Below are 59701 nucleotides of genomic sequence, written 5' to 3' on the forward strand. Positions count from 1 at the left end.
CCTCCTCTTCCTCAGGGATCCTGTGAGTGGGGCTCCCGTGGGAGGCTGCGAAGGAACGTGCCTGGAAAGCGCAGACACTGTAGGAACATGCCGGAAGGGGAGGTCTGGCTGGTATCAACGGCAGAGCTGGTGGAGGAGCTCTCAGGGTGATGGGAGAGCCAGCCCTGGCCGTGCCCGGCTCCCAGCACTGGGGCAGTGCTCTGCCGTCCGCGCCCATCCACGTTCCTTGGAACTGAGAATCCACCATTGTCTACAGCATGTTTGGGCCGGTCAGCTTGCTTTCTCAGGACGGCTCTGGAGAGCCTGTCTTGTCTCCTGGCCCCACTGAAAACCTCTACAGGGTAGGTTTGTGTCCCCCTCTACGTCTGCCACAGGGCTGAGCACACAGGGACTTGATCAACCCCCTGCTGTCTGATGTGACCCAGCCACGCCCTATTTGGGGAGGGGCTGGCCTTTGCTTCAGGAACCCCCTGAAGCCCGCCCCTGGCAATTGGTACTCCTCCAGGGGCAGTAGGAGCAATCAAGGGTGGCCTGGAGGGGGTCCTCAGTGCCCTTCCTGGGCCTGCCACCCTCTGCTGCCACCTGTGTCCCCAGGCCAACGCTGCCCTCCCTTCCCTACCCACCCTGCACCGCAGGACCCTCCACGCTGGGTCCCGGCTGAGCAGAAGTGATGACTTCAACTCTTAGTGGCACAGGGCTGCAGGGGGCTGTGCAGGACCCCCTCCCTCAAAGGAGCCCACGAGCCAGAGTCCCCGGGGAGCAGGCAGGGGTGCGAGCCGGCCAGCTCCTGCCTCTTGCTCCTTCCCCAGTCTTTAATATTCATGAGCACTGCTGGCAGGGGAGCTAAAAATGTTCTGCTCCTAAATCTAACTGCTTTATGGAAGCCTAATTAAATTCTTGGGTGGAAGGGGAAAAAAAGTGACCTTCAAAACTGCCACAGCTCCTCAGAGTGGGCGTCCCAGAAACCTTTCCCCATCTCCCCTCCTGCTGCAGTGGCCTTTCCTCTGGGGATGAAATTCTCCACCTCCCTCTCAGGCTGAGGGTCCCCGGGATGTTCTGGGGGTGGGTGCACCTATGGCAAGACTGCCTCCAGTGGAAGAAACATAGACAGGCAGTGATGCAGGCTCTGCTAGTGACCAGATGACCTCAGCCCTTGCCAGAAGCTGCAATCTCAGCCAGCGGGTGGGGTCGAGGGAAGAGAAATGGCACGGGAGGGCTGGCCGTGGTGGAGGGAGAGCGGCAGAGCCCCTCCCGTCCTGGATCCGTGCTTCTGCAATGGGTTGCTCGGGGAATCTCAGGCTTCCTCTTCCCCTGGGCCACCTCGTCTGGGCATCCTGGCGAGGCCCCAAGGGAGAAGCCAGCCCTTTGCAAACCTGTGCTTGGGGGCTTGGGATTGGAGCGCACGTCCTGGTTGCTTCTCCTGTTTATCTAAGACCAGCAGTCACTTCCCCAGAGGCCAGTGGGGAAAGTTGCCCCATTTTCAGGGCCTCTGAATAGAGGGGGCAAAAGCATGTGAATCCCCCACTCTTCCCTGTGACCTGAGAAGAATTCCCTCCTCCTGAGAAGGTGGAAGAGATGTGAGTGAGACGGGATGAGGATTTGGACCCCTGAGCCCCTCACCTGTGCAGTGTCAGGATCCGCCCTTGACGGGGGCTTAGTCAGAGGTGAGTTCCAGCAGGACCCGCCCCCAGGAGAAGTAACAGCCCGGCCAGAACCCCGCAGGCAGGGAGCTGGAAGAGATCCGGGTCTACACAGCAGATCTGCAGCAGAGCCGGCTCTCACAGGCCCTCAGTTAATGTCCACTGAAGATCGTGAAGCATCGTGCATGCCCGATAGGCAAGGACAGAGGTGGAATCTGGGGGACCAGCTGGTCTCTTTTCCGCTTTGTGAGGAGGTGATTTCTAGCTGGTCCAAAGTTGCCTTCTGGTTGGTTGTCAGTAAGTCATTCTCAGACAGTGTCACGGCCCAAAGTGTGACAATTGGCTGCTGCTGAGCCTGGGTGACACCCTGGCTCACCATGTGCCTGCTCATTCCTGGGATGCATACCCTTCAAAATCAGTTTCTAGTCATTTTGAGGCCATCAGAATAGATCCTGCTTGGTGCGCACATTCTCAGCGGGTGACCACTCCTGAATCTACTCCATGCCCAAGTGGAGTCTAGAAAGCTGAGCTTCCAGGCAGCCGACAGTGGTCAAGGCTCTGCCATCGCTCCAGACGGCCAGAGAGGACAGCACATCCTTCCCGTGCAGCCTCCCCATCACCCCCCGGTGCTCCTCGCACCTCCGCCGTGGCCTCCTCTCTCCACTCATTGCTCACTCCCCTCTACTCCATCCCTCCTCCAGCCTGTGGGGCTCCGCTCCCCCGCCCCGCCCAAATCCTCACCACACAGGGTCCAGCTTCACGAGGCAGAATTTCCCAGGCTAGGCCAGCCCATGGTGATCTCTCCCTGCCCCGGCCCGTGGCCTGGCCAAACCACTCATTCAACTCTGAGCCCCCACAGCCTGGAGCCCATAAGAAACTTCCTCATGGGTGGGATTCTTAACTCCCCCACAAGACTTTGACCTGCAAGAAGCCAATATTCATGTTCTAAATGCCTTTGGAAGCTCTCTGTGTGCCCTTAGAAGAGTCCAGTGCTTTGTGGAGAGTGCATGAACATGTGGTTGAATGAATGACAGTGAATGAATAAATTAGGAAATGACTCATTCAACAAGCATTTAAGCACTGTGTGCCCGACACTGTGCCGGGTGCCAAGGAGACACAGTGCCTTGAACAGACAGACCCCAGCCTCAGGAACCCTTAGTCTAGAGAAACAAATGGGTGAGTAAATGGAGGGGAAGTGAGCAAATGAAGCTGAGGGAGTGTGCAGGTACCCATTCTCCTGGACGTGGGGGCTCCTCGCCCTTCTCAGCCCAGCTCTTCCTCTCCTGGCTCCCTCGGAGCTGGCTCTCCCCAAGGTGAGTGTGCAGACTCCCTCCTCCGCCCCTTCCTCCACCACCACGTCTATTTTGGTGTCTCTGCGCCACGTGGGCTGCTGCCTCCCTCTGCTCACAGCTGCTGCCTTTCCATTCTGCCTCCGAGGCCTTGAATCAGACGAGAAGGCACAGTGCCTCCTCCATCACCGCCATCTTGGGCTGAGACCCAACCAGTGCAGGCCCACTCTCAGGGAAGAACCAGGGTGCCAAGGGGCCCCCATCGATGGCCAAATAAAGGCACCTGAGCTAGATGCCAACACTGCTAGCGTGGCACAGCTGCCCCTCAGGCCAGGGCAAGGGCGGGGCCCCTGGAACAGAGGGAGGCAGGCCCTGTGCCCCCAGCCAGGTGGGGACAAAGAAACTGTCAGCCTCCAGCAGGGGCCTTAGAACACCCTGGGAGAGGACCTAACAATGTAAAAGCACGTTATTCTAAAGAAGAAGTATAAATACTTCCGATGTGTGAACTAAGGCAAAAATGGTAAATACTTTTTAATAAGGTACATTTACTGCTGGAAGAAAACTTTTGAGTTTCACAGACCTCGGCTTGCCCTAATATTGCTGCTGCAGCCTCATTTCATCTCTCTTGGGACTGTCCTCCCCGTTATTTCTTTAGGCTCAGTGCTCATGCCTTCCCTGTAACGTGCTGTGTGTGGGAGCGTGTGCATGTGTCTGCGTGTCTGTGTTGTCCATGTGTGGGTTTGGGGGGGACGGAGAGTATAGAGTTAGGGTTCCAAATTGTATGCAAATGTTTCAAATACAACTATATATCTTCGAGCCACGTGGACAGAGTTTTTGATTCGGGGTTGATCTGGGATGGCTTAAAGTCTCTCTGAGCCTCTGTTTCCAAAAATGAGTATCACAGAGTGGCAGATGCTGCGGTGGGAACCAGGCCTCCAGCCCTCCAGCTGCCTGGGCACGGCCTGCTGATGGCTCGCAGCTGAGCTCCCCCCCAGGAAAGCCCTCGGCAGAAGGAGCTGCCCTCCCCAGGGTTAGGCACCTTCCCCAGAGGCAGCCCGCAACCCAAGACTGGTCCCCATGGGGTTCAGAGGCTTGACCTCCTGACCTCACTCAAATACTCGGAAGGACCATCCCAGCCTCGGCCCTGGGCTTGGCTGAGGTCTTCCTGTAACCACGTCACAGTCACCTTCTCCCTCTGGCCCGTCCTGCTTCCCTCTCTCCCTTACGGGTGTCGTTCTCTGAGAGTGCTCCCGAAAAGCCACCTGGGCACAGATCCCTGTCTCGGAGTCTGTTTCCTAGGGAACCTGACCTAAGACAGCGGCCAAGTTGCAGTCAGTTAAACGTGACAAGAGCTTAGCACGGCGCCTGACCCCTGGCGAGGGCTCCGTCAATGAGGGCTGTTACGATTCTCCACGGAGGTCATGGTTCCCCAGCCCTGGGTGAACGTCAGTCAGCCACGAAGCTGAGGGGAAAAGGCCCAGGTGCCCAGGCCGCCTCTCCAGAGATTTTGGGTCAGTAGAGCTGCAGCCAGCCCCAGACGTCTGTCTTTTTGGAAGTTCCACAGGTGTTTCTGACGGACAGCCAGGGCTGAGAGCACCGACCAAGGTCACCTTTCTCCACCGCCACCTCCTTAATTTTCAGTCAAGAACCAGAGACCCGTGTGGGGCCAAGGGACCCATTCAAAAGCAAACAGGTGCTTAGCCAGCCAGATAGGGCTCCATCAATCCTAACTCACTTAGGTCAGTGCCTGGGAGCGCGGGGGCTGGAAAAGGCCCTTGGTTCCAGCTCTCTCCCATAGAATCACAAGGTTATCACGTTTATTAAGAAGATCCCAGAACATCTGGCGGGACAGGCAACACTAAGGCAGACTATGATCAAGCACCCTGAGCACCTGCAGGAGGGAGTCCTCACCGTGGTGTGGTTATCACGGAGGTCTTCAAGGAGGAAGTGGGTCCTGAACCAGGCTTTAGAGAAGGGTGAGGCTTTGCTTTGGAAGCAGGCAGGAAGGATGGCAGCTCCCGGAGCAGGCCATCTCCTTCTGAGGTCAGTCAGTTTCTAAGGAAACCAGCCCTGCTCTGTATTCTCATCATCCTTCTGGCAAGCCTGAGGGATCTCAGGGGCACTCAGTCTCATGGACCAGCGGGCGAGGATTGTCCAGTTTTTAGAAAAACACACTTTGTTCTAAAGATTAAAACTTAGGCAAGGGTTTGTTTAAAATCTGGCTGGTCCACACTTCAGTAGCTCCGCTTCTTTCTAAGTGCTCAAGTCCCACAAGCCATGAAGCTTTAGAGGCGGAGACTGGAGCCTGAGCTCCAACTTATAAGCTGTGCGACCTTGGCGAAGTTCCTTAACCTCTCTGAGCCCCTATTTGTTCAACTTTAAAAAACTTGCCTTCCTTCCTCTCTCTTGGTCATTAAAAGGATCAAATGGGATCTTGATTGAAGAACACTTCTGTACAGGGCAAAGCACACTGCAAGTGTGAGCTGCTACCATTTTCTCTTTAAATTTAGGACGCAGAAGCCCAGGGAGGTTCCTGCCATTGCCCAGCACCCTACAGTGAGCCAGATGGGGAGCAGAGGCAAGACCAAAGTCCCTCAAATCCGACCTGATGCTTTTTCCAATACAGCAGCATATGTCTTCCTCAAGTCTTTCTTCTCTCTCTAATTTCTCAGGCACTACAGGGAACTCTGCATTCTCACCTTGCCCTAAATTTATAGTCTTTGATGCCTCATAATCTTTTGATCCCCTCCGCAGCAGCCTGCCAGCCTGTGCCCTTCCTGCCTCCGTAGCCTCTCGAGGGTCCTTCTGTCTATACTCTCTACGCTGTGGACATCCTAAACTCAGCCTGGGATCAGCTCCCCGCTCCTGAGATGAACACAACGCCCTCACCCGTGGGATCTCCATCCTCCCATCTCTAACACTGGCGGAGGGTTACCTGCTGACTCATTCACGGCCTTGCACTTAGCCAGGCACTTGGGATACAGAGTCCAAAAGCCATCCACAAAAGAGCCTGTGAGGGCTCCTGATCCGTCATTGCCGGGCAGTATGCTGAAGCCACGATGGAGGGGGCATGAGCTGGAGGGCCGGACTCCAGATTCCCGACCTCTGCTGGTTCCTCTACCCCAATCTCTCTGCCCGATCAAATCAGTCAGCTGCTGCAGAAACCTCCTGCTGCTCGGCGCAGCCTCCGGGTCTCCAGCGCCAAGCCCTCGGCAGCCCCTCCACTCCCCGCCCCCATCCCATTCCTCCCCAGCCCTGCTCCCTTCTCCCCAGGGAGCCCCCTCCAAGTCCCACGGCCCAGCTCAGACTCTCCATTCTGGGAGACAGGTCACGTCCACCACCCGGGGTGCGGTGCGAGCCAAACTAATCAATGGCAGAGCTGTAGATTAAGGGGCCCGGCTCCAAGCCATCCATCACTGTCGTTTACACGGGCCTGTCAGCCTGCAAATGGAAAAGGAGATGATGTGAAACAACCCATCTGCAGGTTTTTAACGCTCTTTACAAATCGCTGTGGTGAATAACTTGTTGCCTGTATTTATCCCTTTTCAAATTGTCTCTTAGCTACAGTCATTCGTCTTCATTCTACACCCTGATGGCGCGTGCACCGCCAGTTGGGCAACCTCATTATTTCCCTGCTGCCTGGAAGAGGAAGGGGAAGAAGGAAGGGAGGGGAGAGAGGAAGAAGATGAGAGAGGTGGGGTGGCTGGGTTGCTGGTGGCGGAGGGACTCCCACCAGAGGAACCGGCCTGGGCAAGGACCTAGGCAACTAGGATCCTTTCCCCCAAAGGTCCCCACTGCCTGAGCTCCTGGCGGGAGAACCCGGCCCTCCTCCAGGGAGTTTGAGAGCAGGACTGCCCTCTGCAGAGGAGGCCCAGGACACCCTCAGGTTGCCAGACCAAGGTCAGAATTTATAATCCAAGGTCAGGGACTTTGGCCAATCATCATCCCCGCCCTCGGGGAGCGTCCATCTGCCAATCCAATTGTAAAATTTTATCACAGAAAGTTGTTTTAAGGTTCCTCCATCCTCACGCCACAAGACTCGCCACTTCCGGCTCCACTGAGCCCGCCCCTGTGTTTTGGTTACCACTGCCCCGAGTCCGGCTGGCATTCCTTCCTCCCCAGCTCAGAGACACAGCCTCCTAACTGGTCCGTCTCCCCTCCAGGCCACTCTCCTCATACTCAACAGAAAACTTAGACTTCTTTTAGAGTCCACGTTCATTCTTAACTTGGGCAGTATTTTTCCGTGATCCATGTGCCCCCTGCATTAGAACCACTGGCCACCCCGCCCCAGGACCACCGATGCAGTGGAGCAGAAGGCTGCGTTTCAAACAAGTTTCCCAGCTGGTCAGTGTGCCCTGCAAAGGTGGAGGACCACGGCCCTAGAAACTCTGCTTGACACCTGAGGCACAGAGAGATGCAACAATTTGCCCCAGGTCACACAGCTAGTTAGCAGCTGAACAGGAAGCAGCAATCCAGCGCCCTTCCTGCTATACTACAGGGAAATCGTTGTATGAACAATAATCGTTTGTGTGTCCATGTCCCCAACTCAAACATAAGTTCCTTGAGGGCAAGAACATGCCCTATGCAGCTCTGGATCCCTCCCTCCTCCTCCAGGCTGGCACAGGGCTTGCTGGATTTTGGGTAGCCAGAAAAGTGAAGAGCAGTGCACAGCAGGCCAGGCCCCACACTCAGGTCTTGCTCCAGGGAAAGAAGCCCAGGCAGGGGGCCGAGGGCAGAGAGCCCCCTGGCTCGGCTCAGAGCTCTGCCTTTCTTGTCGGCACGCTAAGGACCAGACCCAAATCCGCCTTGCTGCCACGTCTTGCATTTCTGATTGTGTGTCCAATATCTCCACTCTGTCTTCCACAGCAGACCTTTATATATTTGAAAACAGCCATCAGGAGCCACTTAGATGTTCTCTCTTCCAGGTTTAAGGTCCCCAGCTCCCTCACCCACTGCTCGCATGGCATGGTACATAGACCCTGGGGCATCCCACTGCCCCTCCTGCAAATGCCAGCCCATTTGTCAACGTTCTTGCTCAACTGTGGCTCCAAGAGTGAAAGGCAATGCTCCAGATGTGGTCTGGCCACTGCCAAGCACAGAGGGACGTGCCGTCATCGCCCCTCTTCTGGGCTCTGTGCTTCGATTAATATAGTCCAAGATTGCATTAGCTCTCCTGGCAGCTTCACCCCGCTGTTGGCTCACATGGCACTTTGTCTGCTAATCCATCTAACTCTATTACTGTCTCATCCACCATTCTCCATCTCGTCCCCAATGATTACATCAAAGTCCCTACAAAACGCCTTGCTCAAATCCAGATATGCGATGTCCAGAGCAAGCCACATGTCTGCTAGTCTAGAAAACTGATCAGCCAGAGAAAAGAGGTGGTTTTGGCTGGACTTGTGCTTGGTGAACCCAGCATGATTCCTGGTGATCTCTCCTTTTTTTTCCTATGGGCTGATAAACCATCCACTCAATAATCTTTGTTCGCTGCCCTCTACAGAGCTTTCCTCACCCAAGGCACTTGCTCAGTGTCTGGACTGAGCAACTGCAACAGGCTGCCTGATTGACTGTGCCTGTTGTGAGGTTGATGGCGGTGAGCAGGGGCTGCCTGGGGAGAAAGCAGAGAGGGGAGCAAGTCCAAATACCACAGACTCAGGAGTGCCCACGGAGGTTGAAGATAGCTTGGTAGAGGGATTTTCAGTCTCTGGGTTGGAAAATTTATTAACAATGCCTAATGTATTTCACTCTCCCTGCACGATGTTTGATTCAAAGAAAATATGAAAACATCACTGGAATCCCAATTCTGCCAAACCATTTCCTTTCTCCTATAATTAGGTACTCTGGATTTTTAGTATGATTTTTTGTGTGTGTTTGTTTCTTCTGATTTCCACAGGCTATTTTTAGAAAAATCATGACTCACATTTTGAAAGGCGGAAGAAAAAAAGTCTTTTTCCCCAGCAATCAAATGTTCCCGTCCTCTGGGTGACACACATTTAGGTAAGTCATAGCTGGGTGACAGACGAGGGGGCCTGGGGAGCACATGGGAGGAAGGCCCCTGCTGTAGGGGAGAGGACACATCACACACAGTGACCTTCAGCCCCCGGCCAGCCTCGCTGATTAAACCCCTCTTTCCTCCAAGAGGGAGATGCATGCAGGTTCTCAGAGAGGCCATGCTGGTGGCGAGGGGCCACAGCTGGCTCCAGAAAGGAAGGAAAAGACCATGAGCTGTCAGCAGTGGGAGGGGATGCCCGGCAAAGTAGTGAGCTTTCTGTCTCTGGAAGGGTTCAAACCAAGCCGGATAACAACCTCAGTTTTCAAGGCCTTCTGTGAAATCTGCCAGGGAGGCTGCTGGAAGAATCCCACCTCCGAAAGGGAAACCAAGCCACAACGTCCAAGGGCTGGTCCAACACCAGGACTCCAGGAAGGAGAAGACACCTGCAACCATGTCTGAACTTGTCCCCCAGGCAGAGTCGATGAAGGGGGCCGGGGGGTCCACCTCTTCCATTTGGCCTTCCTAGAACAGTCCATCTGGAGAGGGAAGTCCTTGTACGCTTCCCCCAGTCGCTACCTAAGTAACATCCACACTCTCTCCACCTTCCACGTGCAGAGGGCTTTAAATGCAATTGACAAGCTAGTCATGGATTCATTTTCTGCTTCCTTTAAGTACTCAGACCCTTTATAGAGACTCTTACAGGCCCAGTTCCTTCTCTCCAGGAGTTTGCCATCTAAGATCGACCAGCTGAAACTAACACACATGTATAGAACGCACTGCCACACAATAGTAATGCAAACCTGGAGCAGTTTAATGGCCCAGGGTGTGACAGAGGGAGAGAGCATGCGTGTGCATGTGTGTGCATGCACACGTGTGTATGCGTGTGTAGGGAACGGGAAGGTATCTGACTTACTTTGGGTCATCTCTCAACTACATACATTCTTTCGTTTCCCCCCAAGAGTCTGTCATATTCCCCCCACCCCCGTGACATTTAAGAATCAACCCCCATGGAGGGCCAACATCACAGATGAGAGGGGCCTGAGAAAGGTCAGGAACCACTGGTAGAATGCTATAGTTTGCAAATCCCTTCCTTATCCCTTATTCTTGATTGTCCATTCACTCACCAAATATTTATTTGGCACCTACCATGCTCCAGGCGCTGTGCCAGGCACTGAGAGGACAGGAGGGACCCAAACAGACACAGAGCCTAGAGTCACAGGAAGCCCACAGCCTAGTGGAGGAGGCAGACATTAGCAAACAACCAGGAAAGCGTGTACTTATGGTCCACCCTGGTAAATGTGAGAATGGAAAATTACGCAGTGCTGAGGAACATACAACCCAGAGCCGGCCCAATCCGGGACTCAAGGAGGACAGCCCAGTGGAGGGGACATTTGGGCTGGGAGCTGAAGAAGGAGGAACATGTGCCAGGTGAGGGGTGGGGCGGTGGGGAGGATGAGGGGAGCCTGGAGCTTTGGAGGGCTGAAAGATAAAACAACCCTGCTAAGGGCACGCGTGCTCCAGGAAACAGGGAATGCCTGCACACGCGTTAGGAGTCTCTGGGTGCTGGAGACCCACCGAGTCCTGGGAAGACACAGCCCTGCTCTCTGATCCTTCCATCTAAAAAGGGAGGCAGACGTCTCTGAACTTCACGAATAATTACTTCACAACCATCGGTAAAGGCCTCCCAAGGAAAATTTCAGTGTGAGGGGCAACTGAAATTCTGTCTCCTTACCTGCAAAATTGGAATAGGTTCTGCCCCGTCAGAATTAATTGGACTTGATGGCTGGTTGAATGGTGGAGAGACTGGGGAGGCTAAAAGAGAAATAGGGGATTTCTGCCTTGCACACCTGGTGACGATGACACCATGAACAGAGAGAGGGAATGTGAAGCCAGAGTGCTTTCGAGCATGTTCCATGAGTATGATTTGGGATGTGTTCAGCTTATCCTAGGTCTGGGTTCTCTCTAGGACAGAATGAAAAGGACTTTAGGGACGGCTTCTAAGAAGCGGTCCTAATTAAGCTTGTTCTTGAAAGGCAGATAGGATGGGAAGGTGGGGGAGGCGTAGAATAGAGAAGAATCCAGAAAAGGGCCACAGCCTGGGCAAAGGCCTGGAGGCACGAAGGAGCCCGGCTTGTCTAGGGACTGCGTGGCTGGAGTGGGAGGGTCCACAAATGTGGTGGGAGATGAGGATGGAGAGCCAGGCACGAGGCGGGAAAGCTGAGGAGTTGGAACTTTGTCCCAAAGGTAAAGAGGAGTCATCGATGAGTTTTGAGAAAGAGAATGACATGGTCAGATATGTGCTCTGAAAAGAAGAAATCCCTTAATCTGTGGAGTGGAAGGGGAGTTGTGAGCATGGGTGGGGAAGCTGGGGGATGGGCTGAAAGCCCAGGAGGATTTAGGAAATGACAGGACGAGAGGACTCCGTGCTTGTGGAAAGGTGGGCCAGGGAGGGAGGAAGTGAAGGCGAACCCCACATGGACTTTCTGCTCAGCCAGTTGCATGTGGAACTTGAGGGTCTTGTGGAACAGACGCTTAAAGATGTCCAGAGGGGCTTGGGTAAACGAATCTGGAACTCAGGAGCATGGCGGGGACAAACACAGAGGGTCGAGGTGCATCCAGTTTTCAGGGTGAAGATAAAGACTGAGAGTCCTCATGTCCCCCCGCCAGAAATGCCTGCTTCCCCTTCTGTCCTCTCGGCTCTTCTGTGCGTGGCCTAGCCATTTGTGCTGTTGCTTAAGGCATTCTGGAATCTTCCTTCTCCTTCACCACCTCCCCCCACATCCAAGCCATTGGTCCGATCTGCGGACCCTCTCTCCATGCAGGTGGGCCTAAGTGTCCTCCTCTCTCCACCTGCTCAGGCTGCTTTGGTCCCCCCTGGAGAAACAGGACAGCCCCTAACTGCCTCCTTCCCACTCTCGCCTGCTCCCTGCCTCCCCCAACCCGGTTCTCTCCCAGCAGAGACCAGATCCTGTCTCTACGGATCATAAAACCCTCCAGCACTTCCTCCTCACCTCCAGAATCAAATGCTACCTCCATGCCCCCATCCGGCCTCCCCTCGCCTCCCTCCCTCTGCTCCTCTGCGGCCTCCCTGGCTCCCTGCTTAGAGCCTTGGGGTGTGCTGTTCTGCGGTCTCAGGATCTACTGCCTCCTGACCATCCGAGGCTCACCCTCCTGTCATGTGGGTCTCTGCAACAGTGCCACTAGGTGGGGAGGCCCTGAGCACCCAGGGAGCAGCCCCTCGGCACTCGACCGCATCACCGCATTATAATGCAGCTCACTGCCGGTGTTTCTCTTGTGTATCAACTGGCTTACTGCACACCTCCCACACCTCTCCACGTACACACACACACACACACACGTGCTGGATGTAAACTCCATGAGAGTCGGGGTCTGTCACCATCACACCCCAGGCCTAGAAGACTTCCTGCCGAGAGCCCGTGACCCACAGATACCTGCTGAATGCACGAATAAACGAGTGAGCAAACTGGCAGAAAGATGGTGTCCGATGCTAGGAGGGGATGAACCCCCTAGAGAGAGACAGGACAGTCAAGAGGAGAGAGTCTAGCTGGAGAAGAAGGAAGAGACTCAAGTGACCCCTTTATTGAACATGTCAATGGAAAAGGAAGTTTTTAAATGGGGGGAACTGGTCGCAGCATCAAATGTTACCAGAGAGACCTTATAAAGGCCCAAAGGTCTCATTGGCTTTAATGAGATAAGGTTACTAGGACCTCCAGGGAGCAGCGGACAGACGGGTGGCAGGCCGCAGCTGGGGGCTGGTGCAGTAGGCCAGAAGGGAGGGGTGGGGCGGGGCATATCTGGGGACAGCGTCCAGGCAAAGCAGATTTTCTCTTGAAGGCTGGCTCCTGGGCTGAGCAGAGAGAACAGAGGAGAAGTGCCTAAGTTACACAGCAAAGAGCTGGACCTGGAATCCTCAGAGATTTACAGAAATATACCGCCGCCCCAGACAGGGTCAAATTGATACCTGTTCCACATGCACTTCAAGGCGAGGTCAAGGGCTGCACCGGGGAAGAGCAGCGAGGGGTCTTTGGGTGGCTTGGCCTGGCGTCTCCTCTAGGTCCTAAGCAGTTTAGTTCTGGCCCCAAACGTGCCCTCCACACCCACGCAGCGAAACCAGAGGCCAGCAGCTAATTGGGCATCCACCCCCAATGGTGATCGAAGGATTGATCAGCTGTTGCTCTTTGCACATGCCATTTTGAGGTCCCATCCCAGACCCCAAGTAGATTATCAGCGTATTCCTCCCAGCCACGCACGTCCACTCCCTAAGCGGAGCACAGGTCCATACAGCAATCTCTAGCTGACTGCATTTCCAGTGATATTTCAGCACCCAAATTAGACCGACACCCCAGGCAGTTGCCCAGTCTTGATTCAGGTGCAAACCAGGGCCTAGCTGTCCGCCAGCTTCTCTACTGTGCCCTCAGTGTCTAGAGGACAGAAAGGGGCTGGCATCCTGCTGGGGATGCTGTGAAGCTGGGGTGGGGAGTGAAGACAGGAGGTGTGGGTTTCCCACATCTGGAGCGGTAGTCAATGGTCAGCCTTGTGCCCAGTCCCACCCCTCACACTTTCTCCCCTGAAATTTTAAATGATGGGATTTGATGGATTAAGACTCAAAGGATGCAGGTCTCCGTCTTGGTTCTGCCTCCAACTATCTCTGTGATTTTAGGTGGTCACTTACTCCCTCTGGATCAATAAAACAAAAGGCAGTGGTGTGGGGCTTGGAATTTGACCTCTCAGTCCCCTTCAGTCCTACTTTCATGGAGACACCCTGATTACCTGAGTCTGGTAAATCTTTGTATCCCCCAACTTCAACAGTCAACGCTCAAAGAATGTGTGATCAATGGGTGAACGAATGATGCTCCCTTGGGGATGCCTGGAGCCACTGGGTCATTTGAGTCAGGATATGGAAATGGACTGAAAGAGGGTCTAAGGACATCCACTCGTGCAAGATTCTCATGTCAAAAGACAAGAAGAAGTTACATAGGAGCATCAAACACCCTTTGAGGAAGGAATCTTGTTTTGAGCACAAGAGGAAAGGGAAGAAAGCAGCTGGTCTGTTCCGGGGAGAATTTGTCACCCAAGGGAAGAGAGAGACACCTCCAGGAAACCCGAAACACAAACAAGGAAACCCACCAACCACGGGGTTGAAGGGCTGGGGGAGGTGGTGTGGAAGGTGCAGGCGGCCTCAGAGCCAAGCGCAGCTAATTCCAAACACTTCCAACAAGACATCCATTTTTAGCAATTTTGAGGAAATTGAGGATTATGAATTGGCCCAGAGGCAGCGGAGGCTTATCCAGCCTGGGGACAGAGAAAGATATGAAGTAGCCAAAAAAAATCACCAAGAGTAGATGCTGGTGGTCAGGAGCAAACCTGTCCCACTGAGGGCTATTGCCTCCGGAATCTTCTCTTAAGAAGACGCTGCAGTCCTGTCGTCTTGTTCATTTAAAGCCAGATGGGCCAGGGCCCCTGGCATGGACCAGGGGGAGGAGCAGTGGGGAGAGAAATGTGTTTAAGTGTGTCCAGGCGGACCCGACGGGACGTGTAATGAACTCCTCAGGTTTGTGACTTCCCGGCACGGTCAGCCCTCCTCCAGCGGCCTGATGAGGAGTTGCCCCCTACAAACGCTGTCTCCCAGCTCCATGGCCTATTTTCATGCATTTCACCCCTTGACCGACTCACCCTCGGCCCCAGCGTGGTGGGAGGCTGAGGAGAGCTCAATGCTTCAAAAGAAAAAATGAAAATAAATAGGGCTCCCCAGCCAGGGTACTCGGAAACACTCAGCTCCCCAGTTTAAATGTTCTGGCGCTGAGCGCTGGAATATTGATGCTTCCTTTTATCCTGTCTCATTCGCACTCCACAGGGCTCCCTGGCCTCCAGGAAGGAAGATTTAGAGGCTGGAGGGCAGCGGCCCCTGCACCAGGAAGCTGAGCCCATGATAGATGCCAGGCTCCTCTCATCAGGAAGGGCGTGTGATGAGGAATAGTACCTGCCATCTCGCAGGCTGAGGGAGACCAGACTGGCTGATGGAGGGAGAGTCACCAGCAAGGAGCACAGGAGCCATGAAGGGGCATTCCCCATGGGCCTGGGCCTCTCCCCTCTCCGCCTGCAGCTTCTCCTCCATCCTAACCTCTCTGCCAGCCTGAGCTCAGAACGGGCAGCTTGTGCAGCCATTTCTCCCCACTGCCCACAGCCAGGGTCCTAGGTGACTTCCCACAGTGGGCCACACACCCCCAGGATGGGCCCAGGAGCTGGGGCGAATTGGCTAGGGCAGCTCACCCTGGGGGACTCTGGAGGAGTCATCACATGGGGCGAAGAAGTAAGTATCACCCACTCCTTGGACCGCTGCCCTCCCTTTGCACCCCACTAACTCCTACACATCTTCCAGAATTCCGCTTAAACATCACCTTCTCAGGGCAGCCCTCCCTGATGTCCCAAACTAGGTCAGATCTCCAATAGACTTCTGCATAGGCCTTTCATATCACTCATCGAAATAATTACGGCAGTAAGGGGTAGAATTCACACACCACAACCCAATAGGTAAGACAAAGCAACTGTCTTCCACCCCTGGCTGCTTCTCACTCCAGGTTCTCCCTTCTTGCTGCTAGCTGGTGGCGGGTACTGATAGTGGCAGGAGACCAACTTACCAGGAAATAATACTCAATTTAAAACATTCTCTCTTAGTCAGTCAAGGAACAGAGTCCCTTCTGGTGCCGTTTCTTTTGCCTCAAGGACCCTCCCCACTCCATCCTCCTTCCTTGGGTGGCCTTTGGAGGAGGGTTCTCTAGCCCACGTGCTGCCCCCTGGCTTATTGTCGGCCTCGTGTGATATTCCCCAGGCCACCTGTCCCTGGTTCCTGCCTGCCGTCCTCTGCCCCCCATCTTTCCTGGCCTCCCAGTAGCACCCCCAGATGACGTGTGGCCGCCTCATCCTCTTCCATCCCACAGTTCTTCCAGCGTTTCTGCAGCCTCTGCTCTGGGACACACAGGACCCTCCCTGACCTCTATGTGTGGGATCTGGGCATTAGCACCCAGGAACACTGACTCAGGTTGGCCCTGGCTGCCCAGCCCAGACCTCTGGGAGGCTCATCGTCTCCTCAGGCCACATTCAGAAAGCAGGGCACGAGCCCAGTGTTCTCCGGTCCCCACACCCACCTGGGGACATCTCTCTCTCACCTGCCCTGCACTGAATGTGACTCCAGGGAGGGTGACACGGAGAAACAAGGATGCTCAGAGCTCCTCCACTCCTACAGCTTTCCTCCCCTTCCTCCTTCTTGGGGAGCAGACAGGTCCCTCATCCTGTATCTCTTCACCACACCCTGTGTTAAAATCTATGCTCAGCCCTCCAAACTTTGCTCTTATGCTGGAAAGAGGTGCTTTGCAAATGCAGAAAAGCATTTTATCTCTACAAATGAGGCTGTCAAGACCACAGTTTCACTAAGGTCTTTAAAAAGCCAAGCAATGACCTCTTTGTTCTGGAGTTCTTCACTTTCGTCTACGCTTTCTTGAGTATAAAAGAAAGGTGAGGGGTGACAGCTTTCACACCCAGATTTGTCTGATAACCTTGGGAGCACAATGCGGAGGGGAGCATCATCACTTGCATGCATCCCGCTGGAGAGCAGGTGCTGAATCTCTGCAGCCGACTGTCCCCCAGCTCTGGCTTCAACAGGAGGGAGCGAGATCAACGCACAAATAACTCCAGCCTGAGACAGGACCCAGAAAGTGTCCCCAGAAAGGTGCAAGGGCCCCTGGAAGGTCAACCAAGGAAGAGCACTCCTCAATTAGAGTGCTAGTGCTCAACTTTTTTTCTAACCCCTGAGTCCAGTAATGCTTTCTCTCGCTCCCTGCTATATAATTCCACCAGTCAAGAGCAGCGTGTTAACTTTACTCTTGGCAGCTTTATGTACAAAAACAATAGACATGTTGATTCTGACTTTTCAAATGACATATTCTCTGTTGCCGCCCCTCACCCCTACTTCCTAGAGATTCTGATGAAGCCCCAGAGCAGGAAAAAGAGGGTGTTTGATGGCTTATTAAAGTAGGAGGAGGCTTGACGATGGGTGGCATTGAAACAGGGCTTGAAAGATGCATGAGATCCAAGCAGATAAAAGTGAGAGAGAGTGTTCTCAGCAGTGGGAACCCTAAAGCAGGTGTGCAGGCAAGGAGAGGTGGAGGTGTGCTCCGAGACGCGCGAGGGGCTGAGTCCGGCAGGCAGCGGGGTACACAGAGGGGAGCAGTGGGATGTGAGTCTGGGCTGCCAGGCTGGGAATTTGTACTTGGACCTAAAAGCTGCTCTGAAGGCTGGCTTGGGGCTGATCAGGGAGAGGGTGTGTTTGCCCAGCTGAGTAGGAAGGGCTTGACCATCCAGGATGTGGATTCTTCAGTCTTTTACTCTTCTCTCCTTCCCTTACCCAACCAGCCACAACCCTGCCCCCAAGACTGAGCTAAGATTCTAGGAGGAGAGTCTGTCGGGAGCCCTGCCCAGCCTCGGACTTTGGGCACACTCTGCCAGAGCTTTTATGAGGCCTGTAGTTGGAAGAACAGAAGGGGTCAAATTCAAAGATATTATATTAATTAGTATACTTTCAACTATATGCAACAGCAAATGCAACTCAAAATCACTTAAACAATAAGGAATCTCCTGGCTTGTGTAATTGGAATGTCTGGAGGAAATGTCAGCTTCAGGATGAGTTTGATCCAGAGCTTTGTGATGTCCTGTAGGACTCAGCTCCATTTCTTTGTGATTTTCTTCACTCTGCCCTCCTAATACAGCAGCTTCATTCCCAGACTGAAATCCCTCATGGTAGTGAAATGGTTGCTGGCAGCTCTGGGGCCCCATGCTTCCTTTTTCATAACCAGGGGGAGATAAAAGGCTTTTTTTACCCCACCTTTTACCAAAAATCTCAACTTTCTCTCTGTTTGGACCAACTTTGGTGACAGGGTAGCTTTTGAGCCTATCACTGGGGCCAGGAAAATGCTATGCCTTGATTGGCTTGATCCTGGGTTGTCTGCCTGTTTCTCAACCAATCGCTGGGACCTGGGGGCTAGGAATACTGTGACTGGCTCAGGCCAGTTTGGGGCCAACCCAGGAGTTTTCTCCTACTCAAATAACGGGCTGCTACACAGTGAGAGAGGGGTGAATGGACTCCGGGGGAACAGATGGTGCTGCCCAACACACATAGCAATTTTGCTTTTTCCATGAAAAGTTGGGTGAGAGCAAGAAGAGATTAGAACTGGAACCTCCAAAGTAATTTGAGAGTCATCCACAGACTTAACTCGCCAGTATCCCCAAGGGCACATGAAATCACCACCTGACTGTAACGTATTCTTCCAGCTTTCTTTCCTTTTCCCTTTTCTCTCCCTTTCCCTTCCTGTTGCCTTATCTGCTCCTTTGTCTAATTTCCTTTCTCTTTCCCATCTCTGTAGCCACGGTGTCTTGTCAGTCCTGTCTCTCCCCACCTCCTGGCTCTTCCCTCTCGAGCCCACGCCTCCCTCCCTGCCCGCACCCACAGCCACCCTCTCCCGAAGACTCCGAGTTCCATTTCATCTCATCCAAATTGCTTTACTGGTTCCGCAGACAAACAAGGCTAGCTAGAGCCATTATGGGTGTGCATGGTGTGCATTAGACTCAAAAAATATTTAAGGAAAATACTCTGGCAAATGGAATCAATAAACTCCAAATCAAACCTTCGCCCGCAAGAGGAAGGAGTCTACCTTCAGCCAAGAGCGCGGGGAAACCGCTCACCATTCGGAAGCAAGAGCCGGAAGCCCGTTCACTGCCCTCCACGCAGCACCCAGCGCTCGGTGACGCCACGTGCCCGGCCTCGCACTCCTGCAGCTGAGCCAGCTCTGCCGCCCCCAGCGCCCCCAGGCCCCCGCTGCTCCTCTCAGCTGCAGAAGATGCAGCGCCTTCCACACCTGCCCCCAGCGCAGTTCTCAGTGGTGCTAAGAGAGGGAGCCGTGGTGGGGAGAAAGGGACGAGGATTGGGGGAACAGAGGCATTTACGTTGTGGTATTTTTAGACTTGGAGATTAAATCTTTAAGAATCATAATTTTTTTCTTGAAAGAAAATGTGAGTTTGGTGTGTGGCACTTGTCCCCTCCCTCCCCTTTGTCCCTGCAGCAGATGGGGAAGAAGGCAAGAGGAAAGGAAACAGGAAGGGAGGAGAGAAAATCCAGAGGGGAATTAGTCCCATGGGGCTGGAGTCAGGCTCAACCTGCCCCTCAAAGACTTGTCCTGGTGGGTTCCAGGAGGGAACAGCCCAAGCTAAGGTCACCCGGGGACTGTGGGGCTGCCTCCCAAGCCCCAGGTCACTCTGGGGACTGCTTGACACAAGAGGAGAGAGCACACAACCGCAGGCACCAGCTTCCTCCAATGACACTTTCATCACCACCCAATTTACTCAGGAGCTTCCACATGCTCCCCAGGGCCTTTTGGGTTAAAAATCAGTTAGGAATGATCTCCTAGGCCCCTCAGGAGAAGGACCCCTTCTTCTAGGGGTCCTTTCCCCTCACAGGCCCTCCACCCCAAACAGTCTCATGAACCAGAGTTAGCCCTAAGCAACCGGACCAGCTTACCATCCCCCACCCCAAGCCCAGGGAGAGGGCAGCCCCTCGCACACAGACAGTACCAGCACCCCACCCTAGCTCCCAAGGGAGGCCGGAGGAGAGAGCTAGGATGAGCCAGAGAACAAAGGTCAAGGCATCTGGAACAGAATCCTGGCTCTCCCACTATCTGTGTGAATTTGGACAAACCACGTGTCCAATGTAGGCCTCAGTTTCCCCAAGTTACAGTGAAGGGGTGGATAGAGCAAAAGGTTTTAGACTAGGATCTAGGAAGCCCCTGAATTTGCACAGGAAATGTTGTTTGTTTGCACACTTTCCAGGTAACGGGCTTCATCACCTTCTCAAAGTGGTCTGTGACCCCCAAAAAGTTGAGAGCCATGAGGGAGCCAATGCCTAAGTTTGCATGCGGCTCCAGCGTTCTCAGCCTCCCCAAAGCTCCAGGTGGGGTAGCTGTTCAAAGAGTTTAGGGGGCTTTGCCCCCTAAAGAGGCACCTTGGTGTGGCCTCCTTCATGCCCACTGCCACTGCCACATCTGGCCTTCAGAGGGCTGCTGTGCCCCTTTCTCTGCAGCCCACACCAGCACACAAACCCCCGTTTCTTCCTCTTAGCAGAGTTCAGGCAGGCGCCTTTTATTACAACAAATTCCACTGAGAAACAAAGAAAAGTGAATAAAATACAAATAACATTAAGTTGGTAAGATTCTCAAAAATCCTACAAATTCTGCTCAGAGCACCAAAGAGCTTATTTGGAGCCCAAATTACCTCTTCCTGAGATTACTGCTATCTTCATAGATGGGCCAAAAACTTCATAGGCACTAGTTTGAGTTGTTCCCCATCAAACTGCCGTCTCCCCAAACCAGCCTCTGATCTCCATCACCAGAGACCTCCAGGTACCAACTGGCTTCTGAGCACTCAGACACTAAACTCCCTAAATTTAGTGTCTCTCAGTGCTAAACTCTAAATAGTTTCTTCTAACTTAAATTCCAATTCAGTAATTTTCTCTTTCATTGTATCTAATCTGTTACTAAACCCATCTATCAAGTTCTTAATTTCAGCTATTGCATTTTTAGTTCTAGAATTCCTTTTTTCTTAAATGCTATGTACGTGCTGATGTGTGCTGGGGTGAGGGAGGGTGGGGAAGTTGTGAGGGAGGAAACTCCTCTGGGAGACTTCTATCCTGCTCATCACAAACTCACCAAGCCATGATCCCCCCTAAGGGCAGCAGCCCATTTCCTGAGCAGCCATAGCAGGAGGAGCTTTCCACTGAGCTTACTGGAGCCAGGCAGGGATGAGGCCAACTTCAGAGGCGGCAAACCTGCCCCCTGACAGAGCTGCATTCAGTCTGTAAATGTATTTTGTTTGTTTATTCGCTTATTGTTTTAAAATATTGCTCAGAACAGATTTGGGCCAACTTTTAAAAATCAAGAGATTTTAGCTTCTCTTGAAGGATCGGGGTTCTGATGGCACTGCACCCCAATACCAGGGGGTAACAGTGGCTGGAGCTGAGAAGCAGCTGCCCCTAAGAAGAAAGTGCTCTTCAGGAGCTGCAGGCACCACCACTCAGGCGACGACCATTTGCACCATTCTGGCCATGCCCCCCTTCCCTTAGTTACTGCCTGGCCCTGCAGGAAATTAATTTTTCAGTCCTTGACCTAGAGAAAAGATGGTGTATAATTCTGACCCCTGGGAGTTTCCAAGACTAAGAGAGATAGAAATCACAGAGGTGCAAAACAAGAGGTCAGCAAGGCAAGGGGACCTCTCAGAGGGCCTGCTAACGTGGGGAGAATGGCCCCAGTCCACTCTGCCTCTCCTCAGATTCCTGGCCAGGCCTCCCTGCCGAGGCCAAGTCGCTGTGTCAAATACAGCTCAGCCATTTCCTGCCAGACCAACCTTGGGCAACTCATTTAACATCTCTAAGCCTCTATTTCCTCATCTGTAAAATAGGAATGGTAATAGTTCCTGACTCATAGGGTCATTGTGAAGTTAAATGAGGCCGTGCATGAAAAGGGCCTACCATAACATCCTGTGGATTACAAACGTTCAACGTATACTGGGGTGTCTGCTGCTTTTGCCCTGCCCGGCCCACTCTCATGCTCCCTGGACCCTTAGGACCAGAGACTCTGAGAGCCAGAGTTGCCCTCATCCTCTCTGATGTACCAACGATGAAACTCAGGCTCAGAGAGGTGAGGTTCCTCTAGATGAGGGAGTGTGAGCACCACCCTTGGTCCAATGACACAAATGTGCCCAAGCCAACTCAGGCTCAAAGAAGGGACTGGTGACACGAGGAGTGGGGTGGGAGCGGAGGCTTCCTGGAGGCAGTGGGCTCTAAGCAGCATTTGGAAGGACAAGTGGAACATGGATTGGCAGAAAGAGGGGTTTTCTTATATCTTGTTCCCCACATACCCAGACTTTGAAACACCAAAACTGAAAGTATCTTTACTGTCTTTGAGCCCCAAACAACAGTCCCAACCCTCTCCTCACTCAACTACCCCATTCAACAAATAGGTTTAAAAACAAGGGCCCTGGGCTCCCCTTTCTGCCTTCCCAACTGGAATGGGCAAAGCACAGACAGATACACACACACACACACACACACAGGTGTTTATTTGTCTTCTCCATTGTGGGCCTTGTATCAGCAGCTCATTCTTCCTGTGGAGAATCCCCAGTACATAATCAGACATCCCTTATCAGAAGCATGTTTTCTCTAAGGCAGTGATCAAAGCGAGCCGACTTACCAAGGAAATTAAGAAGGCTCCAGCAGGAATTGCCGTTTAGAACCAAACTCATCAAACTCAGGCTCTTTCCTTTGTTTTTTCTAATGAGTTTTAAGCTGGGCCCCATCCTCCTTTGGACATTTAGCAAATATCACATCTTCCTGAAGTTTCTTCTCTCCCCACTTCCTACCGCCTACTGGCTCCTCAGTTGGGCTTTCAGGACCCTCCCTGTGAGCCAGCCCCCTCCTCTCCCACCCCAGAGAGCTCTCCTTGAATTCCAGAGTTCTCCTTAGGCTGGTCTTTCCACACAATCTCCACCACCACACACAGATACACACACACTCCTGGGGTTCTCCCTCCTCTGCCTTTTTTTTGCAACATGGGTGCCCTCCCCACCGCTCCACTGGAACCAGTCTGGCCAAAGCCATGGTCAGGGCTCTGTACTCATGTTAATTGACCTCTCAATAGCTTTTGACCCAAGAGACCACCTTCCTTCTTGAAACACTCCCCTCTCTGGCCCTCCCTCACCCACAGTGACCTTGTCACCTCCTCTTCAAGGACTCCTCCGTCTCCTTGTCGACTTCCCTCCCTGACCTCGAAATGCTGGGACCACAGGAGATTCCCAGGCTAAGACTGCAGTTCACTTCATCCTCACCCACTGGATATTATTTTTGTTTTTAAAATATTTGCTAATCTAATGGCTAAAGTAACATTTCCTTATTTAAATTTCTCTTTCTTTTCTATTGGATAATTCTACAGGGACTTGTAAGCCATGGTAAAGAGTTAGATCTTATTCTAAACTCCAGCAGAGGAGTCCCAGAATCAGATCCTTAGTTGAAGAAGTCCCTCCAGCTGGTGTGAGGACCCTGGACTGGAGGGAGACAGAATGAGAGCAGGCAGACCACATAGAGGCTATTGCAGTTGTCCCAGTGGGACGGGATGGACACTTGGGCTGGGGCAGCAGTGCAGGGGGTGAGAAACAGACAGATTCTGCATCTGTTGATGGCTTACACACTGGAAGGAGAAGTAGGAATCCAGGATGACTTGGGTTTTCGGCCTGAGTTACTGGAAGAAAGAGACGAGCTACCATTGTATAGTACCAACTGTGTGACAGGTGCTGTTCTGAAGGTGGTACCTTGTTTCACTCCTTCCATCCCCTCCACTCGGTGAAGCAGGTGCTGTGATAATCCCCATCTGAGACCAGGCAGGAAGTGCTGGGGCCAGGCTTCCCACCTAGGCAGGCTGGCTGCAGAGTCCACACTACTGACAGCCACACTCACGGAATCTGTTGGGGAAGGCTGAGCCATTTAGGGAAGTAGAGAAGGCTGGGGGCAGCGGGGAGGTCCCGGGATGGGAAGATGCAGGGCTGGAGCCCAGGCAGCTGCATTCTTCAGCCCCCAGAAAACCTGATCACAGCCAGACTGTGCATGTTGGCCGTCCCATTGAGGCCTTCGAGAAACCTACAAAGAGGTGGATGACAGGAGGAGAAGGAGCTGAGCAGGTTTTAGGAAGCATCTTCGGGGATGGGGGTGTGGTCTCAGGCTGAGGGGAGGCAGCTCACCACTGCCTTCGCGGGGCACGTGGGTTTACGCTTCCCTTCACTGAAGGCGCCACTTACCCCCCCCCACACACACACACACGCCTCTCTTTCATACTCACACACCTGCCCCTGGCCTCTTTCAGGGAGATTTAGCTTATTATTTCAAAATAATTTTTGTATTTTTTTAATTATAAAAGTATATGCTTATTGCAAGACATTTAGGAAACACTGAAATGTAGAGAAATATTAACTCACCCATAGGTCACCCAGAGAGTTACCGTTAACCTTTTAGTTTATTTTAGATACAAAGACAGAGAGACACTACTTTTTCTAAAACCAGCATTCTAATATACATTCAGTTTTGTATCCTGATTTTTTCACTTACGCTACAATGTAAGCATTTGCCCGTGTGGTTAAATATTCTCCTAAAACAATCATTTTCATAACTAGATGGCAGCTCTGTCTAGATGTCCCGCCATTTAACCAGCCCTTCATAGTGAACATCTATACGTTGTTTCCAGTTTTTTGTCTTTATGACTAAAACCGTAATGAATATATCTGTATGTAAATCTCTGTGTGCATCTGATTATCTCCTTGGGATAAGCTGCTATAATGGCATCGCTGGTCCAAGGGGTTTAAACGTTTGCAAGGTTGTGATACACGTCCCCTGCCAAGGCCCTCATCCCGGCACCGTCATCTTCCACCTGCACTGCTTCCATAGGCTCCTAACTGCCCTTTCTGCTTCCTGTTACCCGCCCCAAATCCATTGTGACAGCAGCCAGAGCCTCTTCATAAAACAGTAACAGCAGGTAGTGTCACCCCTGCTGAAAGCCCAGCAGGGCTCCCCGAGAACTGGGCACAGCCCCTCTCACACAGCATGTCTCACCCACCCCCTGCTCTACTGCACACCCTCTCTTGCTCCCCTCACCCACGATGTCCTCCCTGGCCTCTTCACAGTTTATCACTTCTCTCCCACCACAGGGCCTTTACACGTGCTGGTCCCTCTACCAGGACCATTTTCTCCTCTTCCTGTGGCTTGCTCCTTCTTATCACTCGTGACTCAGCTCACAGATACTTCCTTGGAAAGGCCTTCACTGACCTCCCTTGTCCCCTCCCCAGCTCTCTTTTTGTTTCCTTTAAGATCCTTCACATTTTGTAAATATTTAATTGTACTTTCACTTGTTAATTTTCAGTCTCCTCCAGTAAGTGGTATGCTCTGTGAGGACAAGGACTTAAATTCACTCAATACTATACACCCAGTTCCTAACCCAGTGCTTCACAGAAAGTAGGTCCCCATAAATATCATCAAATTGACTTCCAGAAAGCTTGTCCTCACCCACACTTCCACCAGGAAGGCAGGAAAGAGCGCCTTCCCCACATCCTCACCAGCACTGGATATTGTACTTTTCTAAAGAATTTTTTGCTAATCTGATGGCAAAAGTAATATTTCATTGTTTAAATTTGCATTATTTTGATTACTAGTGAGGTGGAACATTTTTTCATGTTTATCAGTCTTTTGTGATCAATAATAGAAAGGCCCCTTCGGAACCTTTGATTATTTTTCTCATTCTTAATGCTATTCCAGAAAAGCAGGTGTTCTGGCCTCCGCTTCTGAACTCTTCGAGAAGTGAGCGGGTATGCCTGCAGCCTGACCTCCCTCCTTCCTGCTGCTGCCAGCTTCTTGTGTCTTCCTCTCCCTGGGCCTCGGTGGGATCAGCAAGAAAGCAAGTAAACGCCCTCGTGGTGCTCCGCCATCCCGCTCAGCGTCCTCAGCCCCGCCTGCGCGCACCTCCGTCCCCACCCCCAGCCCGAGCCGCAGATTAAAGGATGGGGTTCAAGCAGGAAGGCCGCGCTGGTGCAATCATCTCTGACTAAAATCTCTTTCTCAGATATATAATGGTCTAATCAATATTAATAGAGAGGCTTATCTGTTTTCCTCATCGCCCGTGTCCTTAAGAGTAGATAAAATGCTTGTAAAATAGGATCCTATTCAGCATTTCCTGATTGCTTCCAAACGCATTTTTCTCGAGATCTGTCACCAAGTGCGAGTCATTATGGAGCAGCTAGGCCCAGTGCCGCCGTTGACAAATTTTGGGAGGATTCTTTGATTATTTTGCCCAACATGTGATTTAAGAGCTGCAGCTTCTCTCGCTTCAAAATGCGTTCTTGGCTGTCCCTCAGGGAGCTCTTGGAAGGTGGAAGAGTCTGAAATAAACGGAGGTTGAGACGAGGGGAGGTCCTAGAACGCTAGATGGAGGTCTGGCTCCTCCAGGGGAGACCACAGGGCGTGGCAGTGGGGGCAGGTGCCCTCTCCTCTCCCGGCGGGGAGGGAGGAGGCAGGGAGCAGACCCCACCCATATCCCGTGAACCCCTTCGGAGTCCAGCTCTGGAGGGAGGTGGAGCCGGAAGAGCAGAGGGCGGCTCGGAAGCTCGGGCAGCCTGGAGGTCCGCCGTGGCCTGGGCTCAGCCGCTTCGCCATCGCCAGCTCTGTGAGCCGGAGCACGTCTCTCAGACTCGGAGCAATTCTGCTTGTCCTGGATCCAGGAACAGCCCAGGGCCTTCCAGCCTCAAAGTCTCACCCTCGTCTACTTCTCAGGGTTTCTGGACAGCAGCTCCCTTTGCCTCGACTTTCATAACGGTGCTACGCAGTGAGTGGTCCATACGGTGTGCATAAAAACCATCGGGGAAGCAAACCAAAAAATTAGAACCAGCTTAAAAATCCAGGAATGACGAAACAAGCTGTACCTTGACAGTGAATGACATAGGACGTATAGAATGTGTAATCCAGTGCAGCAGTTTAGAAGAACCATGGAGATCTATGTGCACCGACAGAGAAGACTTCCAAAACATGTTGCAGAGTGAAAAAAGCAAGCTGCAGAATAACTCACACAAGTTGACGCTATGGGAGGAAAAAGAAAACAGAAAATGGTACGTGCATTTGCTTAGTAAATGAAAGTCCAGAAGGATGTAATAGACTGATAAGAATGGTTATTCCAGGATCCTCTCTTGGGGGAGGGGAATGATTATGATGGGAGGGAGGGTCAAAGGGGACTTCAGCATTATCTGCAATGTCTTGGCATTTTTCCAGGGGGGAAAGTCTTCATACCTTTCTTGTGTAAATAAAGATTATTAATAAAATCATCTGAGTCAATTGGGTTTCCATATGGAAAAAAGTTCATCTTGACTCAGCTCACATCAGACACAAAAAGCCCAACTGTGGGTGGATCACAGATCTAAATGTCAAAGGTCTCATAATAAAGCTTTTAGAAGACAACGTAGGAGACTATCTTCAAGAGATGGGGGTAGGCAAAATTTTTTTTAAACTGGACACAAAAGGTATTCACTGTAAAGGAAAAAGCCAATAAGTTAGACCACATTAAATGAAGACATCTTCAAAGGGAGGGTTCGTGCCCACAGTATGATACCGACAGCTGTCTGGCAAAGGTGGAAGGAGGCCAGTGGTGGAAAAGCAGCCTTTTGTAACCACTATAGTAAGGATCGGTTCAGGCAAGAGTCATCAGTGAATGCCAAATCTAGGGGAAATTTTGATGAGAAGCAGAATATTTGCATGGTCTTAAAGTATATCCCCACAGGTAGGTTATTAGCTTCAAAGAAAGCTACCACAACTATACAGTGGAGAAACCAGACACCACCCTGACCAGGTGATCAAAATTAACGTCATTAATGAGGAGCAGAGGGAAATTGTGTGGCTCCAGATGTGAGATCAGAGAAGGACACAACGTCGTTCGTATACCATTCCAGCCGGCAACGCAATATTTCCTCTAATCATAAGAAAATATCAGACAAACAAAGTGAGGGAGGTTCTATTTAAAAGGGAAGCGGGGGAGGGAACGTATTCTTCAAAATGTCAATGTCATAAAAGACAAAGAAAGGCTATGAAAATGTTCCTGATTAAAGGAGACGGAAGAGAATGACAACTAAGAACAATGCCTCATCCTAGACGGGATTCTGTCTCAGAAGGGGGAAGATGCTATAAAGGGCATTATTAGATCAACTGAAAAAATTGGAATACAGATAGCAGAGTGGATAGCAGTATTGTGTCAATGTTAAATTGAGTGAAGCTGATGAGTGTAGTGTGGTCATGTAAGGAAAATTCCTAAGAAACATAGACTTACACACTGAACTACTGGGGAGTGAAGGGTCATCGTGTATGCAGCTTACTCTCAAATGGTTCAGAAAAGCATTGTGTGTGTGTGTGTGTGTGTGTGTCTAGACAGAGGGGAGTGTAGAAGGAGAACACAATTGATAAAGAAATGAGGTAAAGTGCTACCAAAAGCTGAATCTGGGTAAGGGACATAATGGAACACTTTGTACTATTTTTATTCTTGTAACTTTTTGTAAATTTTAAAATATTTTCTAAAAACTTTAAAAATAGAGAGTGAAACAGCAAGCCACAAAATGGAAGAAGGTATTTACAGTATAGATGGCCAAGAAAGATAGATAGATAGATAGATAGATAGATAGATAATAGATAATTGATAGATGATAGAATAGATAGATGATAGATAATAATGATGATGGATAGATGGTAGGTAGGTAGATAGATAGATGAGATGATAGACAGATGACTCTCAGGCTGTGGCTCCCTCTGAGCCCCTTTCTGTTCTGACATTCGGACAGGCGCAGGACTCACAAGGGAGTCTCTGCAGAGCCTCCGGGCCATGGCTGCTCATCCCTGGCTGTGCCGCCGCTCTTCTGTGAGTTCTCTACCGCAACAACTACAGCATTTATTGACAGCATCTATGTAGGTATTGTCTCCTATATGAGACCATATTTCCCAGTGCTTAGCACAGTGCCTGGCACACACTCAGTGCTTAATCAGTGGTTTCTGAAGGGACTGAATAGAAGGAACCAAAGCTGAGGCCCTGAGCCCTTGCCAGAAGACTCTCCTTCCTGTCTGCCGGGGCCTGCCCTTGCCTCCATCCCACTCTGTTACCACCTCTCTCCTGGGTATACCCTTCCTCCCCTTCTCAAATCCCTCTTGCATGTTTCTGCTGAGGCTCAGCCCGTCTCCCTTCTTTTTCCTTCCATTCTTTTTTCTCCAGCTCTGTGCACCTGGGTGAAGGGGAGAGGGGTCTTGCTTATGCACAACGTAATTTTAACCGTCATTAGCACCCATAACATTATCGCCCCATCAAACTCCCAGCTTTGTCAATTAAGTGTCTTCTCCAGTCCTCTTTCCCCAACCCCCCCACCACCACCCCCGAGGAGATGCTACCTAGCTGTGCACACCTCCTCGCCAAGTGTGAGGAGGGAACCTCTCAGTTTGTAAACCCTCGTTCTTGCCATGAGAAAAAAAGCCATCAACTCACTTTAGAACCACGGGCAGTTAAAACCTTCGGAGAGGGGAGGAGCAGGCAGGAGGCATTCCCAAGGGGTATGAGGAAACTGTGGGGAGTGATGGAGATGTGGAGGAGGGAAAAGTTCCTGCTACCCGCCTAGCTTCTGTGGCTGGGCCCACGAATTAGACTGACATAAGATAGATCAACAGGAGAAAAGCATACACATTTAGTTCAATATTTTTACTTGTTCACGGGAGCCTTCAAAAGGAAAATGAAGACGCAAAGAAGCCAATAGGTCCCAAAGCTTATATACTTTCTTAAACAAGGAATGAGGCATTGTAGGGATTGTAGGCATTGTAGGGACAAGACAAAGGGGCTTAGGCTCGGGGCAGTAAATTGTGGGACGGTGACTAGGAAATAGACGGGAAAACTGGTGGAAGAGCAGGGTGATTTTAGTAACGTCATACAGATCCATTTTGGCTTCGCCTCCCGGTCTCCCGTGATAAGTGTGTTCTTCTCCTCCTGGTACGTGGAGGGCACCTTCCTCATGGGAAATGTTGTGACCTGCTGTCAGGAAGAAAAGGAAGGTCAGAGAGCCCTTCTTAAATGCCTTCAGCTCAAAATAATCAATGTGCCAAAGCAGCATATTTAAGGGATGCGTGTTCCAGACCCCTTCAATGTTTAGTATCTCAATTGTGGCGATGGTTCACAATTGGACACATATCTCAAAATTTACCCAACTGAACTTATTAAATATGTACAGCTTACTGTATGTCAATTATACCTCAATAAAACTATAGGAGAACAAGAGGGCCAGCCCCAGTGGCCTAGTGGTTAAGTTTGGCACACTCCACTTTGGCGGCCTGGGTTCAGTTCCCGGGCGTGGACCTACGCCACTCATCAGTGACCATGCTGTGGTGGTGGCCCATATACAAAAAATAGAGAAAGATTGGCAACAGACATTAGCTCAGAGTGAATCTTCCTCAGCTGAAAAAAAAAAAACCAAAAAGCTATAGGAGAAGAAGGAGGAGGAGGGGAAGGAAGTGGAGAAGAAAGAGAAGAAATAAAGGATTTCAGTAAATTCGCAGGATATAAAATCAATATACAATCTCTTCAATAAATGGCATTGGGAAAACTTTCACAAATGAGACAGACATTTGCGAAAGAACGAAACTGGAGCACTGTCTTACTCCATACACAAAAGTCAACTCAAAATGGATTAAAGACTTAAATTTAAGACCAGAACCATAAAACTCCTGGAAGAAAACATAGAGGGTAAGCTCCTTGACATCTGGGTAATGATTTTTTTTGATTTGACGCCAAAAGCAAAGGCAACAAAAGCAAAAATCAACAAGTGGACTACATGAAACTGAAAAGCTTCTGCAGAGCAAAGCAAACCAGCAATAAATGAAAAGGTAGCCTATGGAATGGCAGAAAATATTTGCAAACCATATACCTGATAAGGGTTAATATCTAAAATATAGAAAGAACTCATACAACTCAATAGCAAAAAATCCACAAACAATTCAATTAAAAAATGGACAGAAGGGGGCCAGCCCCGTGGTGCAGTGGTTAAGTTCGAACATTCTTCTTCGACAGCCCAGGGTTCCCCAGTTTGGATCCTGGGCACAGACCTGCTGTGGCAGGCGTCCCGCATATAAAACAGAGGAAGATGGGCAGAGATGTTAGCTCAGGGCTAATCTTCCTGAAAAAAATAAGTAAAATACATAAATAAATAAATAAAAAGTGGACAGAGGATCTGTGTAGACAGTTTTCCCAATGAAGACACACAGATGGCCAACAGGTACATGATAAGGATCTCAGCATCACTTATCATCAAGGAAATGCAAATCAAAACTACAACGAGATATCACCTCACACCTGTTAAAAGTGGCTATTACCAAAAAGACAAGAGATGTATTGTCGAGGATGTGGAGAAAAGGGAACCCTTTTGCACTATTGGTGGGAATGTAAGTTGATGCAGCTACTAAGGAAAACAGTACGGTGGTTCCTCAAAAGATTGAAAAGAGAGCTACCATAGGATCCAGCAATCCCACTTCTGGGTATATAGACAGAAAAAATGAAAACAGAATATCGACGAGATATATACACTCCCACATTCATTGCAGCCTTGTTCACAATAGCCAAGATATGAGTACAACCTAAGTAGCTGTCATCAGACAACTGGATAAAGAAGATGTGATATATACATCCAATGGAATATCATTCAGCCATGAGGAGGAAGGAAATCCTGCCATTACAACAACATGCATGGACCTTGAGGGCGTTATGCTGAGTGAAATAAGCCAGACAGAGAAAGACAAATACGGCATGATATCATTTACATGTGGGATCTAAAAAGAAAAAAACATCAAACTCATAGAAACAGTGAGTAGAAAAGTAGTTGCCGGGGGCTGGGCAGGGGCGGGGTTGGGGTTGGGATAGGGAGGGGCTGGTAAAAGGGCACAAGCTTTCAGCTGTAAGATGAGTAAGGTCTGAGGATCTAACGTAAAACATGGTGACTATAGTCCATAACACTGTGTAGTATAATCGAAATTTGCTGAAAGATTAGAACTCAAAAGTTTTGACACACAGAAAAGAAGATAAACACGTGAGGTGATGGATATGATAATTAACTAGACGGGGGAGTCCTTTCACAAGGTATATGTGTATCATTCACCACAACGCACACTTCAAATATCTTACAATTTTGTCAACTATACCTCAATAAAGGTGAAAAAAAAAGGAAAGAAAGGAAAGTCCAGAAAGGGAGGTGACGTGTTGGAGGTCCGTTGGAGAGTGCTGACAGAGCAGAGTCTGGATCTCAAATCTCCTGTCTGCCTGGCCAGGGACAGGAACTCACACCATGGTTTTCAAGCCAGGTGGAAAGTTTCAAGAGGCTTTCATTTTTAGCATATAACCGGCGGTGGAGAAGGCTGGGCTCTGTCCCCAGGCTGTTACTGAGACCTGGCGCTACTCTTGACGCAGCTTATTCACCACGACAGACTCACCAATGGGCAGGTATGACCGGGCACGGGCAGTCACTGGCTCCTTTGCTCCATGGTGGTGACAGAGCACCTGTGTGCTAGGCACCGTGCTGGACGCTGAGACACAGGAAGAACAGGACGGCGCCCCAACCTCCAGGAGCTCTCAGGCCACTGGGGTGTAGGGACCCCTAACCGGATCATTGAGATGGAGGGATGAGACACATAGGGGATGCTCAACCCACGCTGGGCACGACTTCTGGGATACGGTGGTCCCCCACCTGGTCCTGGCTCCCCTTTCAGGCCAGCACTTTCATTTCAGCTGTCGCACTCCCCTCACCCCTTCCCTTGCCATCCCTCTTCCTGGCCCAAGTGTTCCAAACCCAAACCCCTTTCCTTTCTTTTCTTCAGCACAACTGGCACAGGCTGCCTCTTCCAACTCTGCTGAACTTAAGGGTAACAAGCCAAGAAAACACCAGAAGCCTGGCTGCCACAGGCCAAATTTCTGGTCCTACAACTCCATCCCAAGTGCCTCGTCGTCCCACAGAACCTGACTACTGTGCAGCCATTCCTCCCTCTCCACCTTGATGCCCATCCTTCCTGAAGATTCGCACCAGGCAGACACGCTCTGGGCAAAGGTGGGTACGAAGTGGGCTTGGCCCCTCAGCCCTGTCCAGGACAGCCTCAGAAGCTCTCATCTCTTTGGCCCGTCTCCAAGGGCAGGTCAAGGTTCATCTCCTGCTGGGGCATTTCCAGAAAACTCTGCACACAGGAGGGAGAGGAGAGGAGCTCAGGGCTGGGTGCAGAGTTGGGGAGAGGGCACCATGTGGAGAGATCAGAAGCCTGCAAATCTAGCTGCTCCTTCCACACACCTCGTTTGCAATCCCCTCACACCCATTATACCCTTTAATCCTCACAAGGATCTTTCCATTAAGGAGGTAGGAACAGTCTCAAAGGGGTGAGACAACATGTCCAAGCAGAGGAAGTAAATATATATTAAGCTAGGTCCACTGGGGCCTGCCGTAGACAGAATAATGCCCCCCAGGTGTCCACGTCCTAATCCGCAGAACCCATGAATATGCTCCCTTACCTGGCCAAAGGGACTTTTCAGACGTGATTAAGTTAAGGATCTTGAGATGGGAGATTATCCTGGATTATCCCTGTGGACCCAATCTAATCGCAAGGGTTCTTGTAAGTAAAGGAGGGAGGCCGGAGAGTCAGAATCAGAGGGAGGCAGTGTGAGAAAGACTTCACTGGCCACTGCTGGCTGGAAGATGGAGAGAACGGGCCGCAGAGCCACCGAGGAAGGCAGTGGCCTGCAGAAGCTGGGAAAGGCAAGAAACAGATGCCCTCCTGGAGCCTCCACTAAGGAAGGCCGCCCGGCCGACACCGCGATGTTAGCCCGTGAGACCCGTGTGGGCCTTCCGACCTCCAGAGCTGCAAGATAACAAATGTGTGTTGTTTTAAGTCACTAAATTTATGGCAGTTTGTGACAGCCCCAAGAGGACACTAATCCAAGTAGCTAACAGAGGACAAGGAGTCCACCACCTTCAAACTGCCTTCGGTTGTCTGAGCAATCCCGTGGACAGATGTTAGTCCCCATTTCATGGATGAGGGCGCTGAGGCTCAGAGAGTTATATGACTGGCCAGCCCACCCAGTTGGTCTTGGGTCTGGGTTCCTTAGAAGCAGAGCCTGAGGCAGAGATTCAGCGCTCATGACTTCTTGAGTGAGCACTCTTCAGGCAAAACCCATAAAGGAGTGAGGGAAGCAGTGGAGGGAAGGGCATGAGGAAAGGTGGGGTCTGGGGCAAGTCCACCCTTGGCCTGATGCACAGATCACTCTGGAGCCTAAATCAGACAAGAAAGTTACCCCCCACTCCTGGCAAGGGGCTCAGCCCTCTGTACCTTGTGCAGGCCTATCGAGGGTTGGCTGCCCTGAGGCATGGCTGGAGGTGATCTCCTGGGCAGAGGGCGGTTCCCTGCAGAAGGGACAGCTGTGGGCAGTCAGCAGCCCACACTCATGTAGCTGGGGATGGGCAAGTCACAACAGCATCCGCACAAGTGTGGCCGTGGCCTCCTCTCCCACCGGAGGATGAGAGAGACCACAGCCAGGAGTATTTCTGGGCTGGCCCGAGAGCAAGGCGCACAACTGCACAGAGAAGGGGCAGCATTGGCTTAAGCTGGAGACATGCATGCAGGCCCGGGGAGGTGCCAGGCCAGAGGTTGGGTGACCCCATGGGGCCCAGGCCTTCCCATTGGGAGCAGCGGAGCATCTGGGCCCCACTGGTCGGAGCTGCTTCCTGGGAAGCTGCAGCATCAGCATCTCACAGCAGCTCCTCATCCCCCTCCATCTTCCCCCGCCAGGTCCCCAGACCACAGCCTCAAAACTTCCCGATTCTCTGAGGAAATTGGATGCTAATGGTGTTCACAGTTCCCTCTTTTCCTTCTCCTTCACCTCCCCTCTTTCTTTCTGGGCCTGTCCCTGAAGCTATTACTATCCAGCTTGAACTAAACAGCAACTGTATTTCAACTTCCCTGTTTTATTTGCCACAAGCCGGGTTGTGTCTCCACGGGTGGTGATGGGAACCAGGATCTTGCTCCATTCCAGCCCTGTGCTCTGATGGCTGGTAATTCGGAACATAACGGCCATTACCAGGTCTGGGAGGAAACTGGGTATTTCATTTTCTGCATGTTTTATGTGGCGGCGGCTTCAACTCCCATCAGGAAGCTTCGCACACATTTCCCGGGCCGGCCTAATGGAACAGAAATGTGCTCACCAGTGAGGCCGGTGCAGGGCCGCAGGGAGCGCTGCAGGGGTCTCAGCACTCGGCCACTTGCCGCAGTCCGGTGGCCTGGGACGGCCCGGTCCTCTTGCTCTTTCCCCTTGTTGGGACAGGGTGAAGGAGGGTGAGAGGGTGTCAGGGCAAGAGATGGGAAGACAGCCCAGAGGACAAGCAGGAGAGGAATCTGCTGTCTCTGATGTCTTATCAGCCGTTCAAGGATGCTGGGAGGAGTGCTGGGGGTCGCGCCAGTTCACCAGGGGGCAAATCCATGCTGGGCCTGACCTCGTGCCTTGCCCGTGGACACCTGTGTGGGTCAGTGACGGAGCTAGGGTCTCCTGACTCACAAGCCCCACCCCACCCTGGGCTCCAGCCCCTGACTCCAAGCCAAGCTGCTGCTCCCTGAGTGTCCTTTCCCTTCCAGACCAGCAGCCAGTGGGGGTCTGTGCTTCCCAACAGGCCTCCTGGCCCCAGAACCCTGTCCCCTCATCCCCACAGCAGAGGGCAGGTGGAGACCAGGTATGTCTTTAAACCCTCCAGAGTCAAATGTCACACGGTCCCTCTCCCAGCCCAGGTACACAGTCCCACCAGGACCCCCAGACATAGTCCTGGGGACACTCTGTCCTGGAGACAGGCTGACATCACTCCTGAGGGAAGTTCTTCCATGGCTGATTTGCCTGGGACCGAGGGACCCTGGAAGATGAAGCACCCAGAGAGCTCCTGGGCTGGGCCAGTGGGCTGCAGAGCAGTCAGCCACGTGAAGCAGCACCGCGGGCAGGCAGCCCACCTGGGACAAGAGCTGGCTGTTGAATTCCTAGAAGTAGCTGCTTTGTGGAGCTCCTACCGTGTGCCGTGCAAGGAGCCTTACATGAGCCGTTATGTGGAATCGGCACATCGGCCCTACGACGTAGAGGCAAATAGCCCAATTTTTCAGATGAGAGAGCAGTCCCCACGTGTGAAGGCCCAGAGAGTCTCATGGCATCCTCCTTGCTCTGAGAGCCCTTCATGGCAGAGACGATGAGCCTCCTTCCCGAAGGAGGACAGTGAGGCTCAGAGAGGTTAGGCAACTCACCCCAGATCCCCCAGCACTGACGAGTGCAGGTCAGTGCAGGACCCCAGGCCCGTATGAGCCCAAGGCCTGAGTTGTATCCACTATGGCTCCCATAGCGAGTGGTGGGGACAGCAAGATGGGCCTTCTATGTCCAGGATGGGGTCTACAACTAGCCATTGGCCAGGGGCTTGAAGTCCCTCCCCAGATATGCAGTCCACAGACAGCAGCTCTTGCCAGAGAGCAGGCCAACAAGGACACCTTGCCCTGGGAGGAGAGGAGCCCCACCCTGGCCTGCTCTCCGGCTCTCCGGAGTCTGCCCTGGGTCACTCACACCCCTTCAGTGGGCATTTATTGAGCCACTATTCCTGCCAGATACTGGGCTAGTTTGAGAAGACACAGCTGATAATCTGCAGAGCCCCTGGAAGTCCCCCAGCTCCGCCCCCCAGGCTGGTACCCCACGACAGGCTCCCCTTTGTTTCACACCCTCAGAAATGCACACATGTGCATATGTGTGCACACACACATGCACGCACACGCTCACAGCCTTCCCTAACCAGCCACCCCTAAACTAGGTCAGGCCCTCAGGCCAAAGTGAGGATGAACAGAACAGATGGAGGGGTGCAGTGACTCAGCAGACCAAGGCCTGGGAGGAGAGGACATAGAGGAGAGATGGAGAGGGCACAGGGAGGGTGCCAGCTGCCTGGGAAGAGGGGGCAGGCTCGGAGGCAGCAGGTGCTCCCTGCAGGGAGGCGGGTGTGAATCCGACGTTGGAACAGGCCAGACTCAGGCAGCCCTGCAGCAGCTTAGGTGTGGCTCGGGGAGGCGGGTGGGGTTGAGAGTCAGCCCCTTAACAACTCAGGGCCCTGAGGAAGGTTTACAGACCTGCTCTGAGTCTCTGTGTCTCCATCTGTAAAACCGGGATGCTGAAAGTCCATACCTCGCAGGAGGATTGGGGAAATTACACAGGATGGCTTGTGGGGTGTTGGAGGACTCCGGAGGTGTGAATCATCTGTGGGGTCGTCCTGTCTGCCTCTGCTCCCCCCTACCCATAACAGCGAGTACAAGCTGAGCGTGTGCCCTGTGCCGGGCGCTGGTCTAGGGCGCTCCTCCAGTTATCTCACAGCATCCTCAGGCCCACCCTCGGAGCTGGTGCTCTGATCGCCAGCCCCGTCTCTGAGCAGGGAACTGAGGCACAGCGCTTGCCCCAGGTCAGGGCAGAGCCAGGTTTAGAAGGCTCCAGAGCCTGTGCCCACCTCCCCCATCCTCTGCGACCCTACCCACCGCCTCGGCCCTCCCTCTTGCTGTCCCTGCTCACAGCACCAAGACTCCGATCCACTCCAGGGGAGGGCGCTGCACTCTGGCCGCTGCAGGCAGCAGGGCAGGTATCTGGGTTCCCAGTGTGAGGGCAAGAAGCCCCGAAGGGCCTCCTTCTCCAGAAGCATCTCCCCAGCTGGCTTCCCCCAAGAACTTTAAAGCAGATTAAGGTGCCATCTCCAGAAGGTTCCTGTTGAAATACACGTTGATTCCTGGGCAAGCACTCCCATTATCTCTTTAGCGGAGATCAGTCGTTAGAGCTGGGGAGTTAGAGGGCTGGCTGATTTCAAGAGAGGAATGTGGACCGGAAGAAGAGCTCAGAACCAGGGATGGATGATGACCTTCCCGGGGAGGGGCCGAGGGGCTCGTGGTCACTGCTCAGGAGACAGCGCCGGGTGACAGTGGGATGCAGTGGAGCACAGGGCAGCAATTCTCACACTGTTTTTTGCAACAGGACTTGTTTTTCATGCATTGAAATACAGATCAAAGAGGAGGGAGTGGCTCTAACTAAAACAGAGATGGGGAGAAGGGGAAAGCCCTGACCACTCAACCCTCCATCACCCTCGATGAGGGCATCTCGGGACCTCCAGGGGCATTTCCGTGGGCCTTGGCACCCAGTTTGTAAGCTGCTGGTCCTCATGTAAAGAGCAGGGGCCTTAGAGTCGGTTCAGGTGATCTTGCCTGTAAGGTCTCTCCTCGCTGTGACGTTCTAGGTGGTTTGGGGAGAGAAATGAAGGGAGATGGCCAGGGACAGGGCTACTGCTGAGTGAGGAGTCAGGTTGGAGCCGTGTGGCCAGGGAGGCCACAGTCAGGCTTTGTGGTCACACTTCCCTCTCCCCAAGCCCAGACCTCCATGGACACCTGGGATTGGTGCCCCAAAACTGGTGAAAGACCACAAAAGATGTCCAGTCCCAAGGGTACCCCTGATTCCCAGACTTCTCACGGTCTCCCCACAGGCATCCCATCCTGTCATTCGCATGTCATTTCCTCGCCGAGAGACCGCGGGGTTTGGTGGGTTGACACAGGAGGTCCGCGTTCAGCAGCCAGGGCTTGAGCCCAGTTCCGCCACCTCCTGGCTGAGGCTTCCGGGCCTTGAGGAAGCCTCATCGCATCTTCTCCCCTCAGAAACCCTGCGGGGCCAGGAGGGCAGAGATGACTGTCCCCGTGTAAAGCCGAGGGAAGTAGGGCTCTCTGAGGTGAAATGACTCACCAAGGTCACACAGTGAAACCCTGGCAGAGCCATAGCCAGGACCAGGTCTCTTCCTGGTGTGACTCCCGTGGGGCTCAGGTCCTGGGCCTGCAAGGCTCTCAGCCCTGGGGGGCAGAGGGGAGATGCCCAGACTTCCTTTCTGGAGAGCGGTGGGGTGCACAGGCCCCAGGTGGCAATAGCGGCTGGATCCAAAGAGGCAGTGGAGCAGGGAACCAGGGGCTCAAGGGGCTGCAAAGGCCTTGACCCATCTTCAGGCGCTCAGCACTGCACTGGCCACATGGGCCAGCAGGCCAGCAGGTGGACAAAAGCCACTGCTGCAGGTGAGCCAGCAGGATGCAGACGCCTCACTGAGGGCAAGGTCTGGAACAGAGTGCTGGGCTCCCAGACAAAGGGCTCCTGTCCTTGGAGTGGAGGAAGAACTGGGGTCCCACCCAGAAGGGAACTCAGACAGACCTCCCCGTGCCGTGGCCTGAGCCGTGTCCGCCTAACCTGGAACTCCAGGGCTGTGTGGAAGCAAAGGTGGTTTGGGAGTCTGTCTGGGGGGGGTCCCAGATCCAGGGTCTGGGGCGGGACTTGGAAGGAGGAGGGGACAGGATGACAAGCTGTCATATCAAAGGGATGGGGCACACAGCAGAGATTCAGTGTTGGCAGGACTACAAAGCAGAGATAACAATGTCACCCCCCACACCTGAGCCTGCACCCTTGTTCCAAATCCCTTCCTCTTCCAGGGCAGCCCCAGAGGCCCTGCCTGCAGGCCCCCACCTGCAGCAGGAGAGGCTCCTCCTCGTCCCTGGCTGTGTTGTCTCCCTGCCCATTTCTCCTCCTCTCCCACTGATTCAATTATTCATCGAGTGGAGTTCTCAGCGTTGGAGTTAATCTCTCTCTCCCCTCGGCAACTCCCCAGCCCCTCCACCCCAGTTTGAGGTGGGGAAAAAAACGACGCCGGGTTCCATGTGGTGTTGATTAGAGTATTGATCCTGGCTGCAGCCCTCACAGTCACCGCCTGAGCATCCATCAATGCCAGGTGGGGCAGGCCGGAGGCTGGCTCGGAGCTGGGTCCAGAGCAGAGCTGCCCAGAGCTGCCCAGAGCTGCTCTCCCTGGGGCCAGCGGGGTTGGGGGAAGGGGCAGCCCCTAGAGGTCAAGAATGTGGTGTGATTGGGACCAGGGTTGTTGCTCCTTCCAATCCTGAGTGCCCCGCTCCTCTCTTGTCTCCTCTTCCTCAGAACGCTCTCCTCTTGGCTGGAGAGACTCATGGCGGCCTTTATTTGACCATTCTGGCTGGGAGCAGTCCTTCTCAGTCATTGAACGCCTCCAATAAGCTAGTCCTCTGCTCAGAGTTTTTCATTCTCAAGGCAATTCAAGGAGGTTCGCATTAGCATTCTGCTTTCCTGCATGCGGAAACTGAGGCTCAGAGAGGTCAAGCAAGGTCAGGCTGCTGAGCAGAGAGGCCAGATCTGAATGTCACTTTTCCACCGGCCACCCTGCTCCCCCAGCGAAGGAATAGTGACATTAATTGATCCACTATGTGCCAGGGACACATTCTCTCCCTGACAACACGTGTTTATCTTGTGATGAAGAGGTTCATTATCCTCATTTTACAGATGACGACACTTAAGTAACTTGTCTCCGGGTTGCACAGCTAGAAGGCAGCCGAGCGGGGATTCAAACTCTTGTCTGTGAAACTCCGGAGCCGGGCTCCTTGTGTCTGCCCGGCAGTTCCCAGTTTAAAGGCAGTTTTGCTGACATTTTCTCTTCACACTCACCTGAAAGAGAACTGGTATTATTATCCCCATTTTACAAATGGGGAAACTGAGGCATGATGTGGGTAAGTGGCTGCAGATGGCAGGACTGGGACTGCAGCCTAGGTCTGCTGATGACTCCTGATGCTCTTCTGTCAGGTCCACCCCCACATGACCTCTCCCTGCGCTGGACTGCCCCCTCCCCTCTGCCTGCTGCTCCGCGTCTTGTCTTCCATCCTGCGAGTCCCATAAACCCATCTTCGTCCTCTTCCAGGAAGTCTTCTTGGACTCACCATAGGGTGGCAGCTTCCTTCAGCCTCTCTGCTCCTCTCTAGGCCACAAACCAAGGGTGGTGTTGGGGCATCTCTCTCTCTACCAGGTAGTTCCTCCCCAGAAAAGAATGGAATGTGCCAGTTCCACTTTGAGCCTTCTCTCAGGCCCTTTCTCCTGCTCGGAACTCCCCACCCTTTCCTTCCGCCAGGCGTCCCCCATCCCTGCCCGACATCCGTGCTCCAGCGCACTTCCTCCAGGCTCCCTGACCCCGGCAGCCACCCAGCACTGGCATCAGGAAGCCAAGGTCCAGTCCCACCACTCAGTTCCTGGCCTTGGGGAGTCACTTTTGCTCTCCCTTTCCTTGCCTGTGCACCTCATCAGAACCACCCAGAAGCTTTGTAAACAATTCAGATGCCCAACCCCCACTCGGGAGATTCTTCTCCAGTCGATCTGTCATGGGACCCAGGCATCTGTATTTTAAAAGCACCCAGTTTTTCATTCAACAGATGTTTACTAGATGTCTGTCATTGGTAGTCCATTGTGGACGCTGGAGCCAGACTGCCTGGTTCAGACCCAGCTCCACCGCCCTCTGGGTGACCTGGGAGGTTGCTGCAGTTTTCTGTACCTACATCACATCGCTCTCACTTGTCGTACAACGTGCTCTCTGGGGTTGGAGAGAGGAGTGAGAGTGACGTGGAAGGAGCTGGGTGTGTAAAGAGCATCTGTGTGCTGTAGAGATCTGCCAGGCCCAGTGGCCTCTGGGGTCCCTGCCACACAGGGACCCTGGTCTTCAACCATACCTCTCAGGTGCTCTTCATCAGAGCCTTTTGTCTGTGTCCTGGTATCCCCCACCCTCGAGCTCCTATAGGACAGATCCAAGGTTTCCTCCACCCCTGGAGCACTCTAGCCCTTGGGCGGGTCCCTGCACAGGGAGTGTGGCCCAAAAGGCCTTAGGTTGTTTGACCAGCATGTCCCAGGCACCCCAACTGCTCCCACCTCTGCCTCCTTCCACTTTCAACTCTGATCATCACGGAAGGCAGGCAGGAAAGTGGGTGGCAGCCAGCCCGACACCAGCCCCTGAGTTAGCACTGATGGTGGGGCTAGGACTGGAAAGCAGCTATGATTGCAAATTGATCTGTTGTGCACCGAGCTGGTTACCGAGAAGGGAGAGAGCAAGTCGTCAATACTGCATTACCCGGTGGGAGCCAGAGCCTCTCCCTTGGGAGAGAGAGAAAGAGCTGCTCCTGTGTTACCAGGGGTCTTTGCAGGGCCCTGGGGAGGGTGGTGGAATCTCAAGGCTTAGTCCTAGCCTCTGCTTCCAGGCTAGCCCCAGGCTCTCTTGTTCCTCTTCTCTGCTCCAGAACCAGCTTGGAGCTCAACGTGGAAGAGAAGAGTTAAAGTAGCAATAATTCAGAAATTTATTTCCACTTGGTTTATAATTGTGCAGTTTGACATGGGTCTGGGAGCAAAGGACAGACTATTTGCCTTCATTCAACTGGCTTGGGGACACGCGTTTGCATTTCTCCAGTGCCACCAGTGCAGGGGCCTGGGAGGGGCAGTGGCACCCAAGGACCTGGTAAGGGAAACTTAGCTTGGGTTGCCCCTTCGGAAGATATCCAAGGTGTAGTTCTGTGATTAGAGCATCTAGAGTGGAGTTCTGCCAACTCTACACCAAGCCCAAGTGTTCTGAGTCTTCCTCCCTTCCAGCCCAGCACTGTGCTGGGTGCCGGAGTGGCAGTGGATGCCATGTGGATGCCTAGTGCCCAGCTAGCACCATGCCGGGCTGGCACTGGCGGAAGCAGAGGTCCTAGCCCTGTGCTCAAGTTTCACCTTCCCCTGGGGTCTCTAGCTGACCCATGGCTTCAAGCCAGGCCTGCTTCCCTGTACCTCTGGCCCCAGCCTGGCCAGATGACCCCCACTTAGGTCCCGACAGCTCAGTCACACAGGGGTTTGTTGGTGCAGGAATAGCCCAAGAAAAACTCATATACCAAGTTGCAGGCAGCCAGCTAATAAGACTTAAAAGGCACAATGGCTCACTGTCAAGGTGGGGGCCCCACAGAGTCCCTCCCTCTGGTCCTCTCTGCCTCCACTTTGGCTGCAGTCACAAGCTTTAGAACCAGGCTGGAACTTGAACCCCGGCTCCTTCTAACTGCGTGGTCTCAGAAAGCTGCTTCACCTCTCTCAAGCCCAGCTCATCCTCTGAACAGTGGGAACATAAATACCTGCACCTCACAGTGCAGGGAGAGCTGACCCTCGAGCCAGGTGGGAGCACACAGGACATGCTCTGTGACTGCTGGCTCTCCCTGCTCTCCACTAGGCAGGAGCCACCTTTAACCACTGCTGTCCAAGAACACTTCCCAGCCACCTGGGCTTCTGCAGATCCAGGCAAGTTGTCCCCCATACCTATCAAAGGCAATGTCTCTGTTCCAGTGACCTGACCAAGGACCTCCTCTTCTCTGGATGACCAAGAACAGCAGTGTCTTCCTGCTTTGAATGAAAATGCTGCCTGCCCTCGCAGGCAACATTATCCTAACAGATCCCCTCCCGGACGGCAGCATTTGAACAGGGGCCAGCCCCACACTGCATACAGTGGGAGTTGACACATACCCCGACAGGGAGATATTTTTAAGTAATTGAAATAGCCACTGCTATCCACTTTGTGACCACCTACTGAGTGCCCAGTGTGCGCCAGACGCAGTGTTTGGCTACAGGGGAAAAGTACTAATGTGAGTTAGTCCTGCCCTGAGGACTCTTGGCTGTGCGAAGAGAGCCAGGTCAGAGCTGCTGGAGGACCACTGGAGGCACCATGGGAGCCAGACCACTGGGTGAGGAAAGACTTCTCAGAGGAGGTGATACACTAGCTGAGTCTCAAAGGATGAGGAGGGGTTCTCTGGGCAGCTGCAGGAGGAAAGGGCATTCTAGGCAGAGGCCACAGCTGGCGCAGAGGCTCCAAGAGCCATTCCCGGTTCTATCACTGGATTCAACCAACAGCTCTTGAGCATCTACTGTGCACCAGGCCCTGGGCAGGGGCTGAGCGGCTGGAGGCAAGGGTAAGGGCATTGGAGAGACAAGCAGAATAATGCACGGTCCCTGTGGCCCCAGGGAAGACCAGAAAGGTACCCAGCAGGCACCAACATCCAACAGACAGAGGAGCAAGCAACGTGCAGAGGGAAACAGAAGGAGAAGATAGTTCTAAGGGGCGGGTGGGCGAGGTGCAAGGGTGGGGATTTGGGAAGGCTTCAGGGAGAAAGTGTAGCTCACCTGGGCCTTGGAGGAAGGGAGACTGCGAGAGGCCCCGGGCGGTGGGGAGCACCGGAGAGTACAGAAAACACAGGACGAGAATGCGCACGCCTGAGTTCACATTGCTGATGACCTTGGATGAACTAGTGTCAGACTCTGTGGAACATCAATGGCCACGCAAACTAGGATAAATCAAGAAGTCTTAATAAAGGGCCATTTTATAAATGTGTTGGCAGAGTGTAGGTGGAAGCAGAGTATCAACACCACTAAGGCCCACATGAGGAGCACAGTCCTTCAGTCAAGGGACAGGGCCAGCCCAAGGCCACCCGGCGGGAGGGAGACTGGAATGCAGACCTGGACTTCTCCCTGGTCCCTCGGATGCCCTGCTGGAGTGCCCCTTTGACAGAACCCAGGGAAATCCAGAGGCACAGGCTCGGCCTGCCTGGGGCAGAGAGCGGGTCAGAGGGTGGAGAATCCCGGATTCTGAGAGTCTTCCTCGGAAAGTGGAGCATAATCTTTACAGTCCTAAGAAGCTCACAGAGTTCTTGAAAGGATCCCGTGAGATAGCAACGGCAGAAAGCTTTGTACCAAGATCATCACTGATCCTTATCACGAGCCTGCTGGGTGTCAGCCATCAGTGCCAATCCTTCCCATCTTCAGAAGAGAAATAATTTTACAGATGAGGAAGCAGGTTCAGAGAGGTTGTCACCTCTCTATATTGGTCAGCTCCTTACTTTGCAAGAGACAGAAATCTAAGTCAAACTGGCTTCAGCAAGAAAGAAAAAAGTAATTGGCTCACATAAGGAACAGATATGGTTCAGTGTCTCAGGTATGGCTATATCCAGGCACTTGATCTAGGTTTTTTAATATCTATTTTCTTGAACTGTTTCTTGAGTGTTTATTTTCTCTGTCACTTTGCTCTGCTCTCCGGTGTTGGCCTTATTCTCGGGAAGAGTTTCCCCAAGTGGTGACAAAGCAGCTTCAGGTACACTTCCATCAGCTTAGCCATGCCAAGAGAAAGAGAGCCCCTTCCCAGAATTGCCAAGAAATGTCCTAAAGCTGACTTCACCATCGCTGGACCCGTTCCGATGGCAAGGGTGAGTCGAGCTCTCATTGGCCAGGCCCAGGTCAGGCGCCCTCTGTTAGAGCTAGGAGGTCAGGCCCACACAGCTGAGAAGAGATGGGGAAAAGAAAAACCAGAGAGCTGGGTACCCAAAGAAAAGAAGACGGCGGGGCGACCAGACACAGCGATAGGGGAGAAAAGCCGTGCATTAGCCCCGCACGCACACAGCCTCCAGCAGCCCGCCCAGGGTAGCCACCCTAGCTGTCCGCCTTTCAAGTGCTTTTTGGTTTGGGGCATTTTTTGTTAGTAGTTTGTGTATTGTTGGGGGTTTTCCATACTGTATCCTATGCAGGGAGGTATGGTGAAAAGGCAGGAGCACGAGGGGCATGGGAGGGGGGACCAGAGAGACAGAGGCCAACTGGGAAGGGACTCAAGCCCTCAGCCGAGGAGTCTGGGGGTTTGGGGCAGGCAGTGCTCAGGCCAGCTGTCTGGGGCTCGCTCTCCCATGGGGGTCCCAACCCCTCTATCTCAGGCTGGCGGCTGTAAGTGCAGGAACTTGAGGGCTGACCCACTGGGGACCCTCTGCCGAATAAGTCCTCCTGTGGCAGCAGCCTGCAGGCCTGAAGCAGAGAGCCAGACTGGCAGGGGCTCTGGCGGGAGGGCTGGGGCCCAGGACAGCTAATGCCAGCATGCGCGTCTCCCGTGCCCACTGCCCCCCATTTGCTTGCTCCTCTTTAAGACGTTTTCCCTGATATTCGTGAAGCGCCAATGTCTCTTTGACTTCCTGTCTTTCCCACCCAAAGTTTTCCTCCCCATCCTCATAAAGGCATGGAGCCGTGTGTGAGCGAGTGTGTGCGAGTGCGTGTGCATGTACTTGTGCGTGATGGCACGGGGCAGAGGAGGCCTCTCCTCTCTGGGGTGGTGATGCCCATATGGGGCAGCCCAGAGGGAGCATTTGAGGTTCTTGGTCCTCTGGCCTCTGTCCAGCCCCAGCCTCCTCTTTCTTCATCTACCACCTTTCTGGGGTGAGGACAACGCAGAGAGAGGATAGAGGACTGGGTTTAATGCAAAAGCACGTCAGGCTCAGAAAGAAGAGATCAGAAAAGGAGGAAGAAAGGAGAGAGGAGGGAAAGAGGAGGAGAGGGAGGAAGAGAGCTCGACAGAGGTGGAGGGAGGATGAGAAGCAGAGAGAAAGGCCGTGGAGGAGGAGGAGGAAGCAGGCTGGTTCAGAGATGCAAACACATGCTTCCCAGGTCTCATCCAAAGCAGGAGCCCTAGGTGGCCAGAGGCCAGGTCTCCCAACAGAGCCTGGGGATGGCACCTGGGACAAGGCAGCAGCTAGAGGGAGAGGATGTGGGATGGTCGGATCTGGGACCCAGGAGGAGCAGGGCCATGGGGCTGGGAGCGATGAGCTTCTCTTGGCCTGGACTGGCAGGCAGAAGCCCCCCAGCCTCTCTGGCATTGCTCCCCCGACTCCGCCTTTCCCAGAGGGCTGAGGTCCAGCACATGAAGTGTAAATGGACATGACAGGGCCTCTACGCCTCTGGCTTCCTGTCTCCTTGCCAGCTGGTATGTTTGTGCCCCTGCCGGCCTCTGCAGCGCCTTCCTCCAAAGGGGTCAATGCACCAGGCTCATCCTGGGGCCCTTCCATTCCACCCCACATGCCAGCTAGATCCACGGCCAGAAACTGGGTGCCAGCATCACAGCAAGGATGGGGTGCTGTGTGGCGCTTCCAACCCCCTTCACTCAGGGCCCAGAGCAAGGAGCCTGAAGTCCTTGCTGCCCTCCCAAACCCAGGAGCCCCTCACCGTGACGGCTGTGAGAGGGGCAAATTGCAGCTGTGAATGAACCTTCTGCAGAGTCTCAATCTGGCCTGATGACCTTGGAGAGGAAGGAGCTGGGCCCTACAAGCAAGTTTGTCAGGGGTCACTGGAGACTGCCCACCTCAGAGATGCTGCCTTCCAGTGATCACCTGTGGTCCCCAGATCATGGGCTGCCCACCATTCCAGAGATGCCTGATCTGATGGGGCACAGGATGCCTGCACGAATTGGGACCCACTAGGCCTCTCTCCGTGTCCACCCCCCAACCTGTGGGCCAGCCTATCAGCTCTGCCGCTAGATTGACAGCCAGCATGCTGGGGGATAAGGGTAGGACCGTCATTATGACAAGCCAAGGATGTCCCCAGACCAGGAGCTAAGAAGAAATAGATGGTGCACCCCCTACACCCTAGAGCTAAGCCAGGGAGGAAGGGATTTCACAGTCAGTCCCGCTCTCCCCTGTGACTCATCATTCAGGATGGGACGCAATCCTCGATCCCCACCATCTCTGTGTTTCTAAAACCTGACGCTCCATGAATTTTGCATCAGGTTCAGAGGCAGGAGTTGTACCGCAGACACTGCAAGTCTGCTTTCATGTTGTGCTGAGGGGTTTGTGTGTGTGTGCGTGTGTGCCCATCATGCACACTAACACATGTCTACCCTAGTGTGCTCCTGCACACACCGCCATAACCCCTTAACTCTCATGCACGCAAACCTCTGTGCACACACATTCCTGTACACTCACATTCCTATGCGACACTCCTGCACATTCACGCTCCCACGTACACAGCTGTGCGTACACACTCCTGCACACACCCCATGCACACACACTCCCGTGTGCTCAATTCTTGTGCACTCCTGTACATTCACACACCCATGCACACACACCTCCATACATACACGCCCCTGTACACACACTCCTGTGCACATACACACACTCCACACACACACTCTCCTGTTACACACGCTCCTGTGCACATACACACACTCCACACACACGCTCTCCTGTTACACACACTCCTGTGCACATACACACACTCCACACACACGCTCTCCTGTTACACACGCTCCTGTGCACATACACACACTCCACACACACGCTCTCCTGTTACACACACTCCTGTGCACATACACACACTCCACACACACGCTCTCCTGTTACACACTCCTGTGCACATACACACACTCCACACACACGCTCTCCTGTTACACGCTCCTGTGCACATACACACACTCCACACACACGCTCTCCTGTTACACACACTCCTGTGCACATACACACACTCCACACACACGCTCTCCTGTTACACGCTCCTGTGCACATACACACACTCATACCCATGCACACACACTGCTGTGTACATACACACACTCGTGCACTCGTACCCCTACACACACACTCCATGCATTCCTATGGTACTCAGTCACAATCTCAGGGAGCGCCTCATGAAGTCACACACACATCCTCACACCCTACCCGGCACACCCATGCACACCAGCGTGCAGTCACACTCAGACTCCGGGCACACACTCCCAGACTCTCCAGCAGAAGCCGAGAGCCTAATGAGTTTCCTGTCTCACTCAGAGCAAATCCACATCTGAGCCAACACAGTCACACCCACATGTCGCCGTCCACCCCACCCCAGGCACGCAGCAGACACTCCCGGCCCCGCTGCCTGCTATGGCTCACGCCACCCAACATTTGGGACGCAGGCAGGAATGCTCACACTGCCTTTTCTCTCTATTCATTCAGAAATCTTTTTAAAAGCTGTGTATAAGTTTTACTGCTTACAAAACACTCTTACATAGATTATCTTATTTATTCCTCACAATAGCCCCAAGAAGTGGCATTATTATTATTACCGTTTACTATGAGGAGATGAAAGCTCGGGGGAGGTGGGGGGCCTTTCCAGGGTCACATGGGTTGTATGCAGAGGAGATGGGTCTGTCTGATTCCGAATGTTCTGTTCATCCTCACAGGCTTGTCACTAGCCTGCACAGCACCTGGGTATGAACCAGGAAAAGGTGCCCCTCCAGGCAAATGCGGCCCTGTGCCAGGGTGCCTGCCTTGGCAACCAGGCAGGGGCTCAAGGTCACACCTCCCTCATCCCTTTGGCTGAGCACCTATGTGCTGATGGGCACCTGGACAATCATGCTTGTCAGCCTTGCTCTGCCCACCCTACTTCCTGAGGGGTCCCCCTCCCCAGCACGGCCCCCTTTCCCCCTATGCGGTAGGCACGGCAGGGTCCCTCCCTTCAAACCACCCCTGAGGCAGAGGCCCACTCGTGACTTTGACCCCAAACCGCTGGCCCTGGTCCCAGGATGCTTGGGCCTTGAAGGAAGTTTCCACAGACTTCACCAAGACCCAGGGCCTTGGGCAAGCCCTCCTGGGGGCCCACCTCCCATGCCGGCCAACCCCCTGCCCCCCCCACACACACATAGTGCCAATGTTGGAGCACAGAGGCCCCCTCATCGCTTCAAACGCCCTCGGCTTTGACTCCCTCCCTCTTTCTGGGAGCTTTCTGGGGCTCCACATGCTCTTTGGTAAATAAATCGAGGGCAGCGGGAATAATATACCTGTCAAACAGCAGCCAGCTTCCAATTTCCGCTGTCAGCCCTGCCTGGCTGTGCCACACCAAGCCTACTGACATGCTGCCACAAGCAATACATTTCCCAATGTCCCCGCAGGTGGGAGGGGCGGGCCATTACCAGGGGACTCCCCACCAGGCAGTGCACACTGCAGGGCAGACCTGAAGAAGAACGTCCAGTGGAAGACCTGATAGCAGAGGGGCTGAGACAAGGTTGGGCTGTGTGGGAGGGCAGTGGAGGTGGGGGGTGGGTTGTAGAATGACCCTCTGGGCCTCTCTCCACAGGAGGGCGTCAGGAAGAGTCATCAGACCCCCTCACTACAGGAATATCTGCCCAACGCTGGTCCTTCCTGATAAACAAGCAGGCAACAGCATTTAGAGGTGAGATCCCAGGCGCTGGGGTTGGAAAGGATCCTGGGGGTCATTGATTCTAGCCCTCAGCCCCCCCGGCTGAGCTGTTCGTTCATCATCACAGCTGTCGAGAGGTTAGCCAATCTGAAAAGGCCTTCCAGAGAAAGCTCCACCTGGTTCGGCAACAAGCATTCTGGTTAGGAAGTCCTTTCTCTGGTCTAACCTTGCTCCTGTGGCTTCACACCGTCTCCTCTGCTCTGATCTTGCAGAACAGGTCAGCAATGAGCCTTAGCTTCCAGCACCTCCTCCACCGCTGCGCACCCCACCCAGCCTCCCCGCCTTCTCCTCCATTAGGGAAGCTCTGTCTCCTCCTGGGTCTCCAGGGCCTCCAAGCCTCACTGTAACCCTCCCCGAGCCCTCAGTGTCCCTCCTCAGCTGCTCAGCTGTGGGGCCCTGGTGGACACAGGCGTCCCTGCACATTCTCACTCTCGTGGGGAATTTTCCACCCCCGTTCCCTTGGGGGTTCCAAGCAAGGTGTCTCCTCCACACCAGCTCCCCCAAACCAGGTCAGTTCACAGAGAAGACAGCCTGGAAATTGGGCTGCAGGCTGGGGGTGGGGGCTACGAGTGGGAGGCAGAGACGCCCCAGGCAGACCACATCCTGAAGGCTGCTCCTCCCTCTGCGTCCAGTACCATACGAGAGAGTTGGGGCCTGGCCCTCACAGCTGAATGGTGACAGTCTACAGGGTTAAATATAGTCTGCAGGATAAAGACAGAACTCCTTCTCCTGGAGCATTTTGTTGTTAATTCAAGGATGAGAGAACCTCTTGCGGGCAGCAGGGCCTGGCCCCTGAAAGGGCAGGTCACTAAGCAGTGTCCCAGACTCAGAATGCTGCTGTCCTCTCCTATGGCCCCTCCCCAGCCCAATTCAAATCAGCGCCAAGCCATTTCCTCCATTTTCCACCAACCCCTGGGGATGTGTCTACACCCCAGGGAAGTCCTCCCTCCAAACTCCATGCCCTCGGCATAGACCACCAGCGGTGGAAGGGCTTGGCGATCCTCTACTCTGACCCCTCATCCTTACAGAGGAGCGAACTGAGCCATGGAGGCTGTAAGAGCTCCTGAGGAAGCGAAGCATGGTGAGCCATCTGGGGCACAGCCGTTATCCTTTCTCAGCCTCAGTTTCCTTATCTGTAAAATGAGAGAGCAGACCTATATCACAGGGTCCATAGAAGGTACAGCCCGTGAGAACAAGAATCTTTCCTTTGTTGTTACTGCTGTACCCCCAGTGCCAAGAATGAAAGTAGATATTTTTTTATTGAACTATATTTGTCATATAGTAATATTGTATAATTGAAGGTGTACAACGTGTTAATCTGATGCATTTATACATTGTAACATGATTGCCATTGTAGTCATAACTAGCACTGCTCTCCTGTTACATAGTTACCACTTTATAGTAGGTAGTTTTGATAGTAAGCGTGTTGGAATGAAAGGCTGTACATCACTGGTAGCTGCTCATTGAGTGGTAGCCCCGGTTCTTCAAGATCACAGCCAAGCTAGTGGGAAACTGGAGTTTCCTGACTCCTCAGGCCAGGCTACTTTCCACTCTGTCTCTGCCTCACCTGCATGGCTTCTGTCCCCTGCCCACCCCTCAGCCCTGCACCCCAGCCCCTGAGCTCTCCTTGGGGAACAGGCAATGAGGCAGAAGAGACGGAGTCTCTCCATAAAGAAGGGGCAGGCCACCCCTGTCCCCCCATCTTGTCACCACCCCATGAAGAGCAGAGACACAGCAGTGAGACGAAGCACATTTGTTTCCATGTTGTACAGAAGAACCAAAATAAATGCAAGTTTGGCAACACAGGGTCAGGGTGGGTCAGCCCCCCTCCCCCTCCTTGCTGAGCCACCGCTGTCTGCTCTTGGATATGAGAATGAGTTAACTCCCAGCCAGCCGCTGAGCTGGGAAACCATCTCAGCCCCCACCTGCAGCGCAGATCTGGGGGCCAAGGAGGCAGGAGAGCCATACTCCTGCTCCTAGTTCTGAGGCCCCAGAGCCTTCCAGGGGCAAGGTCTTCCCTGGCTGTGGCATGTGGGACTTAGGTCAGCTCTTGGAGGCCCCTTGTCCCCTCAGTTTGCTGCAACATGTCCAGAGAGGTTATAGAACATGGATCAGAGGGCAGGGGGAGGGGGGCATGCAGTGGATTTTTGACCACTAGGGGCTGGTTCAAGGGCCATCCTGCCGGTGGCTGGGGCTGCGGGAGTTACCTTCTCAGGGCCAGGCTGAACCCCGGGAGAACAACTGAGCAAGGGGCTCCCCACACAGCTCAGTCAGTCCAGACCAGGGGAAGGGATGAGAGAAGAGACAGTCCCATCCCAGCCTCCGCGGAGGCCAGTTCCTGCATCCAGGGATGCTTTTACCCTGTGCATCCCCAAGCCTTTCCCTGTGCAACACCAAGTTACTCTCAAACCCTCCATTTCCCTCACCCTCTTATGCACAGGCACACACACACACACGCACCAGGATCAGCCTCCCCAGAGCAGGAAGCTGGTCACTGCCCAGGGAATGAGGGTGGAGCCCTGCTGGGGGACAAGCGTGCCCAGACAGTGAGTTAGGCAGATGCTGGGGCAGTGGCACATCTGGAGTTCCATGCACTCCCCCCATCCCACCCCAGTGGGGGACATGCAGACTCCAGAGGGCTGGGAGAGTCAGCACGGGACCATGCAGGAGGCCTCAACTGCTGCCCCATATGTGCCCTTGGGCACCCCAAGGGAGGGAACCCCATCAAACTTGGAAGCCACAGGTTCCCACACACATGCCTGTCCTCACCACAGCCCTTTCCTGCGTGTGCACACACACAAGTCCGAGGAAGAGGTGGATTCAGATTCAATGAACAAAGAAGTGAAGCTGGAATGGGATCGAGCAGGGCCCAGAGCAGGGCTGTGCAGGACATGCCTTTTTGTAATGCACACAAAGAGGCCACCCCTCAGCCACAGCCCCGGGTATGGCAAGCCTCTTCCATTCCTGTGGGCCCTGTTTAGTTGCCACCCCCTCCAGGAAGCCTACCTGGATTCCTCTGTCCAGTCCTCTCCACCCCTCTGCAGGGAGCAGAGCTGCAGCACCACATATGGTGGGGAATCTAATTGGAACACTTTCTTCAGTCTTAAGTGAATTTTACATGCACGATACACGCATACGTAGACATGAATGCGTGCCTGTTCGTGCCACGCACACACAAACCACAAAAGCAGAGTGCTCTGCTTCCTGCCCCAGGGTTCCAGCTTCAGATGCCACAGTTCTGCTGTCCTGTCAGCATTTGTATGGGGGTGCTAGCTTGTGGGGTGACTGAGTGTGGCCTCAGTCCTTCCCTGGTGTCCTGGCACGGGCTCCTGGGACAGTGCGTGGCTAAGAGCACAGGTGGCAGAGCAGACAGACCTGGGTCTCTTTCGCCTGGACAGTGTCTCACTGTGCACTTTTTGGCACTCGCTCCTGCTCTGTGCTTGGGCTCCTTATCTGTCCATGGAACAAGTTGTGAGAATTCAGTGAGATCGTGGCCCACAGCACGCATTCAGTGAGGGTCGTTTCCATTCCTGTCCCTTGGTAAAGGATTCAGGAGACGATGTAGATGAGGGCAGATCCCAGCACAGGAAACCAGGAGGTTTTTCAAAATGTCCAGTCCCTCCAGGCAATGTCACCCTCTAATTCAGAGAGGACAGGAGAAGCCTGGACAGGCTCTGTCTTGCCAGGACCTGGGACATGCCTAGAACGGCAACAGTCCCCACACCAGCTCGCTCCAGCTCCTGCAGAGAGCCCCTCCTCGTGCACAGTGCAGTGCGCACAGCTTTGGCAGACCCCTGAACCCCCCCTCCCCCCACACATACACCATGTGGCCTGCAGGACATTGAATGGGGCATGGGGAGTGAGCATGAGGGGGCTAGAGGGGGTATAGAGGAAAGGGAGGCAGCCCTGGCGGTAAATGTCAGGGCCCCACAGAGTCGTGCCAACCCCAGCCTGTGGTCACACGGACACCCTCAGAGAAAGCAGGGCTGGGCTGGGGTCAGCCCGAGATGCCTGCCCTGCCAGAGACTTTGAGATGGCCCAGATCTTCTCAGGCTCCAGGTCCCCTTTGCTGCACACATACGGTGCACATGTGTGTAGCTAGACTAGAAGCCATCGAGTCCAGGACTTCTGAACCTGGAGACCTCGGCAAGCCTTCCAGCAGGTCTGTGAATACCCACAAATAGTAGGCAAAAGTGTCTGTATGTGCACACATGTTCCGTGCACACACGTGCCTTTGGACAGCAAGAGGGTCTATTTTCTCTAACAGATTTTCAAAGGATCTACGACCAAAAAGGCTAAGAATTGCTACCCTACATTTGTGTTCACTTTGCAGTTGAGGACAGTAGAACCCCGGAGGCTCACTCTCCATCCACCTCCTCAGCCAGGGCTGCAGCAGGACCCACCCAGGGCTGAGCTGGGCTCTGCTCTCTCTCTTTCTGGAGTGACAGCCTCACCCCCTCATCTTCCTACTCACCCCATACCCACTCCTCCAGGGCACGGGGAGCCCTCTCACCAGCCACCTTGCCAGGCCCTTTGTGAAGGACGGGAGAAGGAAGCACTCCTGGCAAGACCTGCACCCCGCCAGCCGCCAGGCGCCGGGAGCGGGGCCAAGAGGCAGGCACACGCGTGTTCAGCTGCGCCCCTCAGCACGCCTGCCCCCACAGCCTCGCGGCCTCCCTGCCTGCCTGGGAGAGTGATGAGTTTATCTCCACAGGACAGAGAGGTGCGTCTGACGGCAGAGATGACTCGGGCTGCGCTCCTCCATAAGCAGGCTCCCGGGGGACGGCTGGGAGAGATGCTATCGCTCCTGTTTGTCAGTCAGGCAGTCAGGAAAGACAGGCCTCCTCCCTGCCCCCCCCCCATCCCTACCCCCCAGTGCCCAGAGCTCAGCCTGGGCCCTCAGCAACGGAAGGAGCTGTAAACATCCCACAGGCACCTGGGTGCCAGGGCCCTGGGGACTCCGGAGATGAAAAATAACTCACCCAAGCCAGCCCCAACACTACCCACCTCTGAGAAAAAGAAAAAAGAAGCCGATGAACCTTGACAGCCCCACTTCCGGATCATGATGCTTAAGCAGGTCTCTGGAGTTTTGGAAGTATCAGGGTTTGAGGGTGGAGGACACATCTGGCAGAGAAGGGACACATCTGGACCATTCCTGTGGGCCCCAGGGGACCTCGCCTCCAGGGCCTATGTCATTGCAACCCTCCCACATTGGATCTCATCTTGGGAGCCACCTGCTTCTCTCCTGGAACTCCCCCCTGCCCAGGAGCAAGGGCACATGGACACAGCCTCTCATCCAGTCCGGGGTCCAGCTCCTCTCCTGGATAAAGGAAGATGGGGCCAAGGAGTCAGGAGAGTTGGAGACCAAGGCCTGCACCCTTGTGGGTCCAGCTGATCCCTGGCAGTATCCCTGGCACTGAGCTTGGGGCTGAGGGGATAGGGCCTCCAAGGTTTGGAGGAATGTCAGCCAGGCAGGAAAGAAGCCAAGAGGTCACCTGGGTCTCTTGGCTGAGAAAACCAAAACCCAAGAGAGGGGTGACCAGAATCAGCATCTGCTGACTTCCTGTCCAGGGAACCATGCTCAGAGGGAAGAGGTCTCACCAAGCCATGGCCATTGTGGCCAGTCACGGTTCATCAAATGTGACTGTGGTGAGGGGCCCCCAGGGCCGCTGCAGCCAGAAAGTCTTCCTGGATGAGGTGCCCTGAAGCAGCTGGCCCTATGCCTCCCGGCTCTTCCTTTTGTGCCCTGTCTCCCACCTTGCACCAGTGGGGACCCTGGCTCTCCCTTTCTCTGTGTCCCTCTTCAGCCTACCCAGTGAGCAGACCACCAAGGGGAGGGTTGGTGGCCCTCAGTGCACAGCACAGAGATCCTGGCAGCTTCCACCCGGGGCTGGGGCATTCCAGCCCCCAGCACTCCCCGCCTGCCCCTCCACACTCTCTTAGAGCTCCTGTTGCTGAGCAAGAAGCTGTGTGTTGCAATGTAAGGAGCAAGGTCTCTATGGTACTTGCTAACTGTGTGGCCCCAGGAAAGACACTAAACATCACTGATCCTCAGTTTCCTTATCTGTAAATGAAATGGAGATGTAACGACAGCCTTGTTGTGTTACGAGAATTAGAGAATCTGGAACACCCCAGATAACTCCTTGTGTGGTTATTACTATTATCGTTGTTGCTGTAATTCTTTGGGGGGACAAAGCAGAATGTGTTCCCAACCAGGCAACCTGACACACGGAGCCAGGGCTGCAGGGTGAAGCCCCTCAGAGAGGATGGGATGCCTTGTCCACCCCAGGTAGACGCCCGGCAGCTCCGGGCCTTGTTCTGCTGTCAAGCTTCCTCCAGGAAGGCCCACCGGGAAGAATGGAAAGTCTGCCCAGCCGGGGACTGCAGAGGTGGGAGAGTCTGAGAAGTGGGCTGAGGAAAGGCCCCAAAGAGTCCTTTTCCATCTTTCCTGGTCCAAACGACAGAACGTGAGGGCTAAGAGGGACCTCAGAAATCACTCGGTCCCCTGTCCCCATCCCATTTGATGGAGGAGGAAACTGAGGCCCAGAAGGGAACAATGTGTTGTCCGAGGTCACCCAGTGGCTGAGACCAGAGCTCCTGGCTCCTGGCCCAGTGTTCTGTCCACTGCTCAGAGCTAGCTGCCATCCTGTTCCCACCCAAGGGCACGCAACTACCCCCTTGCCCACTTCCCTGGAAACTCTAGGGTTTTCCCACCTGAAGACCATCTGTTTACAAGAGAGGCCTCTGGGAGAAGACGAGTGAATTGGGAACTACAACAGACACAGGCATCTCCACCCTAGAGGCACAGTGCCGGGTAGGTGCCTGGTCCCCCTCCCCCAGCCCTCGAAATACCCCCCAATTCACAAACACAGCCGGGCTTCCTGATTCACATGCACAGGAGCTATGAGCAGGGGGCGAAGGAGGCAGTGTGCCCGAGCACAGCAGACACCCCGTGAGTCTCAGGGCTATAGGACTGGGGTAAGGTACCCACACCAGGGCGGGTGGTGAGGAACTCTGAGAAAACAAACCTGAGACAGGTGCTTTGGGAAGGCACCCAGAAATGGACAGGGCCTCAGAGGCCAGACCCGTCTCACAGCAGCCCCCCAATCCCCACTCTTAACCCCCTCAACTGCCCCCTGCCCCAGGCTCTGGGCTTCCCCTCTCCCAGCCCTGGCTCGTCTCCACTGCCCGGAAAGGATGGGGACACCCATGGGAGTGTCTTAGTCAGCCTTGGGGAGGCCTTCATGGTGGTGGCCTGCGTCCTGGGGCCTGGGCCCGGCTGTGGCCTGAGTCTGCTCAGGGTTCCCAGCAGGCCTCCCAAGCTCTTCCTCTGCCAGGCACACACAGAAAATGATGACTCGGCCCCTCCTGGACTGAAACGAGCAAAGATGCCCAGGTCCCTGGGAGGAGGCCACTGAGGGCATCAGCACTGGGCGTGCTGGGACCCCCTACATACACCTTTGGGGAGCTTTGGTGTGGGGTGGGTTCTGGTCCCCACTCGGCCACTGCCGTCACCCCTATGAGTCTGTTTGGACCAAATAGGTGACTTCTAAGGTTTTTTTTTAGAATTGAAACTTTTCTTGTTTTTTTTAACAAAGGTGATTGTACTCGTTTCCGAGCCCTAGCAAATCGCCACAAACCAAGTGGCTTACAACAACAGAAATTTATTCTCCAATCGTTCTTGAGGCCAGAATCCAAAACCAAGGTGTCAGTGGGCAGCGCTCCCTCCTTAGGCTCTAGGAGAGAGGCCTTCCCGAGCTCTTCCCATTTCCGGTGGCTCCAGGTGTCTACGTACCGCCACTGTCTGCCCCATCTTCACACAGCCTTCTCCAGGTCCCTCCTTGGCGTGTCTCTTATAAGGACACTTGTCGTTGGATTTAGGGCTCTCCCAGATGATCCAGGATGATTTTAACCTGAGATCCTTTAACTTAATCACATCTGCAAAGACCTCGTTTCCAAGTAAGGTCACATTCGCAGGTTCTATTGATTAGGGGGCACAGGTGTATCCTTTAGGGGGCCACCCATTCAAACCCCCCCCCCCATGATCTCATTTGAAACCCTCTTTATCCCTCAATGAGCTAAGGAACAGTTTGGAATGAGGGTGAAAGTTGGACCTTTATCCCCCTTCCCCCATCTCCCCCTCCACTCCTCCTTCCCCATGGCAGGGCTTCGCCAAGGAAGCACGAGACATCCAGGTCCCCTCCACCACTGCCATGTGGGGCCTCACAGGAGGTGGCCTCACTCTCCATGTGGCTCCTAGAAGTCCCCACAGAACCAGAGTCAAGCTTGGTGGCCACAGTCTCGGGGCCACCACGCAGTTAGTCTCGGGTTCGTTGGCATGTGGGAGGAGCGCCTCCTGCACCGCACCCCCCACCCCACCCCGGCCCCAGAGCTGAGGGAGCTCCTGCTCTGATGCTGGAACTCCAAACCCTGTTCTTGCTTCTGCCTCTTGGGCAGCAGGGGTGCAGGGAGATGGGGAGCGATAATGTCCAGGTGCAGGAGGGTGGCAGGGAGGTGGTAGAAGCATGGCTGGAAACGGCGGGCATGAGATGCCAGGGAAAGGATGGAAGCAGTCAGCATCCCCACCTCAGCCTCCAGCCGGTGGGCAAGGGAGGCCCAGCCTTGAGGGAGGAAAAGGGGGTCCCTGGTAATATCTGTGTGAGCTGCTGGGGGTTCCCTAAGGAAGAGGGTCACAAAGCCCTACCCCCAGGAGCAGCAGATGCAGAGCTGAGCTGACGGCTTCTTCTGTGCAGACTAGAGCATTTGTGTGACCTTGCATAGGTCATGCCACCTCCCGGAACCTCAATTTCCTCGACTGTAAAATAGAGATATAAATGACACTTTCCTCAAAGGATTGCTTGGGGGCCCCCATAGAGGAAGACTGTCACAATCCACCTGGAGGGGACTGCACACAGCGGGGAGCAGGCCACCTCTCCTACAGCTGACCTCTGGGTGCAGCATGAGGGACCTGGACCAGGCACATGAAGATCCTGGGGACCCAGCGTGGAAGCCTGCTGGGAAGACGCGGGTCTGGACCAGAGCAGGAAGGAGGGGTGGGGCAGGGAGTGGCAGAGGAGAGGGTGGAGGCCGAGATGGGAGCCCTCCCCAAGGACAAGGTCCAGGTATCCTCTTCTCGGCAGCTGGACTTCCCCGCCCTGTGAGCAGCATGTTTGGGGCCGGGAGCCCCTCTCACCGTGCCCTCTGCTCCTGCCATTGTGCCTAGCACAGGGCTGGCACAGGTGGAGCCCACTTGACAGAGGCTGGGTAGGCGTTGAGCTAAGCCGCTCACCCAGAAGGTGCTAATTGAGCTGATTAATTGAGCCAATTACCTCAGCCTCCCAGGAGGGCTGGGAGCAGGCCTGGCTCTTGGGGACCAGGTGTGAGGCTGCAAGATGGGCTGAGGGAGGGAGCCAGGCCCGCGAGGGTGGAGGCTGCGCTCTGCACCCCAGGCCTGCCAATCTGCGCAGCTCAGGATGGAGGGTGGACGGTGCCCACTGGAGCCTGGAGCTAGGTGGGTCTGGGCCCCAGGCAGATCCAGGAGGGAGCCGGCAGAGGGAGAGGCAGGCTGCAGGATGTGCAGGGACCCCAGGACAGGAAGACGGTGCACACGGCAGGCAAGTGAAGGATTCCTCTGAGAAGTGAATTACCCTTCCTGTGGAAACTTCTGCTAATTTTGGAGCGTGAACGACGGTGAGAGCGAATGTGAAATCATCACGGCCCAACATTTAGGACGAGTGGGAACAGTGCGAGCTGCCACCGACCTTTACCTCGGCTGGTCCGGGAGGCGGGCACCATTGTGGCTGCCAGTTTACAGATGACGAAAATGAGGCCAGGGGCTGCCACGGGGCTCACCCAGCTGACAAGTGAGGGAAGCAGGACCCAAACCCGAGTACTCCAGGATGCAACAGCTCCATGGTCCACGGCCTGAGGTGTGTGTGGGGCTTGACGGTCAACAAGTGTGAGTCTGCATGTGAGTTCACGTGAGTGTGGCAATGGTGTGTCTGTGAGCGTGTGAAAATGACATGTGACTGTGAGCTGGACCGGCCCAAGCCCAGTTGAAGGCCAAGGACAGTCCATCGACCTTGGGGAGGAAGCGCCACGCCCCAGCCTGCGAGGCACAGAGTCTCCTCTGTCTCCTGCTTCCCCCATCCCCACCGTCACCATAGTCCCCACCCACAT

General features: G+C 53.7%; 1 long non-coding RNA gene across 1 annotated transcript; it reads left to right on the forward strand.

The window, feature by feature from the left end:
- The first annotated feature begins 24025 nt into the window (after window positions 1–24025).
- Window positions 24026–50650, forward strand: LOC139041085 (uncharacterized). The gene is made up of 3 exons (XR_011495665.1): window positions 24026–26678; window positions 32449–32675; window positions 49400–50650. It is a non-coding gene; the product is annotated as an uncharacterized lncRNA (long non-coding RNA).
- The last annotated feature ends 9051 nt before the right edge of the window (window positions 50651–59701 follow it).

Source organism: Equus asinus, chromosome 20, assembly GCF_041296235.1.
Source record: "Equus asinus isolate D_3611 breed Donkey chromosome 20, EquAss-T2T_v2, whole genome shotgun sequence".
In the NCBI taxonomy this organism is placed as follows: Eukaryota; Metazoa; Chordata; class Mammalia; order Perissodactyla; family Equidae; genus Equus; species Equus asinus.